The sequence below is a fragment of the Pyrus communis genome, chromosome 2, assembly GCF_041283825.1.
Source record: "Pyrus communis isolate YQ-2024b chromosome 2, ASM4128382v1, whole genome shotgun sequence".
NCBI lineage: Eukaryota > Viridiplantae > Streptophyta > Magnoliopsida > Rosales > Rosaceae > Pyrus > Pyrus communis.
In genome coordinates, this window is record NC_142566.1 from 15,761,460 (window position 1) to 15,833,548 (window position 72,089).

General features: G+C 35.7%; 4 protein-coding genes and 1 pseudogene across 5 annotated transcripts; 1 reads left to right on the forward strand and 4 right to left on the reverse strand.

Moving 5' to 3' along the window:
- Positions 1-2,460, forward strand: part of LOC148698635 (glyoxylate/hydroxypyruvate reductase HPR3 pseudogene) — a 2,523-nt pseudogene extending 63 nt beyond the window's left edge.
- A 10,012-nt stretch (positions 2,461-12,472) lies between these two features.
- LOC137748896 (gibberellin 20 oxidase 1-like) lies at positions 12,473-14,347 on the reverse strand. Its single transcript, XM_068489089.2, has 3 exons — positions 13,699-14,347; positions 13,204-13,525; positions 12,473-13,008 (listed from the first exon to the last, which is right to left on the reverse strand). The coding sequence occupies exons 1-3, from the start codon at positions 14,232-14,234 to the stop codon at positions 12,745-12,747; spliced, it is 1,122 nt and encodes a 373-aa protein (XP_068345190.2). The 5' UTR covers positions 14,235-14,347; the 3' UTR covers positions 12,473-12,744.
- A 20,295-nt stretch (positions 14,348-34,642) lies between these two features.
- Positions 34,643-36,959, reverse strand: LOC148698636 (uncharacterized). The gene is made up of 3 exons (XM_088678528.1): positions 36,257-36,959; positions 35,619-35,785; positions 34,643-35,506 (listed from the first exon to the last, which is right to left on the reverse strand). The coding sequence occupies exons 1-3, from the start codon at positions 36,957-36,959 to the stop codon at positions 34,643-34,645; spliced, it is 1,734 nt and encodes a 577-aa protein (XP_088534654.1).
- An 11,021-nt stretch (positions 36,960-47,980) lies between these two features.
- On the reverse strand, positions 47,981-54,513 carry LOC137747680 (polygalacturonate 4-alpha-galacturonosyltransferase). Of its 2 annotated transcripts, XM_088684581.1 has the most exons (12): positions 54,453-54,513; positions 53,798-54,111; positions 53,540-53,695; positions 51,821-51,855; positions 51,648-51,707; positions 51,401-51,526; positions 51,214-51,277; positions 51,087-51,130; positions 50,542-50,876; positions 50,068-50,425; positions 48,849-49,436; positions 47,981-48,658 (listed from the first exon to the last, which is right to left on the reverse strand). In XM_088684581.1, the coding sequence occupies exons 3-12, from the start codon at positions 53,679-53,681 to the stop codon at positions 48,383-48,385; spliced, it is 2,028 nt and encodes a 675-aa protein (XP_088540707.1). In that variant the 5' UTR covers positions 53,682-53,695; positions 53,798-54,111; positions 54,453-54,513; the 3' UTR covers positions 47,981-48,382. The 2 variants fall into 2 exon arrangements, with proteins under 2 accessions (XP_088540707.1, XP_088540709.1); XM_088684583.1 differs by lacking the exons at positions 53,798-54,111; positions 54,453-54,513 and having other exon boundaries at positions 53,540-53,797.
- Positions 54,514-56,005: 1,492 nt separating this feature from the next.
- LOC137748344 (histone deacetylase complex subunit SAP18) lies at positions 56,006-59,457 on the reverse strand. The gene is made up of 6 exons (XM_068488488.2): positions 59,298-59,457; positions 59,148-59,180; positions 58,119-58,229; positions 57,752-57,847; positions 56,441-56,512; positions 56,006-56,363 (listed from the first exon to the last, which is right to left on the reverse strand). Exons 1-6 carry the CDS (start codon positions 59,379-59,381, stop codon positions 56,331-56,333), a joined length of 429 nt encoding a protein of 142 aa, XP_068344589.2. The 5' UTR covers positions 59,382-59,457; the 3' UTR covers positions 56,006-56,330.
- Between the last annotated feature and the right edge of the window lie 12,632 nt (positions 59,458-72,089).

The window sequence follows — 72,089 nt, forward strand, 5'->3', positions numbered from 1 at the left end:
GAGAGTGAGTGCTTAGAGAAGAAGAGAAATGACACTTTCATTTATTGTTTCACACAAGGTGTATGAGGCAAGAGATTACACTTGTCATGGGCTATAACTCACACATAACAAACTAAGTGATGCACATGGACTATGATCTAATGGCTCACACTAAATCCAATTTAAAACAAAAAACTACAATACTTTCTTTTATTCTAAGAAATCTGAAATGAAGCTTAATCACCAAGAATTTGTAGAATTTGGTAACTGTTCTTCATCCAAATCTGCTTGCTTGGTTTGCACCAGTTTGTGGGAAAAAAAATGTTTTGTTTTGTTTTTTTTTTGTTTTTTTTTGTTTTTTTTTTTTTTTTAAAGAAACGAAATGATACAAGAAAATGCGGCTAGTGTCATTTTCTTCATGTGAAGATGCAACCACATTCAGATTAATAACAACTCCTCATGAATGGTATTCGACACTTCATTTAGAAAAGAAATATGAAATTCATGTAAATGAATGTGATGCATCAATTAACTTTCTAGTATACGCATTAAATTTGTGCAAGATTATTTGAGAAACATATAGTTCTTGTTTCTAGTTTTATGTGTGTGTGTGTGTGTGTGTGTGTGTGTGTGTATTCCATGATTTGAAAAATTTATTATGAAGTTGGAGTTGACAACTTCTAGATATAGATTAATCTAAATTACAGGAAAGATGCAAAAACTTGCTTTATTGCCAAGGAGACTTGGGCATTTGCCAAGGTCAATTAGGGAGGGACTAAATGATTACTGAGTGCTATTCAAAGTAATATCGATATAAATAAATTGTGTTAATTTTAAAAGTGTAGGGGTCTTTCAGAAAGGAAACTACGAGACATCAGAATTGAATCAGACATGATCACATGATGATGCTTATTAAGTAAGCGTATGAATATACATGGTCGTTGGGTAATATTACTCGTAGTAAGGGAAGGATGAAAGCTAAGAAGTGCTTTCCCTAGAATGATTATAGTTATGAAAGAATTGTAGGGTAGCGTAGCTATATTTAAGATGTGAGATTTACTTAAGAATGGATGTAGTCATGACACGTGGCACCCAGATGACCAGAATGACCACAATGCCTTTGGCATGAGATTGAAAATGTCCTAGGTAGTCTGGGTAGGACCGCTTTTGATCAAGGTGATCTGATGTGGGTTCTAACAGTGCATGGCACTAAGCGCATAAAAAAATGTTACTTATCTCCTAATCCCAAGAAAGGAAACCCTAATTCATATTTAAATTATGATATATTAGGAATTAGGCAATGTGATCACAATCCTACGAGAATTGAGTATTTTATACTACATATTTTTCTAGATTCCTTCCCGAATTCAAGAGATTAATTTTTCTATCAAAACTCTCAAGATCTCTAGAAATACCCAAGCCAGGGTTCTCTACAAGGATCTTCATTTTACAACTCATACATGGAGCTACACATGATTTGATTCTCCTTATTCGACGAGGAGATATATAGACAATCCTTCCTAGATTCAATCACACACCCAATCAATCCCCCTACTCTCTGAATTTCATGAGATTCCCAGGATTGTTCATATACCAACGATTGTGTGCAAATTTAGTTCCAACACCTAGCATAAACATAACCTAGTTAATTGAAGATTTCACAGTCTTTTTCAATAGGCAAACTAGTTCGGCATGATTCATAAAAGTTAACATACTATATTCCTCATTCTTATGGTAGAAAAAAATATGTTGTCTGCAAAAGTGATGGGTGTATATTTCTACTTATGTAACAAGAAAAAAATTCATAATTTAATCTAACACATGAGTTAAGGAAAAAAAAATTCAACTGATGAAAATCTTAATGCCCCCAAGAAAATATAGGTCCATCTAGCGGAATACTCCTCAATCTTGCAAATGTTCAACTTCATAAGCTGCATCATTTTCAAATATGTAATTCAATAATTACAACTTCCTAATGTGTTGTTATACTTAAAATTAGGAGGCAAGCGATCGTTGCTAAATGACTGGAGACATTTGGGTACAATATCTCATACAACTCAAGGAGTAAGAAGACATCTTTGTCATACCTTTTCTTTTTCAATGTCTGTGAACTTGCAGCCAATAGTGATTCCCTCATCATATGTTGTGCATTGACAGACCAAACACATCATATGATCAACAAGGAAGTCTTATCTGCACTCGAAAGAGAGGGAGTGATCATTAAATTTGGACGTAGTGCTATCGTCGATGAGAAAAAATTGATAAAGTTCTTGGTGCTGGAGAGATTGAGATGCTAGTTTGGATGTGTTTGAAAATGAGCCTCAAGTTCTTGAACAACTGTTTGCAATGGACAATGTTGTTTTGTCTCCACACAAGGGTGTTCTTATTCTTGAATCTTTCCAGAGTTCAACTGGGTTGATGATTGCCAATTTGGAAGCTTTCTTCTCAAATAAACCTTTGCTTACTCCACTCATTGGTTAGTAGTATGTATGATCTGAATGTTTTTCGGTTATATATTGTAAGGGATTTGGAACAAGAATATCAAGAGTTTTGGGATAAATTTTTTTAACCATTACTTAATATAGTGTCTTACTTGCTTGAAGAGTTTTAAGTATATATTGGGAGATGGATGCATCCACACAGTAGTAGGCTTAGTGTGGTTATACTCTGCCCTAAGACTTAATTATTTCTTTCAGAGTTGGATTTTAGGGTTGGCCGGGCTAAACCAATCCTGAATATTTAGTGGCAAGGCACATGATTATTAGACCTTTGGTTGGGTTGGACTTAAGCACTTACACTACAACAACAAAAAATTAAAAAATTAATTCTAGCAAAAGTTCCTCGAGGATAGGAAAACTTCCCCGAATGCAAGGCGGGAAGGTGAGCTTACTAAAGGGAAAGGAGGCGCTGAGGCGACAACCCCATAAAGGAAGGGCACCGCTCAAACTGTCTAAGGCTTAGCGATTAGAGAAGCGAAGCAGGCTTACTGAGAGAAAGATATAAATAGAAAGGCAAAGAGATAGGCAAGCGATAAAGCGCATAGCAGCACATAAAAACAAAGACCTTCACGCGACGACCACGCCCGACTGGAGATGGGTGATAAAAAAATAAAAAATCTTTTCAGACATAATAATTTGGTCGGGCCAAACAAGGTTTCATCGCCTATATTTATTTGCCCAATGATATTCGTAGGGCAATATTCGTCGCATAAAATCCGCCACTCAAAGGTTTGCCTAACAAATAATGAAGATTCATTCTACAAAATAGATTTGTCGATGAAAGTACGTTGATCAACTTGGCCCGACGAGTAAAACTTGCCCAACGACAGAATTTCTTTGACTATCCGAAAATAAAAAAAAAAAGTTACAAATATTTTGTCCAACGAAATAGTCTTTGGGCATTTAATTCAAAGAAAAAAAAATACAAAATATGTTGGAACCAAAATTTTGCATTACCGCTTGTAATGAAGATGCCTAAACCCATTAACATATAAAATAACAAACAACCATACACAAGCCTAAGACCAGGCAAAGGGTGCTGGTAAAAGGATCTCTAAAGGTCAAGTTAGTAAGCAATATTAAGATTCAAGCAGTAGGCAAAAGAATAAGTGTGCGGATATTATGTTACAAGAGATGAACTCTAGATGGATGTATTTATACCAGTCGAAGAGATGACCTTTTAGGATGGTAAAATCCTTATTAATTTGGGAGAATCCATGAGGATATCTAGGAAGTAGATATTGCATCCTCTTAAGAGTGTGATTATTTGCGACGCAAGCTAATTCTTAGATTATAAGAACTTAAGATTATAGGAAACCTATTGATTTCTTGTTGGATTAGGTTCTCGAATCATGCGAAACAAGAATGGTCGACTTCACCCACTAATTCTGGAACATGATGATGGTGGTATCGCTAATCTGTTTAGTCAGCTCCAAAATGGAGATTGTTGAGTCCGTGACCAGACTTTTGGGGCAGGTGTCTGATCCGTTTTACTATAGCCTTGAAAAATCATGGTTCCACAATTGCTCCTAACTATGCATCAGAAAAGACTTGTTCCCCTTGATGATGGGTAGTTACCCTAAAACCATGCTTTTCGGAGTACGTCAGAATACGTACTGTTTTTTTTTCCTTCATACGCTTGGCGCCTCAACTTTGTTTCTTATGAACCTTTGGACATCTAAGCATTTCAACCAAAATGCACTTCCTTGTAAATCATGCCTTCAATATAACATGATAAGGGTGATCGCAGTTACGCAGAAAATAGAATTCTGGCCATTGCTTTCTTTAGCCAAACCCAACCGTCATATTTGCTAATTTCCCGCATTCAACGGCTTGGTGATTATGAAATATTCCCTTTAAATATTCTTGAATTTCTTCCTCAGCCTTCACAAAAATCCCCAAATTCTTTCAAAAATGTCGTGCATTCCTTTTATCATTTTAATTTGATTTCTTCGAATCCCTTCACTCACCTCTGAACAAACTTTCTCCTTCTGCCGCTAACTACAATTCTCAATTCCAATGGTGAAGGTACGAAATGAGGAAGAGGCAAAAGTTTTTGCCAATCTTTGTTAGCATGTCCTGAACGGCTGCTCTGTCAAATGGGATGATGGTTATATGTTCAAAATCCTTTGCTGAAACTCTTTGATCACGACCGTCCATGCATTAGAATCCATCTTTGATATTTGGGCCTGAGTTTGAAGTTGTTGGGGCCCAAAAATGTCACATGCAAGCCCAATTAAGTCTCAAGGCCCAATTGTCATTAAAACCCCAAGTCAAGCATAAACACATGCAAAAGTGCATAATCAGAAAGGAAAATATTCATAATCATGCCACACTATGATAAATGGATAGGACAGTTGTATAATCACGTTATGCCTATGCAAATCCATGCTTATTCACGCCAAGCTTTGCCACAATAACTACTATTCACGCTAAAATAAACCCAAGCCACGTGTTGGGGCTTGCCAAATGAATCATGGTGTGGATGGTTACAAAAGTTTATCATGCCAACATGGAATCAAGATTATAGAAGATTTTGGGCTACTTGGGCACCCAAAGATCAAAGCCTACAATCTTTGAATTACATGTAGGTAAGCCCAAGAGAGAACAAACCCAAACCTAGTTTCATTTTTCCTTAGCAAGAAAACTAATCCAGTTAGGAAGAAACCTGATCTAGAGCCTCAAGTTCATGTGAAGACCCAACACATAGCCTGCATTTAATGAGGAGGGGTGGACTTTCCCTTCCGAGCTCACGCAGGAGAATGATGAACGAAAGCTAGGAGACGTGCTACCACAATTAAGGCCTATGGAAGCTGTCCTATGGCATGAGTGCTCTGGGAAGAGCACACGACATAGTATTTGCAGGAGTAACGGCGTTCATCTATTTTACATCAAAAAGGAAGGTCGCTATTGCACTAGAAAATGGAGAACGAAGATTTAACTATAACAGGAGATGCCCTAAGATAGCCTACAATGAGAACCCTTCACCTACATAAAGGAAAGGTTCAACTTAATGAAAGAGGGAGAACGTTAAGGGGAGGGCTTCCAAGGTTGTATTGCACTAAGCAAGGGAAATCACTCCCTAAGTATAAACAGACTTAAATACTAGAGAAAGTCATTTTCTTACAATCTAAGGGGTTCCTCCCATCTTCCTTTGATCTTTTTTAGCTAATAAGAGCTTTCTTAGAACCCTAGGAGATCCAGATTGCCCAACCCTAAACATCATGCAACCATGTGTTTGAACCAAATTTGTGCACCGTCATGAATGGTGGAGGCACAAACTCGAGCAACCTGTAAAACATAAAACAACCATAAGCAAGCCTAAAGCTGGTGTGTGTGGGGGATGGGGTGTGTACCAGACAAAGGCTTTCCGACAGTCAAGTTAGTAAGCATTTCTAGACTCAAGCGGTGGGTAAGAGAATTAAAGCATGGAGATTGCGTTACCAGAGATGAACCCTAGATTGGCATATTTATACGTAGGGAGAGATACCTTTTTAGGATATAATCATTGTTCTAAGTTGAGAGAATCCTAGAGGATATCTAGAAATAGGTATTGCACCCTTTTAAGACTTGTGATTACTTGCAGTGCATGCCAATTCCTTGATTGTAGGAACCCTAAGACTTATAAGGATCTAATAGAGTCCATGTTCGGATCAGATTGCATGTCTTGTGGAACAAGCATGGTCATTCTAACGAAGTCGTTCAGACTTCACCTATTGCCCTAGAATAGGGTGATGGTGACACCGCTGCTCCATCTGGTCCAGCTTCATCCGAAGTTGTTGTGTCAATGACTAGACTTTTTGAGGGAACTGTATTCCGATCAGCCTTACTCTGACCCTAGAAAATCATGGTCCCACACTGATGCGAGATTTATACGCACACAAATTAAACCCTCTTTTCGTCAAATTGTAGTATATGTATAAGTAGGGATCGTTCTGGACCGGGGATTAGGAGGGATTGTTAATCACTTGGATTTGACTCAAAAACATAAAAACACAATATGAAACACTAAACTAAACTCAAAGAATGCGAAGCTAAACGCTTAAAACACTAAAACAAACCAAAAGACTCAAACATCACCCAAAACACTCAAAACTGCCTTAAAAACACTTTCTGGGCAGTTTTGAGCACTTTGGTGAATTTGGACGAAATTGGGAAATAAATTTAATCAAAACTCTTATAAACACAAACTAAGATACTTTCTAACTAAATTGGACAATAAAGTAAAGGGGGATTTAGATTCTTACGAAATTAAACTAAATGTACAGATTGTAAATTAAAGGCAAAACGTAAATATGAATGTGATGGAATTGAATGGATGAATGCTAGCTAAGGGGTTCATCTCCACATATGTTAAACTTGCATAATAAAACGATTTCCAATTGCATTTCAATAAATTATGAAACTCATCACCCCGGGTTAATTAGGTCCGCTTAAATTAACCGTCAAGTTTTCCTTAAGTTAATGAATTGGATGATTGCATACGACAATCCAAAGCATTCCCCACAAGTTCCCTACATGAATTGCATAATAGAGATACAAGCAAGAATCATTAAGTTCTTTGAAAACTATAAGTGTTGACGAGGCATTCGTTACTATGATTGCATGAAACTTATGCCAAGAATTTATTTAACGCGATTGTTTATAAGCAACCTCCACTACTTGTGAATATAAGTTCATAACTATTAGGTGAAACTCACTTATATTCTAGCGTCATATTCATGCATGAAAATTAAGCGTGCACTCTCAATAAACATACATAAATAGGTTATCAATAAAACAGTTAAACAAATTGAATTCACAACTTATGAAACGTAATTAGAAGTAATCAAATCAAAATGCAAGTATAAACATATATTTCGAATCACCCCCTAGCTAAGGGGGGTTTAGTTCTTCATAACATTGAAATCAAAGAAACACCTAAACATTCCAACAACTCAAACTTGAATTGTATGAACGTTTAAGCACTCTTTTCTTCCATTCCTCAAACATACAAAACAAAGAGAATTGAATTTAAACATTGAAATCAAAGAAACACCTAAACATTCCAACAACTCAAACTTGAATTGTATGAACGTTTAGGCCCTCTTCTCTTCCTCTTTATTGTAGCACAAGGTCTAAGGATAGTTTGATGGTGTGAATGGTTTGGGGAGTGATGGAAATGGAAGAGGAGTGGTGTTTGGATTTGTAGGGAAACTCACGGCCAAGGGGATGTTTCTTGGTGTGAATGGATGATTTTCTGAAATGTGGAAGAATGAATGAGAATGAATGCAATGGATGCTTATTTATAGGTGAAATGGGGGGAACATGACAGCTAGGAGGGAATGTGGCTGCATGTTTGAATGATTAAAGGATGCATGTGGGTTGGAATTGCATGTGCAATGAATATGTGGCTGCATGTGCAAGGGGACAATCTGAAAATGCATGTGAAAGCATGTGTTGGCTGCAATGATGAAATGGATGGGAGTGCATGTGGCTTAATTAATTAAAGGGAGTGCATGTGCAATGTTTTAAAGGATGGAATGCATGTGAATATGATGGAAATCTGATTTATTTGAAGATGCATGTGCAATGAAGTGGAATGACAGCTAGGTTATGATGATGAATGCATGTGGCTGATTTAATTGAATAGGAAAGCATGTGGATTTAATGGTTTAAAGGGTGAATGCATGTGGATGCATGTGTTGATGAATGGGATTGTGGAGATGCACGGTTTTGGGAGAGAATGGTGTGAATGCATGGCATGATTGGGATTAGGAAAGGTTTAAATGTCCTAAAACTAAAGGGAACAAGGTTTCAACACTTTGGTCTTCAATTAGGTCTTCAATTTCGTCCAACACTTTGGCTCCAAGCATAAGCTATCCATCCTTAGCCCAAAAGTGCTCCAAAAGTCTCCAAAATGCATCTTTTTGCTCCTTTAGCCCTTTGGACCTACAAACACACGAAAATAGCTTAAAGTACTAAAATAACTAAAGAAACATAACGTAAATGCACGAGAACAAGCCATTTAAGTCGCATGAATATGCTCCTATCACACACCATGCAAAGTTCTCGCTCATGCTAAACTGACAAACTTCTAGCTTCCATGCCACACTTTACTTAGGCAAGTCATTATTTGTCTAATCATGTTAAATTCGAGCCATTAATCTAACTGAGATACTTCCAAAGATATGTTAATGCTTTCGAGGTATCCTGAGACTTAGTATTTAAATGGACCAAGGAAGGCAAAGGGCATCTGTCAAATCTTAAGCCAAGCTCGACCTAAAAGTCCCCTAACAATAGTTTTCTCTTTCTCCTTTCTTGAAACAAGTGTTGAGTTGTTTCGATGTTGCTTTCTACAACTTGACTCCTGGGTTGTTTCGCATTCTCACCTGCTTTGAGTTTTTGAATGATTGGTATGAGGCAGAGCTAGGTATTTAGGATTTTCGCATGTTTTACACTATGCGCAAGAACTTTGATTCACACTACTTCTTTCAGTCGAAACCCAGCATCAGCTAGCCCGCCTACACAACTAACTTGCCATGTCAAGACAAGGATTTGTACAAAGACATTCTGAGTATAGATGTAAAATTGGGGAATGAGACATTTCTGGACAACGGATTCGAAATACTTTATTCACCGTCCTCATTTGTAACAAAGACGTCGCAATTATTAGCCAGTGTCATCCTTATTTGATTGATAGGGCATTCAAAAGCATTCCCGTTAAACACCATAATTGGAAATGGCTCATTGCACCAGAGAGAATCAGAGAGAATGGGTGGGACACCATTATTGATTTGTGCAGCAATCATCCCATCGAGAATTTATCATGGATCAGCACAGTGGACACCAAAGACAGGAAGGATTTAGTAAAGATCCTAGAAACTTCAAGGTTAGAGATGAAGAAAAGGAAATGTCCTGAGAGCTCTGCAAAGAAACCAGCCAGTAAGAAACCTTCTAAAAAAAAATCAAACTAATCAAGGATACTTAATGTTCCTTTCGATAATAAAGTGTTGGAGATCCAAGACGCCACTCTTCTCTAATTAGGGTTACTTGCCTCTAAGCAACACTGAACTCTGACGGGTAAAGACAAACTTGTGGCGAAATTGCTCGATAATTAGATTTTTGTTAATGCTCTCATCGTCCAAACATGTCCATTTGTTGGCCTGAATCCATAACAACAACAACAATAACAACAACAATAACAGCAACAGCAACTAAAACAGCAAGAACAAGAGCAAGTACCAGATGAGTCTGTCGTCACCCAAATCCTAGAAATATCTGGTGACCATTACACTTCTCTCATCCCTAACATAAAAACCGATGTGGTCAATCTTACTGATCTACAACCATGCCCCATCATGAGGCCTGTCAACAGTCTTCATGATGCAAAGCACGCCCAGGCCTTAATGCATTCGGCCATCGCGCCAAGTGTTCAAAAATTGTTACTTGAGCTGTTATGCAGTTAATCTTTTTTACCTTCATTGTTTCTAACTCCTAATTCTTCCACTTGCTTTCATACCTGATATATTCTCAATCCATTTGCCTAGGCGAATGCATGGACAGAAGCTACTCTCTGGAGCTAGACAAGTAAAATCTTTCAGGTTGAAGTATATTGCAAAACCGAGCTGGGCTGTCGGATTCAATTAGAGAGACAACTGTAGGAGAGAGTCGTGGACTAAGAAGACCGAGCAAGATGTGCTGTGGCAACACCTTTACTACGAGGAGAGAAAGGCAAATGACTGGGTGCATAAATGGTCTGTCTTGAGGTTGAGTCTGTGCAATTCCGACAGAACAAGGATGATGCAGAGCGCATAGTCATGGCAGAGCGTAGCTCGTGAGATGCGGATCGCACCTCTTGCAATCAAAGCTAGACGAAGCCCAACAAGAGGCAAGCCAGAAAGAAGAAATGTAAGAAGACAATGCTTCAAAGTTGGTGGAGGTTCGAGTTCTATTTGAGACGGCGGCTGATATGAAGTTCTTAGAGAGGTATGAGTCATGACCAAGGTTATACAGCATGCTTAGCAAGCTAGGGTCATAGCAACGGGGAGGATGTGCCTATTGGAAACTGATTGCCATTTCCTCCATCCCTAGCTGCGGAGGCTACAAAACTAGAGCTTTTGAAGAATAGAAATTGAGTAAAAAGTTGGAAAACGTTGTATTTATGTTAAGTTTAGTGTTATTCACACATCCTTTTTTGTCTTAACATCTTTGTTAATTTTTTTCCATTGGTCTTCTTCAATTCTTTCTATTCGACGGCCAGAAAATAAGAATGGTGTGTGAGGGGTAAAAATGAGGTGTAGATATCATCACTCTATGTTAATTAATGTGAATAAAATTTTATTTGAAGTCAATTGCAATCTCATTGAACAACATGGATATGACTGGTAAAAGTTTTTTTTTTGTTAGGTACAAGAGATATTCTACGATAATTTCATCTTAAATTACCAGGAATATTCAAATTTGGGTGGGAGGACATTGCTTTAGTCAACTTGACTAAGTCCATGTTTGAGGATATGATTGGTAAAGTTAAAACTAGACATGGTAATTTCTTATATGACCCGTTAATACGACACGAAAATAATAGGTTTCGGGTCGGCACGATAACTAATCGGGTCACACAACAAGAACCCGTTAATCACGGGTCCTTAATAGGTTTACACGAGGGTGACACGCAGGTAACCTGTTTTGACACGTTAAGAAAAATGTTATTTTGTTGATTTTAATTTTTTAAACTACTAAAAAAACTTACTATAAAATACAATAGCCATAGTGTAAATGTATATATTGTATATCAAATATGTATTATTGTATTATTATTCTATATAAATTTAAAAGATTTAATTTTTATTTATTTTTATAATATACTATAGGCAAAGAGTAAGATTAAAAAAAATTATAAAACACAGTAAAAATAAAAATAAAAATATCAAGTAATTAAAAATACCAAACACATTAAAAAATTATAATAATTAATTTACAAGTGTGAAAAATGTGAAAAAATAAGCAAACGCTCATGGTCGCATCTTCTATGCTCTGAGGATGGGTACATCGCTGTTTGAATTTTTAAAACTATACAAACTCTCATGAATAGTATTTTTAAGGGAGTTCAAATAAATGAAATTCATAATCATTTTGTAGTAATGTTTTTCATTAGGCTCTTATTTTGGGATATCTAATACTTGAAAGACACATTTTTTTTTTGAAGTAATATATGTATATACTAATTTAGTATTATGTTTTCCATTTTTTTAAGGTCAAATTATATTTTTCATTTTCATTATTTATTGATTTAAAATATATTTTTTAATAGGTAATGAGTAGGGTCATATCATCTGATAATGTTAATGGGTTAATTTTAGGTCGAGTCATATTACCTGTTTACTTTAATGGGTGTTACACAATACAAACATAAAAAACATGACATGAATTCTAAGTCTAGTTAAAACTATATAAACAATTTTTTTTTTTTTCAATATTTACCTAAACAATATTTCACTTTTCAATGTTTACCCAAACTTATTAGTTGTGAGCTTGAATCTCAACCATTGATACTGCCTCAATCTTATGGTCTAAAACTTGTCTCAAATCTTGTGTCCAATATATGATGTCATAGATAAGTCCCCGTAAATATTTAAATTAAACTTTGTGCATCGTATGTTGCAGATTGACTAGGGCACTTGTTAAATCGCTGTTAAAGTTCACGTCACTGTCTAGGATCATGAAAGAAGAAAGAGTAATTAAATTTGTAGATTAAATTTTATAAATTAAATAATATGAAAATTGATGATTGAATTATTATTTAAACATTAATAAATATGCTTATTTTTTATTAATGACACATCATTTAGTTTGCAATTTTATTCTATAAATTTAGCCTTCCTAATATTCCTGAACGAGAAAACATCACCTGCAATAATTCTACTAGTTTAATAACATTGTCTATTTTTCTTCGTTTTACTTCATTTGCATTCGATCTGATAGGCATAATTTCATCGGAAGTTGACGGCTGTGCGTACAAAAATTAACTTTGATTACTTTATGGAAGTACTAAGTACAATGATTCATTTTTTTAATTGACAGAAAACTAGATTAAGGAGAAGATAAGGAGCCCCTTAACTTATTTACTCGTCCAAATTGCTTCTTTTTTTTCATTTACATGATTCCCTTCAACGACGACACACTAGTAAACAGCCCAAGTTTCTTTCTCCGCCGGTCTTGGTGTATCTGTCATCTTTTTCCTTGTACACTATTAACACTGCAAGTGTTCTTGGCGGTTCTTCCCGGGTTAGTTTGTTGTAGTTCTAATCCAGTCGGAGAAGGCGTCCAGGGTCCTCATATCGGCGCGGTAGTGTTTCTGCGTAAATTCTAGGAAAGTAGGCCAGGTGAAGTCAGGGTACTTCCTGGGGCTATTGGAATCGACCAAGCCTCTCGGTGGGGTCACCACTCTGTCCTTTTTGGGACAGAGGAAGAAGGTTAGAGATTTCCTCACAGTTTTGTTGTTCACCACTGCTCTGTGCAAGCAGCTCCTGTAAATCCCATTTGATAGAGCCTGAAAGATCAAATCAGAGAAAGCATAAATTCAAATTCGTAAACAGTGTCTGATAGTTTGTGTCGAAAACCTTTTGAAGGTCCCTGTTTTGTCCTTCTTGTTGGAGTCCTTCAGATATTTTGTAGGGGTTGAAAGAAAAAAGAAACGGACTCTGTTTAAATAAAGTGAGCCTAATTGATGAATAAGGTAGCTTACCATAAATGTATCGCCAATGTTGACGACGAAAGCGTCAAGCTTAGGAGTAACGGAGTGCCATTTATCATCTACGAACACTTGAAGTCCGCCGACTTGATCCTGATGAAGGATTGTTAAGGATGTGGGATCACAGTGAGGCCCGGTTCCTAGTGTTAGGTCTGGTTTTTGGCACATTGGGTAGTAGTTCAACCTCATGATCGAATCATTTCCTTCGAAGAACTCTTTGAAATAGTTTCGTCCAACGCCTAGGCTCATTCCGAGTAGCTCCATTATCGCACTGGAGAGGTTGTTCATGGCATCACAATATTCTTGGTAAACCTTCCTGAGCAAGACAGATAAATGCTGCATAAGTGAAGGGATATGTGTAATGTACAAGATCATGACGATTATTTTATTGGTTTAATGATAAGGAGACCATGAAACCAATCTGAGTTTATCAATATTTTTTGTTTATTGCAGAAGCACAACTGTATACTCTAGGTCATGTGTTCTTACCCGAAATCTCTGAAATCTTCACCCATCACGTTCACAAAATAGTCATTGACCGAGGACTGGTTATCGGCACTATATCTGAAAGAAATTGTTTCTTTCCATGGAAGTTTGGAGGAGAACCTGCCAACGAAGCTACTGGCATATCCACAGTGCTCACCAGCCTTTCTCTGAGCCCTTTGCTTCTGCGAGAGTTGCATACCAAAGAAGGAGTCCATGTACTCATGAGCTTTTCCTACGAGTTGCAAATCAACTCCATGGTTAACAATGAGAAAAAAACCATGCTTCTTGCATGCCTCATCGACCAAACGAGTTGCATTTAAGACCTCCCACGTATCCCCTGAGAGAAAGCCTTTCAGGTCAACGAGAGGAGCTGGAAGCTCTGGCGACTCGGAGCAGGGCTTCTCGTGGTCGGGCCATATGAACTTGGAGGGTATGCTGGATTGGTACTGAGCAACTGAAGCATCAAACACCAAAGAGTTTTCTTCATTTTCTTTGTTGGTTTCATTCATTGGTGGGAGATGTTGAGGAGGCATTGGCATGCTTAGCGTATAATGTGTGTAACTTCTAATTAAGATTGTGGAACTTGGAAGAACACTGTTTGGTGGCTTGATACTTGAGAGAGAGAGAGAGAGAGAGAGAGAGAGAGAGAGGAGATTGTTGGCTTAGCAAGAGTTAGCAAGGAGGACAGACTTTAAAAAGAAGCAGAGTGGGAGTGGTGAGAAACTGACAAGACTGTTCATTGGGGAGGTCGGTAAACAAATATTAGAATCTTATTGGTTTTTACTGTTCTCTCTCACACTAAGCGTGTTTTGTGTTATATTATAGCTCATTTTATTGCTTAAGCTATAATATAACAGTTACAAATACAAACCCCTTCCCAACCGTTTTACCTAATTAGATTAGAATGGGTAACTCTCTAATTTGAAAGTATATTGAATATGGCCTCGTCTAGTATCTTGAATTGGATTGAAATGAAATAGATAACTCCCTATTTCAAAGTATATTGAAGACGAAAGTGAATAGTTTTTCATGTAGGGAATTAGATATAAAAGAAGCTCATCCATTCTAATCGGACTATTTTAGGGAGGATTGGAATAGGTAGATTTGTTTCACGAAATTCATCTTCTATCCTCTAATTAGGCATAATTTTTCAATTCTCCCTTCAACATACTTTAAATTTTAGAAGTTATTCATTTTAATCAAATTCTAGATACTAAACAAGGTCACATACACTATAGGAGGTCTTGATCATCTTATTAGTCTCATAAAAAAAAAGAGAAATTTTTAATATGATCACAATACTATTTACCAATTCACTCATATTATAACAACGTGTATTATTATTATTTAATTCAATACTATTACCTGAAGTACAAATTCGTCCTTCACCACTAAACATATAACTCGTTCAGCCCTAAATATAATATATGAATTAATCTAAAGCCACATGACGATCACACAAATACTTTTCCAAAACATTAGGGGCCTATGAAAAAAATTAAGAAAGGTTCTTTTCCTAGTGCTAATGCTACCAACCAGATATTTGAAAGATATGTTAGGTTTCACTACAGTTTTTCTTTTTGTAATTTTATTTTTCTGTTGGCATAGGCATGTGACACCCACTTCTCAACCATACACAAATCTAATAACCTAAGCTAGCCACATAAAAAATGTGACTTAAAAGATATTGAGGGGCCAATATCTTCAGGGGTAGAATGCCACTACTCAATGTGGGTACAAAAAATGGGGGGTACACAAGCACTATAAGCTAAGGTAACCAAGACCAACATTGTTAGAAGGCTTCCATTCTTTTACAATTGTGTTTTTCAACTCAACTTTTGCTGACTATGCAACCAAAACGAGTCGCATTTTCGTAAAAAGAAATTCAATAATTTTACATAAATCTATCATTTGTTATTAGCACTCTAAAAATATTAATTTGCAGTCCAAATAAGTAAAACTATAAGAAAGACAAAAACACCTTAGAAGTGTAGAATAATATTTATTTTGAAGTGTTAATAGTAACTCTTAACTTATTTGGTGTTTATTGTCACTTAGTACTATGATCTAGTGATATTTTCTACCTTCCCTATATGATAAGGCAAGTTTGATACTAAATAACAACTTTGACAAATTTCAGACCTAAAAAAATCGACAAGGGAAATGGGACAGGACAAGTCCCCTCAGGTGTATACTCCAAAGAACCCCATTTTGTATCAAGTTGCGGTGGGATAGATTCCACATTAATTCTATAGGGCTGAACCTGTAAAAGGTTTTCTGTTATTTCATTTCAGCTTCACAATTTTAGCATCGCATATTATCCTTTGCAATCTTTCATTAACATTTAAGCTAACTTTGCAAATTATCGATCTGAATAACAGAAAACCTTTTACAGGTTCAGCCCTCTAGATTAATTTGTGAATCTCATCATCACCATTCACAAAGATTTTCCAGTCTAGATTAAGCATGTCATTAAAGTCACCAAGGTTATGCTTGTTTTATCATAAATACAGAAAGGGGAGAAGCAAAAAGCTCACGGCAAGTAGCATGCATGACATGACAACTTGCGAAAGTTTGCATGAGTATATGCATGTACTACCAAGATTTCTAAAAGTGTGTTCTCTATTATTCTTTAAGTAGAATGAGCTATAAGAGGTGAACAAATTTTGATCATGGGGCTTGATAGAGGGGTGGGCCACATTTGATGGGTGAGAATAGGAAACTTCGAACTATCATATAGTGTTATTAATTCACTCTTATATAATACGTATATCTTATCATGCACATATTGTCTATGTGTGTTATACTTTAGTTCTTTGAAATATTAATTATGTCTACTATCATTTATATTATTGTACCACCTAACAATATGACCGTCACACGAAAAACTTGTCATATGTTTGTTTTTGCTGACTTAAAAGCAATTTAACGAGCAACATAAGACGTATATATTATTTGAAATTAAACAAGTAAAAAAATGAAAACTTGATCAAGTAATAATATTTTATTCTCAAATGAAAAAAATCTGACGGTAATTCTTTTAATATTCGTGAAAGTTCAAATTCATTTCTCTGTAATTTAAAAAACAAAAAAAAAAAAAGTTACGTTTATTCTTAGTATCCTCTCACATTCATGATTAGAGTTTCCTTAAATTAAAAAAGTCAAATTAATCTGTAAATATGCGAAGGTAGAATGAAAAAGTTTTACTTACTTTTTTTCATTCCTGTTGGTCCGCTTTCAAATTGCATGGCGGCTTATTAATTACTAGATTTCATTAAAATATATTCTTTGGGATTCGAAGCTTGAATTCGATATCTGTTTTCTTATAAGAAGCAGATGATGTAAGCTAATTCACACTAATTGTTGCGCTGGAGTTTGGTTAATTATGGTTGAATAATAAGTCCAGCAATAAGTACTGCATGTAAGACAATATTCTTCAGTTGCTGCACATATATTTGAAATTTGCATGCCTCTTGTTCAATATCTCAATGTTATTGTTTGTTTGTTTCAGTTGAATCATTGTAAAACAGATATACTGTCGCCAAAGAATTTCACTCCCATTTAAAAATAGGGTAAAAATAAGATGTTAAAAGCTAAAAAAATATATTATATGCATATCGGTTATGTATATCATTTTTTTTTTTTCACAATATATAATGGTACACTATTGATATGTATGAGTTTTAGACAGAGAGATGGTATATATATATACATATAACTTTCCTCACACCATATCATACGAATTATATTGATATATGATGAGTCTCACGTGCATACATGTATGTTACAAATTTCACCTGTTTGTTAAAAGCTTCTCTCACAATATGTATGCCAGTTTAAAAGTTATTGGATGAGTGATGCATGTTGTTTCATGAGTCTCATGTATGTTATGTATGAGTTTTAGACAGATAGATGGTATATATATACATATAACTTTCCTCACACCATATCATACGAATTATATTGATATATGATGAGTCTCACGTGCATGCATGTATGTTACAAATTTCACCTGTTTGTTAAAAGCTTCTCTCACAATATGTATGCCAGTTTAAAAGTTATTGGATGAGTGATCCATGTTGTTTCATGAGTCTCATGTATGTTATGTAGTGCATTTTACATGTCTCTTGTGAAAACTGAAAGCAAAATAATTTTGTCAGTTATATTATATAATTCACAATATTGTAGGTATAGCTACTTATGTTGTTGTAGTGGGTTCAACAATTTACATGTCAATGTGCAAAATTTACATATTTACAGTGAGAATAAAATTATGCTTACCAGTTATATATAACTCACAAAGTAACTGCTCGTTTTACCGTTATCCAACTTGTATGCTATGTAGTGAAATTCACATGTTTACTGTGAGAATATAATTATGTTTATCTGTTATATATAACTCACAATGTAACTGCTAGGTTTGTTGTTCTAGTGGGTCTGATATGCATGTCAAGTAATGAACTTCACACGTTTACAAACGAGAACAACAATATGTTAGTTATTTGTAACTCACAATGTAAATGATAATTTTATGTTGTGGCGGCCAAAAACACGTCATGTGATGAAATTCACATATTTACTGTGAGAAATTATGTTTGTCATTTATATAAACTCATGATGTAACTGCTAATTCTGCAATTGTGGTGGGTCCAACGTGCATGTCATGTCACATGTTTACTAGGAGAGCAAAATTGTGTTTATTAATTATATAAAACTCACAACGAAATAGCTAACTCTGCGGCTGTGGTGGATCCATCATGCATTTTTTTTAATACAATTTACTAATACTAAGGCAAGGGGAAAAAGTTGGAAACTATTACAATAATTTAGAGAATGTGGACTTTCGAACTCGGGACACATGGGTAGAAATTCAATATCCTATCCACTAGGACATTAGATGACATGCATCCAATATGCATGTCATGTAGCGAAATTCACATGTTTTGTAAGAAATTATGTTTTATAGTTATATATACCTCACAATGTAACTGGTAGTTATCTTATTGTGGTGGATCTTGACATATATATCATATGGCAATATTCACATGTTTATCGTGAAAAATTATGTTTGTTGTTTATATATAACTCACAACGTAACAACTAATTCTATAGTTGTGGTGGGTCCAACATGCATGTCGTGTATTGGAATTCACATGTTTACTATGAGAACAAAATTATGCTTATTATTTATATATAACTCACAACGTAACTGCTAATTCTGTGTTTGTGGTGGATCCAACATGCATTTAAAAAAAAATTAATTATTAGTAAGAGGAGGGGAAAGAGTTGGACACTATTACAATATTTTAGGGAAGGGGGACTTTTGAATATAGGACGCATAGGTAGAAATTCAACACTCTATCAACAAGGATATTAGACCACATGCATCTAATACGCACGTCATGTAGCGGAATTCACATGTTTTGTGAGAACAAAATTATGTTTATTAGTTATATATACCTTGCAATGTAACTGCTAGTCATGTTGTTATGGTGGGTCTTGACATGTATGTCATGCGGCGAAATTCACATGTTTACTATGAAAACTTATGTTTGTCATTTATATATAACTTACAATGTAACCGATAATTCTGTAGTCGTGGTGGGTCCAACATGCATGTCATGTAATGGAATTCACATGTTTACTGTGAGAACAAAATTATGTTTATTATTTATATATAGCTCACAATGTAACTACTAATTTTGCGTTTGTGGTGGATCCAACATGCATTTTTTTTCCTTAAAAAAAAATTATTATTCGTAAGGGGAGGGGAAAGAGTGTTGAGGATAGTAATCCAATGGATATAGATGTGCCACCTGTCAAAGATCAGCTAAGGTTGTTAGCTGAGTTAGTTAGGAAATGGTGGTAGGGTTAGTTACTAATGACTTGCTTTGTAAGCAATTGATGATAGCTGCAATATATAAGAAGTGTAATGATCTCATACAATTTTAATGAAAAATACAATTTGTTGAATCAATATCTCTCTCTCTCCTATATCTTATCTCTTCTTCATTTTCTCTCTCTATTTTTCTAAGCTTCAAATCTACAATGGTCTACACGGTATCTTCGCCTGCAAAGCTGATCGCTTGATGATCGATTTTGGCTGCTTCCGCTCATAACGATTAATTGATGTTTCTTTCTCTCTCTACTTCTTGAAACTCTGAGATCTCTCCGTTTCTTTCTTCTTCAACTAGTTCTTGATTGCACGCAATGTGCTCGATACAAGTTTTTTGCAAATTTCTCTATAGATTTCTTGGTTTTCTGTAATAATGGTGACTGCAGCATAACTACAGCTTGTTCAGTTACCTATTACGTCTCTGATTTCAACTGTATCAACGTCAGTGACAGTGAAGCTTGATGATATGAACTACTTGACCTGAAATTTTCAGATGCAGCCTCTTCTTGAAGGACATGGTCTTATAGGGTTTGTAGATGGTTTATCTCTTTGTCCTCCACATTTTCTCACGACTACATCAAGCAATTTGGAGGTTAATTCAGGCAATTCTTCCTCCTCGATTGAAAGTGATAAATTCAAGATTGGAAAATTCACGATCATGCATTAATGCAATTACTAATTGCTACTCTCTCATCTCCGCCTATTTTTTGTGTGATTGGGAGTGTTAGCGCTTATGATATGTGGACAAGACTAAAGGAACATTTCTCTATGGTTACTCGTATGAGTATCTTTCAACTCAAGTCCGATCTTCAGGCTATCAAGAAAGGGTCTGATTCGATTACAACATATCTGCAGCGAATTAAAGAAGCTCAGGACTATTTAGTAGTTTCTGGTGTATTGTTTGAAGACGATGATATTGTTATTCTTACCCTTGCTGGTCTTCCCTCTGAATTTAACACCATTAGGTCTATTATTCGAGGAATGGATAATGTGATCTCCATTAAAGACTTGAGGGCTCAATTGCTTGTTGAAGAAGCAATGATTGAAAATGCTCAAACACTATCATTTCAGACTGTAATGGTTGCTGGTGCAAATAGGGGACAATAAAAAAGGCTTTCCAATCATCAAGATTTGTCCTCTAGAAGTTCTTACAATCATCAAGGAGGTCCATCTGCATATAACCCTTTCTTCAACAAGAATAGGGGCTGAGGTTTGTCTCAATATGGTTCAAGATTTGGAAATAAGCCATTTTACAATAATGGAGATCCTAGAATTCTTGGTTCTTCACCACCAAGACAACAACTTTATACCAATTCCTCAATGCCACCTTGCTAGATCTGTGGTAAATTTGGTCATTTTGCAGACTCTTGTAGATTCAGAAATGCTGATGCTTCAGTTTATAATGGCTGTTAGATTTGTGGGGAAAAGAACCATAGCGCTCAATTTCGTCATTTCAGAAATGCCAACATCCAAAATCACTCTTCTCCAATGATTGCAATGCATGCCACTACATCTACAACATCTATGGAATGTCAATCGCCACAAGTTTGGCTTACTGACTCTGGAGCAATAAGTCACATGACTACTGACTTGAACAATTTGTTTATTACCACCACATTTCCATCAAATGAAATGATTCAGACAACAAGTGGAGAAGGTTTGTATGTGTCTCACAAGAGTTTTTCCATATTGCAGACTCCATTTCACAACTTGAAGCTTAATTCCATTCTATATGTACCCAAAATATCTCAGAACTTGCTCTCAGTACATCGAATTTACCTTGATAAGAATTGTTGGCTAATATTTGATGAATTTTGTTTTAGGATTCAGGACAAAGCCATATGGAGAATTCTGTTCAAAGGTCTCTGGAATAATGGATTATAGCCTATCCCAATTTCATCCAGTTACTCAAAACAAGTTTTGCAACTTGCAACATATGTTGGGAAACAAGTCAACTCCAGCTTGTGGCATCACAGATTAGGTCACCATTCCAATCTTATTATGTCTCAAATGCTTAACAAGTCTAATGTTTTCATAGCTTCTGATACGTTACCGAATCCGTGTTTAACTTGTTTGGGGGGAAAAATCACCAAATTACCTTTTCAACACACCACAAATAAGTCTGTTATACCATTTGAAGTAGTGCACAGTGATGTATGGGGTCCTGCACCTTGTTTGTCTATTGAAGGGTTTAAATTCTATGTAACCTTCATAGATGAGTGTACTAGATTTTGTTAGATATTTCCAATTGTTAATAAAGCTGCTATTTGTGGTACATTCATTAAGTTCTATCAATCTGTGTTTACTCAATTTTCAGTTTCAATAAGGACATTGCAAAGTGATGGTGGGGGTGAGTACTTAGGGAAACAGTTTCAAGCCTTTCTTATAGCCAAAGGTATTAAACACCAACTATCTTGTCCCTATACACCAAAAAAAAATGGCTTGGCAGAAAGAAAACATCACCACATTATTGAAACCACCATAACTCTATTACAAACAACTCACTTACCTACAAATTTTTTGTCCTTTGCAGCTCAAACCTCAGTGTACCTTATCAATCGAATGCCCTCCTCAACCTTGAATCATAAATCACCTTTTGAAGTGTTGTATGAATCTGTCCTTGATGTACATCACTTAAAGAACTTTGTGCTTGTTACCCTCTTTTAAGACCCTTATACACATCAAAATTACAACCTCGAACCACCAAATGCATTTTTCTGGGATATGCATCAAAATACAAAGGGTGTATATATGCTATGAGGTTGCTAAAAAAAGGGTGCATATATCCAAGCATGTCATATTTGATGAGGGAAAGTTTCCATATAGGACACTGAGTTCTACAAATGATCAACCTAAGTTGTCACCATCACTTTCAATGTCAAATACACCAATTGTCACAACAAATCTAGAAAAATGTCTTGGTAATCCTTCGAACTGATATCTCTATCACTTCAACTTCTAGTGACCCTACTTCATCACACACTGAGACTGGTTCTTCTCCTATTTCATCTATTTCTATGTCATTTATCCCAACTTCACCACCTGCGCCCATACCACCTTAATCCATTATTACACATGAATAAAATGTCTTAGATTCAAATCCTGTGGTTCCTGAATTCCAGCCTGAAAGTCTTCAAGTTATTTTATCTATTCCTCCATTGAATTTGCATCTTATGCAAACCAGATCAAAAAGTGGTATCATCAAGGAATGGCACTGTTATCCACTGTGCATGAAAATAGGGGTGTTGATTTGAACACTATAAAACATACAACCTATAAGTCTGCCCTAAAAAGCTCAGTTTGGATTAAGGCAATGAAATAAGAACTTTCTGCATTACACTCTCAGGGTACATGGAGTTTGGTGCCTTTACCACATAACAAGAATTTAGTTGGCTGCAAATGGGTGTTTAAAATAAAAAAGAATGCAGATGGCTCAGTTGGGAGATATAAGGCTAGACTTGTTGCAAAAGGGTTTAGTTAAAAGGAAATGATTGATTATGGAAAAACCTTGAATCCAGTTGTTAAACCTATAATTGTTAGACTCACTAGTACAAAAAACATTATGGGTGACGTAGGTCCTTCGTCGTGCAAAGTCAAAAAACGTTGGCAAAAATTTGCCCGACGAACCTTCGTCGTGCGCCAAGCGTTGCGCTAAGCCTGTGAAAGCAGGGTTTGCATGACGAAGAAATAACCTACGTCGCGCAAAGTGGGTTTGCGTGACATAGAGTTATGCGTCATGCAAAGACACTTTGCGTGATGCACGTCACTACGTCACGCAACTACGTCACGCAAACCCACTTTGCGTGATGCATGCCTACGATATAAAGAATGCTTGTATTAGTATTGGCAGCTCACTATGGATGGTCACTAAGGCAGCTAGATATAAAGAATGCTTTCTTACAGGGCATACTGAAGGAAGAAGTTTACATGTCATAACCTCCTGGTTTTGTTGATTCTTGCCATCTAGATTATGTATGCAAGCTTCACAAATGTCTATATGGCTTAAAGCAAGCTCCAAGGGCGTGGAATGAGAAATTTACAATGTTTCTCCTAACTCTTGGTTTCATTTCTGCTTATGTAGACTCATCTTTATTTGTCAAACAAACTGGTAGCTCAATAGTTGTTCTACTTCTGTATGTTGATGATATTATTATCTAATTGATGATTTGACAAAAAAGTTTGACCTTAAAGACTTGGGGCAGCTTCATGATTTTCTGGGAATACAGGTTATATTACAACCAAATGGTTTATTTCTCTCTCAGGCAAAGTATGTAAGGGATCTTCTTGCTAAGACAGATATGGAAGAGTCAAAACCTTGTGCTACACCATGCTTGCCTTATAACAGATTGGTTTTCGATGATGGCAAACCTTATAATAACCCAGGATTATATAGGAGTTTAGTTGGGGCATCGCAGTATCTTACCTTTACTCAACTTGATATTGCATTTGTTGTGCATCTGGTGTGTTAGTTCATGCAGAATCCAATGGAATCACATTTTGTTGCAGTCAAATGCATCATTCGATATTTGAAAGGTACTGTTAACTTGGGGGTCAAGTATGTTAAAGGTGACTTAGAAACGAGAGCCTTCTCTGATGCAGATTGGGCTGGTGATCCCAATGATAGAAGATCGATAACTGGATTTGTGGTGTTTTAAGGATCCAACCTAATATCATGGTCCTCTAAAAAGCAACAAACCATTTCAAGATCTTCCACGAAGGCTGAATATCGAGCATTATCATCCACTGCTACTGAGTTGGATTAGATCAAACAACTATTGTCATTATTGCATGTTTCAATTCCCTATCAACCGATGCTCTATTGTGATTACATGTCAGCCATTGCCCTAACTTGTAATAATATCCTCCACCAGAGAACCAAGCATATTGAATTGGACATTCATTTTGTTCGAGAAATAGTGAATAAAAAGCTGTTGATAGTGCACTTTGTTCCTTTTGCATATCAATATGCTGATATCTTGACAAAAGGTTTGTCCACTCCTCTCTATCAAACTCATTGTCACAATCTCAGTCTAGTAGTTTCTGCCACTGAACTTGAGGGGGGATGTTGAGGATGGTAATCCAATGGATATGGATGTGCCACTTGTCAAAGATTAGCTAAGGTTGTTAGCTGAGTTAGTTAGGAAATGGTGTTAGGGTTAGTTACTAATGACTTGCTTTGTAAGCAATTGATGGATAGCTACAATATATAAGAAGTGTAATCATCTCATACAATTTTAATGAAAAATACAATCAGTTGAATCAATATCTCTCTCTTTCCTTTATCTTTTCTCTTATTCGTTCTCTCTCTATCTTTCTAAGCTTCAGACCTACAATGGTTTACAAAGAGTTGGAAACTATTACAATATTTTAGGGAAAGGGCTAGCTTCGAACATGGGACACATAGGTAGAGAAGCTCAACACTCTATCAACGAGGGTATTAGACCACTTGTATCCAATATGCATGTCATATAGTGAAATTCAAATGTTTTGTGAGGACAAAATGATGTTTATTACTTATATATACTTCACAATGTAACTACATGCTAGTTATGTTGTTGTGGTGGGTCCTGACATGTATGTCATGTGGCGAAATTCACATGTTTACTGTGAAAAATTATATTTGTCATTCATATATAACTCACAATGTAACCATTAATTCTGTAGTTGTGGAAGGTCTAACATGCATATCGTGTAATGAAATTCACATGTTTACTGTGAGAATAAAACTATTTATACATATTCACAATGTAACTACTAATTATGCACTTGTAGTGGACCCAATATGCTTCTTTTTTTAAAAAAAAAATATTATTAGTAAGGGAGGGAAAAGAGTTGGAGACTATTACAATAGTTTAGGGAAGGGGGTAGCTTCGAACACGGAATGCATGAGTAGAAATTCAACACTCAATCAACGAGGATATTATATCACATGCATCCAATATGCATGTTATGTAGCAAAATCCACATGTTTTGTGAGAACAAAATTATGTTTGTTAGTTACTGCATGCTAGCTTTGTTGTTGTGGTGGATCTTGTAGCAAAATTCACATGATTATTGTGAGAACAAAATTATGTTTGTCGGTTATATATATTTCATAGTGTCATTGCTAGCTAGGTATGTTGTTATGGTGCGTCTGACACGTATATCAAGTAGTGAAATTCAAATACTGTGAAAGAAAAAAATATACTTTTCAGTTACATGGAACTCACAGTGTAATTGCTAGTTTTGTTTTTATGGTGGGTCCGATGTGCATGTCAAGTCACGAAAATCACATATTTATTGTGAGAAATTATGTTTGTTAGCTATATATAATTCACAAAGTAAACGATATTAGAGGCCCGACATGCATGCCATCTAGCAAATTTTACATTTTTATTGTTAGGAATGACACTATCTTTTGGTTTCATATGTTCACAAATGCACATACAAGTGATCGGTCTAACATGCATTTTATGTAGCAAATTTCACATGTTTATTGTAAGGGCAACATTATGTTTATCAGTTTATACACTTTACAATGGCAAATATTATGGTAGGTCTTATGTGTATGTATGTCATGTAGCAAACTTCACATGAACAAAATTATCACATATATATTTGTAAATAATGTTAATCTTTTTTCTTATAATGAATCTCACATGTTTATTGTGTGAACGTACTTATTGTAAAGATAGCTGCACTTGCAGATTTTAAGAGAGAGATTAGTGAGAGAGAGAAAGAGAGAGAGAGAGATTTGTGTCAGTAAAATGCTTTCTTCATTGATCTGTAATGGTTTACAATGATCACCTATATAGGTGTTTCGGTACAAAGCTTGCAGAGCAAGTAATCCTTTTTTTACCACCTCCTTATATCAACTAACTCTATCTCTAACCAACTTTATCCAAGTCCACCAGATTCTAATAACTAACTATATGTATAACAACCTATTTAATCTCTTGACAAGTGACATTGTTTTGACCATTGATAACCTGATCACAATCTTGCACCTTATCCTTCTTACACTTATGATACTATATATATAACGTTTTTCCAATATGCATGTAATTAAGTTTTATGTTTTTATGATGAAAAAACAAAAAAAATTGTTATTATGATGAGTCCCACAGGCATGTTTTCTCCAAGTTTACTGTGGTAACAAAATATAACCACATATTTTTCAATATTGGATAACTTTTTCTTCACAAGTTTATTGTGAGAAGGAAATATTGTCTCCTTTTTAATAATTAATGCATAATTTTTTTCACATCATGTACATATATTAGGTTCAATTGTCATGTGATGGATCCAACTGTATTTTATATACGAATTTATATAAAGATTTTCCAATGCTGCGTATTTAATTTCACATGTTTATTCTGATAACAAAGTATATATATTTATATACCCGACAATGTAAAATTTGATAGATAATAATCAGACGGGGCTTAACAAAAAAAAACAAAGTTGTACGTTTAATTAGTATAGCTCGATCATTGGACCGAATTAATTAACACAGTTGTTAATTAAGATAAGATAAACAGATAGCCGTATGCATAGAGATACAAAATGGCATCTTTTTGTTTTGTGTAAGACATGAGTTGCTTGAAATGTTTTTGTTTCCACATCAATCAACATCCGAAACAAAAATGTCCCGAATGTGCGAAAGCTTCAAGGGGAACACTTGGTTGCTTGGCCTTTAATTATTTCTACATTTGAATTGCCCTTAATTATCTCTACATTTGCTTTGTAGTTTTCGATCGAGTCCTAGTAGGTTGAGAGGCTGCAAGCTTGGCGAAGTTTAATACACGTAACATTTATAAATTAAAAACTAGCAAGTATCAAAGTAGACCATAACTCAAAATAACTATAAAAAAATCAAATTCGTGTAAGAATATTTGCTATTACAATGTAGGTTATATATAATTTCGATTCTCCCTCGCAAGTGTCATTTGTTTTAAGTTTTTAAAGAAAATGTCAAAGGTATAATGATGCGAGATAAATTAAGGAAACTGTTTACATCCAACGTGTTGGTTATTACTTAGAGACTTATATGGAGGGTGATTCAAAAATTCTTTATTGTTTTCTTCGCCGTTGTTTGATGTCTTACCGATTAGAACTGTTTGCAGGGACATTTTAAATTATCTCGTAGTTTCTCTTTTATTTTCTTTCATCATATTTTTAGAGATGCTAACCCTTTTGTTGATGCTTTTGCTAATTATGGGCATTAACAGGTGTCTGTTTGTTTGGTTAAACTAGTTTCCTTCGAGCTTTCAAAAAAACGATGTTTCCTTTGTGTGCTAGGCAAGGTTCTAAAAGACGCTAGGTGCTAATTGAGCAGCGAGCTGGGGCCTAGCGCTTAGGCGGCTAGGCGGGGTCTAGGCAGGCGTCTAGGTGGACTAGGTGGATTTAACTAAATCCATTATATTTTATGTAAATAAGTGTATGTTTATACTTAAAATATATATAATTTAATCATAAACTACAAAATAGAATGACACATATATTATGAAGTATTGGAACATAATGAAAATATGGGGAACAAGCATATAATGTGTGCTCATTTAAGTATTCGACAAGTCTCTTACAATTTATTGAAAAAAAAAATATAAAATGCAAAATGAAAGTTATCTATTTTTTGCCTAAGTGAGTCGATGCCTAGGTGGGTCTGGGCGGGTGCCTAGGTGGTCTAGGCGGGCGCCTCAATAGGTCTATGAGCTCTTTCTTAATTTTCAAATGCCTAGGCATTAATCGGGATGATGATCAACCGCCTAATGCCTAGGTGGAGATTTTTAGAACAATTGTGCTAGGCAGACTCTCCTGCTTGACTCTTCTCGGCTCTTTTTGTATGGATTGCCAGCTATATTTCATTTTGTTCTTTAAAAAAAAAGTAAACTAAAAACAAAAACCTATCTCTCGTCTATAAGACAATGTTGAGCTCAAGTTATTGTTTTTTGCTAAATGAAAATAATTAATAGTACTGGTGGTCGGGAGCCTAGGCCGGCAATGACAATGGGACAAGTAATATAAGTGCGTAGTTAAAAAATGCCTAAAGTTATTCTTTAATGGTAATACTAATGCATCAACTATTTATGCTTGCTTTTTCTTAACTGTTATGTCCAAAACCCTAGCTAGTGGACTTCTTTTCAGTTTTCACTTTGGTCACAAAGGTTCATTTTTTTGTCACAACTTTCATTTGGATTCACCTTTTTTTCCCCTATCGCTAAAACATTGCTTTAACATTTCAACTTATATTAAACTTAACTATTAAAAATTAAATTTTTTTTTTATGTAATTAATTAATCTTCATTTTGTGGAGATACGTAGTGCCGCAACCATGTATTCGGTACTAGAAAATAAAGAATTTCATGGATTCTCTCGAGTAATTCTGGAAATGTCATCAAACTTTGTCCTTCCTTATAAGAAAGAACTCAATAAAACCGGGGCAAAATGTTTCATTCCTGTCGATCGCAGAAGGATAACAGAAAAGAGTACCCTTTTCTAAATAAATAATTCCTATTGATCAAAAATAAGAATTTGAAGAAAATTGAGGTTTCATTATAAAAACTAGCATGTGGGCACACACAAAGTGTGCGAGTACCTTTTTCTAAATAAATAATTCCTATTGATCGAAGATAAGTATTTGAAGAAAATTGAGGTTTCATTATAAAAACTAGCATATGGGCACATACAAAGTGTGCGAGAAATTTTTTTTATTTTTGTTTTTGAAATAGAAGGAGAGAGAGGAAGAGAGTGATTGAGAATGTGGGAAGTTTTTTTGTTTTGTTTTTTTTTTTTTAGAGATATGTTAGGATTAGGTGAGACTTTGAAAAGAAACTGTAAAATTTGATTGTGTGAAATTATATTTCTGCCCCATATTTCTTATTCATGTTCTGTTTTAATTAGGGGGTTAAATTGGTAATTTCATAGGGTTTTGGTTGACAATGAGTGTTTTCTTAATTATTAGAGATAATTGGTAATAGGGAGAGTCTTCTCAAAAAAAAAAAAAAAAAAAAAGGTAATAAGGAGAGTAGTTCAATTCTTATAAACACATGCAAGGTCTCTTCTTTTTTCGATGTCAAATTAAATACTCTCCAAATGCTTCCTCACGTACCTGCATCAAAGTTTCAAGCCTAGCATGTGGATAACACAAATCATGTAACATGAAGTATGTGTGGCCGATGGGCTTCACACAGGGGAGAACTTACTTTGATACTATGAAGAAAATTGAGGTTCCACAATAAAACCATGATAATAAGTAGCCTAATTACTTATAAGCATATACAAGGTCCCTTTTTTTTTTTTATGTGAGATTAACACACTCATTATTAAATATTTCATTAAATTTTAAACTATAATTGTCAGTATCACTATATTATTACTCACACGAGCCAAGGATTTCTAGAAGTTTTGCATGTTTCATTATTTGCATCTCTAATGGCAAACGTTGTCTTTTATTTTGTCTTTAAAAAATGATGCCTTAGTCCATTAATTTTCATATATAACTACCGTGAGTTATGTATATGCCAGTTTAATGATCTTATCTGACACTGATTTGGACCCTTGCCCGACAGATATTCATATAGCTAATGAATTGAATCATGTTAACCAGCAAAGAAACACATAAAGGTTTCAAAACGCCAATAATACTAGAAAACGGACTATATGCAAGACGTTGCATGCATTCTGCAGCCACACTTTGATTGTGATGGTGACTTTGGATACTAACCTAAAATACTCGACTCCATCATGTTTTTTGTAGTATTAAGAAGATACTATTAATTTATAATCTCGCCACAAATGCCAATACTACTCTAAGGTGGCTATATCAAGTGATAAGATACAAGCCACAACTACTACACAAAGGGCCAATACAGATCTGTCGCTTAAGGTTAGCAAACTTGATTAAAAAAACTTAAAACTACAAACTCTCAGGTAGAGAGATTACGGGCTTGTTTGGAAATACTTTTAAAATAATTAAAAAGTGTTTTGGTAAAAAAAAAATAAAAAATTGAAACCAATCCTTAGTAAAAATGCGAGTGAACCTAATCTTGTAGGAAGCACTTCAAACTTTTGAAATCCAAAAATATTTTTCCCAAAATGCTTTCAGTCATTTCAAAAACACTTTCAAATGAATCCTACAAATTCGTGCAGCACACTTGGCTTATTTAAAATCAAAACTAGTCATAACTAAAAAAACCAAATTAAAACTTAACATTAGTTGAGATTCACCTAAATTTCAACTTATGCATGCTACGATTATATGTAATGGTGGGATCTTTATATTTCTTCCAATGTCAAAATTAGTTGGGATTCATAACCTAAAAATAAAAAATAATTGATCTGATTGTACATTTTTTTTCAAGTGACACAAAAATTTCTCCAAGCATCTTTTGTCATGATGAGAAACGGATGTTTACATGCATGCAAATAGAAGGAACAAAAAAATGTAGCACCACTGGCGATCTCCACAAAGTAATTCACCATTTTGGATTAAGAATCATTTAAAGGGAGGAAAATAAAACTGAAAAAACTATATACGTATGACACAAAAAGCCAACTCTTTTATTACATGAAAATTCCATAATTTAGTAGGAGTCATCAAAGCTATACATATATAATACAAAGTTTTCTTTTAAATTTACATTTTTTAAGAAACACATGTTATATATATTTTTTTTCCCATACTTCTAAACCAAAGTACTAAAAACGTTTTTGCTAAGCGTTTCTAAACAAAAGTACTACAAAAAAAAAAAAAATATATTCATACGGGGTCTTTATCCAACCTCCAGCCACGTACAAGGGACCTTACTGATCTGCATGTTATACAAAAGCAACACGAACATTGAACAGAACCAAATTTAACCAACCATTTCTCACATGGAAAACTCAAAAGGCCATTTTAAAACCTGAGTAAACCCATATGAAAACAAATTTCACATTTTTATGAATTCAAAACACTACCAGAAATTATCATTTGCTTGATGAATTTTGTCCGACGAAAACAAACCTTACTCGACGGAATAAAATAGTTTATCGGGCAAAGGTGGTCAACGTTTTGGTTTTTCCAGAGACTTTTGCCCAATGAAAGATGTTTGACGGCCAAAGTAACCTTCGTCGGGCAAAGTTTTCACACAAAGAAAAAAAATTGGCGCGTAATATGCCACTTTTATGCAATGTACTCTTCAAATTTTATTGTGCAAATGTACATTTTATGATTTACGGTTTAGGATTTGGGGTGTACAGTTCGTCGGGCAAGATGAAATACTTCATTGGGCAAAGTGAGACATTTTGGCATTTTCAATTCCTTCAATGATTTTTGCAATTTGCAAAATTAATTTTAACAATCCAACCGTCAATTTAGTTGGTATATACTTTGAGATGGCATATGCAGAAAAAATCACCCAAATGCAAGTTTCTAGGATTAGATAATGAGATAAAATCTTTCAACAGTTACAAATGTATTATCACGATTTAACAGTTATTTTAGTTCATATTTTGATGACCTTTTTACAACAACACTCCTCGACCCTAGAAAAATACAATGAACGAAGCTGATCCTTAATTTAAAATATTCACACTAGAGGTTACCACAAAATCATACGTAAGACTAAACTCTAAGTGTTTGTTGAATCTATTATTTTGATGGGATACGCAGTTTACGAAACTAATTTTAACGATCTAACTGTCACACTTTTCTTCATATAGTACGAGATCACATACGCAAAAAATCACTTAAACCAAACTTTCAGTGATTAGGTAACTGAATGAAATCCTTTGACAGTTACAAACATATATCATCCCAATAAAACGGTTATGTTAGATCCAATTTTGATGATTTTTTACAACTACACTCCTTGATCCTAGAAGAATACAATGAACAAATTTAAAATATTTACACTAGTGGTTACTTTAAAATCTTACATTCTACGTAATGGAATTATAGAATAACCTCTAAGTATTTGTTGAATCTATTGTTTTGACGGTAGACAAAGTCTACGAAACTAACTTCAATGAACCAACTGCTAAACTTGTTTGAACATAGTACGAGATCGCATACACCTAAAACCACCAAAAACATACTTTTAGGGATTAGGTAATGCGACAAAAGGGACGGCTACAAACGTATCATCATGATTTAACAACGACATCACTTTTAACTTTGATTATTTTTTGCAAGGACACTAATTGAGGGAAACCCCACACACTAAATTTGTTTTTATTATGTTCTTTCACTTTATAGTTTATATATCATTCTATTTTGCAATTTGTAGTTCCCAATACTATATATTTTTTAAGTATAAGTATAAACTTAGTTATATATTATATAATAAATTTAATTTTAAAAAAAATTGCCTAGGCCCCTAGGCCCTAGGCGTCTACCTGCCCTGTCACTCGACCAGTGCCTAGCACCTTTTAGAACTTTGATTTTGGTCTATGTAGTGAAAATGTGATATTCACGTTAACTTATAAATAGATGTCATGCTTGTTAGATCATCAATTTAATGAAAGATCAAATAGTTAAACAAGTAGAAGACATATTTTGATACAATTTTAAACCGGGAAGTGTTATTGGCACTCCAAAAATTTCATTCTATACTCCACATAAGTGTATTTTTCTTTCCAAATATAGAAAGTTTGGAGTGTAGAATGAGATTTTTGGAGTGCCAATAACAACTCCCTTTTAAACCTTGTGCAATTTGAGAAAAATTATTCTCATAAATTGTATTGAAAATCAATCCAAACGTACACGATGTAAAATATATTTTGAACCTTTAATTTATGATTTTTTTTCCTAATAAAACAAAATAAATAGAGAAACCCCCGTTGGAGGCCAATACAATGAAAAATGAAAGCATTTTTTGCCTCATAGGGAATAGTTTTTTTTTTTTTTTTTTTGTCGAAAGTTGAATATTATTAAATACGAATCTAAATGTTTACATCAGAAGCCAGAGTGTTAAACAACCACTTTGGTTCAAAACCATCCCAAGAATGACTACCCCCCACACGCGTGACATAAGAAACCACAAGATGCGTAGCCTCATTATAGGCACGAGGAGCATATAAAAACTCAATAACGTCAAATTGTTGCTTAAGAAGACTAATATCCCATAAGATACCATCTAGAACTGCCTCCGGTTGTAACCGGCCATGAATCATGTCGACAAGGACTTGAGAGTCAGTTTCCAACTGTATAGACTCAAAGCCTTTCTCCACACAAGCCAACAAAGCCACTCGCATTACTTCCGCTTCTGCCATAATACTCGAGACACAAGGAATTTTTCCAACATCTCCAACATCTTTGAAGATGCCCACAAAATCCCTTGCCACCCACCCAACACCACCTATACCAGTCTAACTGCACCATGCTCCATCATAATTAATTTTAAAAGTTCCAAAAGGTGGCTTGATCCACCCTTGAAGACCATTTCTACTCATTAGCTGCCCACGGGGTAGCAAGAGCACCTGTGCTTCTTCACAAACCTTCATGTCCTTCCATTGTTGTTTAAGTAATTGTATCGCAACAAAGGGTTCTACCGCAACCTTCTCAAACACCAAACTATTCCGACATTTCCATATCCTCCATAAACCACCAACCACCTATCGCATAAGGTCCCAAGCCTCCCCCTCCTTACCATATTTTGCACATAACCACTTCCAACATTCCAAAAAATCCACACCTTCCACCATGGTCGCATCTAATTGAAGCGGGGAACCATACCAAAAAACATGGGCAAATGGGCAACGAAAGAAGATATGTACCTGTGTTTCCACCTCACCTTCACAAAAAGGGCAACTAGTCTCCAGACGTATCCCCCGCCACTGCAAGTTCGGACGCACTGCCAAAATGTTCATGCACCTCTTCCAAACAAAATGACAAAATTTGGGTGGAACCTTCAATCTCCAAATATCCCTCCACACTGAATCCCTATTATCTGCCATACTAGACTAACCCACACATTTCCATCTGAATTCCCCATTTCTACTCATTTCGGGCGCCACCATATACCCAAACTTCACCGAATAAACTCCATTTCGTGTATAATGCCACATCATATGATCTAGGGATTCAAATCAACTAAGTGGGATACTTAAAATAGTATGAGCTTCATCTTCATTAAAACACAACTCAATGACCTCACGCTTCCACTTACCCCCTATATCCACCAAGTCGGCAACCAATGTAGGCATCTCCTGATGACATGAATTAAATCGAAACGTCCTTGGTATAGGCAGCCACGGGACTGTTGCAATTTGAATACACCTCCCATCTTCCACCTGCCACCGCACACCAGCCTTTAGAATTTTCCTTCCCTGTAAAATCCCCTTCCAACCCCAAGATGTGTTTCTACCCACCGATGCATCCATGAATGATAAAGAAGGATCATATTTAGCTTGCAGTACTCTAGCAAAAACTGAGTCCAGATTACATATGAGCCGCCACCCCACCTTAGCCAACATAGCTAAGTTAAAATCAATAATCTCCTTGAACCCAAAACCACCAGAATCCTTCTTTTTGGCAACTTTGTTCCAAGCCATCCACTGAATTCCTTTTTTGGTCTTCTGATCCCTCCACCAAAATCTTGCAATAACTTGTTCAAATTCCTTTGCCAATTGGATGGGCAATTGAAAACATGGCATAGTATATATATGTAAAGCAACCATAACCCTCTTAATCAAGACCTCATTCCCGGCTACTAACAAAAATTGTTCCGTCCACCTATTAATTCTCTCATCCAACCTATTCCGTACTTCTTCGAACACTCTCTTCTTCAATGCTCCAAAATTTGCGTGAATGCCCAAATACTTCCCAAAACCTTCCTGGTGTTTAATCCCCAAGATCTGCGACAAGTGAGCTTTCAATCCTTGTGAACACCCCACACTAAAATGTACCAAACTTTTATCCAAATTAATGAATTGTCCAGACCCCTCAGCATACTGTTGGAGCAAACCTTTAACATTCAGAGCCTCAATCTCCGTAGCTTGACAAAAAAGCACTGAGTCATCCGCAAAAAAAAACATGTGATAGAGGGTCGGCATAAGCACTTACCGACATGCCACGGATACGTCCTATCCTCTCTTCATTATGGATTAAGGAAGAGAACCCTTCTACACAAATAAGGAAAAGAAAAGGCGATAACGGATCTCTTTGCTGAATTCCCCTTCGAGGCATGATATAGCCTGTTGTCTCACCATTAATAACCATACCATAAGAAACTGTTTGCACACACTCCATCACCCATTGGCAAAAAATATCATTGAAACCCAACTTATGCAACATTGCATTCAAAAATTATCATTCAACCATTCATTGCCATATAATCAACACCCTCTTCATTCCCACATTTCATAGAGTGTAAAGGTTCATGTACCACTAGAATATTATCAGAAATTTGCCTTCCCGCCACAAACGCTGATTGATTCTGACTAATGATTTAGGAAGAATTTTCTTCAATCTATTCGTTAGAAATTTGGAAATAATTTTGTACACCACATTGCAAAGCGAAATCGGATGAAATTGGGACATTTTCGTGGGATTATCTACTTTAGGGATAAGCATAATATTAGTATGATTCAACTCATTCAACATTCTTCTGGAGATAAAGAAAGATTTTACCATACCAATAACCACACCCCCAACCGTCTCCTAATGATGATGGTAAAAGCCTGCATTAAAACCGTCCCGACCTGGTGATTTCGTTGGGTGCATCTGATGAATAGCAGTTTCAATCTCCACATCAGTCACTGGGGCAATCAACATAACATTATCCATCTCACCTACCCTAGTTGGCACATATTGCAAAATCTCCAAGAAATCAGTAGGCCTATCCATAGTAAATAGAGATGTAAAATAATCAATGGCAATGCCATGGATTCGGTTCTCATCTGTACACCATGTCTCATCCTCCTCCTCTAGTCTCAGAATCACATTCCTCCTATGGTGTTTCAAAGTTTGTGCATAGAAGAAACAAGTATTTTTATCACATTCTCGTAACCACTGTACTCCAGACTTTGTACGCCAATAGATTTTTTCCCTTCGAACTACCTGTGTAAGCTTCTCTTCCAGATCTCGAATTTGGTGACCATCAAACACTGGTTGTTGATACGCATCACGAATTACTTCCTTAAAACGACAAATCTCCTTTTGTTCATTACGCCCTTCCTTTTTTGGCCATGTCACCAACCCATGCTTGACCTTGTGAAGATTATGCACGAGATGTTGTGCATGAGTTCCACCATATGCACCACCCCAGGAATTATGCACCATCTCATCACATTTTGGATCCTTATTCCACCGAGGATAGTACATGAACCGTTTCTTACGCTTAGGTTGATTTACCTCCGTTGATAGTATTAACATAGCATTGATCTGAGCCCTCCAACACCACATGTTTCATTACTGCTTGTTGATAACTTTGAAGCCAATTATGTGTGGCCAATGCACGATCTAGTCTTTCTTGGATACATCCTTCATCCCGTCTATTCCTCCATGTATAAGGGTATCATTCGAATCCCAAGTTTAACAAATTCGCTTGAGCCACAAAAGTTCAAAAAGCCCCCATGCTCACAGCAGTTCTTCCATTTCCCTCCATCCTTCTCCGAGTCTAATAATAAATCATTGAAATCCCCCATTAACAAACAGGGCTCCGGATAACATGTTATACGTGTCATTAACACCTCAAGTTGGTGTGCCCGTTTACGCTCATCCGTACTCGCATAAACAACCATCAATCGCCAGCTAAGATGTTGCACCCCATCCTCAATTAGAACTTCAATAAAAAGCTCACCATATTTTACCAACACCACATCCTTGGCATCCCTCCAAAAGACACACATACCATCGGCTAATCCCATAGGCTTAATGGCATGCATAAAAGACATACCAAACCTACGCTTCAAGCAACGGTACCTTCGACTATTATTTTTTGTTTCTAATAGAGCCATAACCTCGGGGGAGTAGAGCCAATTTTGCTCCAAAAGATCGTCAACTGTCAGGTCCTCCCTAATACCCTGACAATTCTAACATATAATTTTCATTACGATCGCGGATACCCCGTATAGGTAGTCTCCACCTGGTTCACTACAGACCTTTGTATCTTATGCATACGATCCAATCCATCTTCTGCCACAAATAGATCATCTTCATCATCCTTTCGAGACCTTTTCGTCCTTTCCTCGAAATAGCCTCAATGATGGGAAGGAGATTAAATGGATTCGAATCCTGAGATAATAGCCCTTGCTCCACACCCCCATCTACACCGTACCCTTTAGGGGCCCTCACCGACCCCTCCTCAACACCTTCCATAATCGACATAATAAGATCAATATCTATACTTTGTTGCACCACTTCAATATGCTCTCCATTACCCTTAAACTCCTCCGAGTGACTCACCAACTCTATCATCCCCTCACCAGGTGCAATGATCCTGCTCGGGCCAAAAACCCCTGCATCAAAGGCTCTCTCCCTTTCCAAGCATTGCCTCTCCTTCTCTTTTTCCTCCAGATCACGTATTCCATGTAACTCTCCCCCATTCAAATTATGGTAGCGCCTCCTATTTGACGACAAGAACGAACCACTCCTTTCTCTGAGTCCCATGTTGCCCATCTTATTTCCCCACCAAACAATTGCCTCGCAAATCATATTCTGCATCAAGCCCATTAAACGTAAATAGAGTCTCCACGTCAACCTCGGTGGCTTCCTCCCCAAGTCTTTCTGCTTTACACCATCTAGTAACGTGCCCCACCTTTCAACAAATGAGATAGTAGCTGGGTAATCCCTCGTAACGAAAATCCACCCACATTGTGTCATCATCTGGGGAATCCACATTGGTTCCCCTCATAAGTGGTTCCCAGACATCAAAAGTGATTTTAACACGTAAGAATTGCCAATACAATCTTTGCCATCATCCTTATCCGTTACAACACTATGGTGGAACCCTAGCAATGCACCTTCCACATCCTGGTTCTCAATCTTGACCCTGCCCTTTTCCTTATCCAAAAGAGAAAAACTGCTACCAAACTTCACTGTTAAACCCTCTATGTTATTCCTACTTGCTGTAGCCAAGATCGCAAACCCCACCCTGATACCCTTATGCAGACAAATAATTAGAATTGTCTTCCTCTCACAACCAGCCAAATCATGGTAGTCATAAATCCCTAATGAACCCTATGTGTTACTCTTTTGCCCATAAACAGGCCAATCCCTTTGATCGTAAACCATATTGTGCACTTCTTACAACCCTATCGTAAAACCTCCGCTACAACACTATGGTGGAACCCTAGCAATGCACCTTCCACATCCTGGTTCTCAATCTTGACCCTGCCATTTTCCCTATCCAAAAGAGAAAAACTGCTACCAAACTTCGCTGTTAAACCCTCTATGTTATTCCTACTTGCTGTAGCCAAGATCGCAAACCCCCACCCTAATACCCTTCTGCAGACAAATAATTAGAATTGTTTTCCTCTCACAACCAGCCAAATCATGGTAGTCGCAAATCCCTAATGAACCCTATGTGTTACTCTTTTGCCCATAAACAAGCCAATCCCTTTGATCGTAAACCCTATCGTGCACTGCTCACTCTAGGGTTTCACACAATCCTAAAATCTTTTGCTTTGACTTTCTCGAACAATCTCTTTGCAAGACACATTTTCCCATCTCGCTCTCTCATTTCAAAGTCAAAAGATGTACATCATAGGGAACAGTTCGATCTCAAATATAAAGTTCCTAAAATAGTATAGCCTAAGTTTTTATTGAATACATGTAGCAAGTTTCCTAGTGCCCAGGATGATAGGTTTTAGTTGCCAAGTGCGTTTGGGACTGACTACAATATGTACATTACTTAATATAATCATCATCTGACGGCCAAATACAGTTTAGTGAATGTATATATTTACTACAATCACCATTTGAACATCGAGATGATGATTATACTAAATACATGTAAGTATTGTTCCCAAATCCCAAAATAGCATCAATGACAAAATTTGAGTTCCTTTCACTACAAAATTCTTTATTATTTCTAAGATGGTTCATTTTAAGAGGGATATCCTCTATGTTTAGCCGTTTTGTCTTTATTCAAAGATACCATAGTCAACATTTAGTAACGGAAAAACTTCAAAGTATAGCAGAAATTTTGCATTTTAAAAGCATCTTGCAAAGCCACAACTTCAACATTGATATGATGGCCACTTAGTACTACAGTCTAAATGTACTCTTCTTCACTTGTGAGTGAGAGGTCTTAAATTCAATTCTCTCCAAAGGTGAACTTAAACCACATTATTGCTAGCCTATTGTGAGGCTTAGCCCACTCCCCTACCCTCTTAGTGCAGATAATATTGTTTGTTCAAAAAAAAAAAAAAAAACATTGTTATATATGTTGGGTTTAGGGTTCCAAGTAGTTCCTCTTATGATAAAATCAACAACAATTTGACCTCGAATAGAACCATCAAAATTGACCTTAAAATCGTTTCTTGGAGGTTCTCATTTATAACAAAATGACCAAATTGATATAACAGTGATCATTATTATTTTTAATTACAAGCGATATTCTACATTAATCTGCACTAAAAGGAAATGAAAAAGTTTAAACCTAGGACGCATTAGAAGAAGATGACCCTAAACATTGGGGCAATTCAAAGTAACTGATCAGTAATTTAGAACTAAAACACAATAATCGAAAATGTGTTTATGACATGTTTAAGAGTTGTGTGTGAGTTGATGTTCAGCATATTACTTTTTGATCGTTTTGATAGGTCTAGGTTATCTGTGTATAAGTATATTGGCCAACGACCTAATGTAATCATGAACAAGCATATATATTATGTTAATTATCAACGTTTGAACTTCTCTTAAGAATCCGTTAGTTAGCAGTGGGGTTCTTACAATTCTCCAACACTTCTTGGTGGAGTACATATATCAAACGATCCATCAAATTGATCTTGCATTTACTGTGAAAAATCTACTAAAAAAAGATCTAAAATCTAAATCAATCCGAGAATTTGCCAAGCAATACAACATTTTTCCTACTCTCATAAATGATGAGTTCAATATCAAATTATCATTTAAGTCATTGTGTGACTTGACGGAACTTCCTACCCCCAATATCGTTTATCATTCTGTTTTGCATTTGGTACCTAAACTCCCACGAGGGCCTTTTCAAGATAATTCTCGCCATTTATCGCTACTAAAGAGTACTTGAACCATTATGTGTTCTTTTTCGCTAAAACGAATCGAATCTAAACCCTAGTCAAGTGAAGTTACAAGAATTATCTTTAAAAAAATATATATTGTTTTGAATTTTAATCTTGAAAAAGTTTGAAATTTAATAAAAACTTAGTGTTATATATATATATATATATATATATTTTAATCCTTTAATGTGAATTAATTCAACTTCATATTATATTTTTATTTTAATATTTAATGAATATCTTATTCAAGGTCTCCCTATTAAATTTTAAATTTATTATTATACATTTTAATTCATTAATTTTTTTTAACATCCTCTAATTATTTTCTTATTAATGTCTACTTGGGGAAACATTGAAAAAATAACTAGCAACACACATTATATTAAACTAGTGTACCTAAATTAGAAAAATATTGTACCTATATCAAATTATAATAAATTAGTGTATCTAAACATTGTACTCTAAAATATTTACAAAACTATTGTACCAAAATGTCTGTATCTAAATAAATAAATATATATATATATATAATGAATTAGTGACAAATAAGAAACTATGCAAATTAAATCATAAGTGTATCGAAATGTTTGTACCTAAACATATTATACTAAACTAGTGTACCGAAATATCCGTACCTAAATATATTTTAATGGATTAGTGGCATATAATAATATATGCAAGAACATATAGTACCGGAAAGTCGGTGCCAAAATATCTTCATATACAAGATACTTACCATAGATTGGTGATGCAGTATGTCAACAAATAAAAGCTAATTCATTTGAATTTCGAATGAGTATTAAAATTTATTGGACCTGGCACTCGTGTCGTGTTTTTCGTGTTCGGATCATTTTCATGTTACACCCGATATCTTAACGGGTCGTGTCGTGTAACACCTCTTAAATGAAGTATGTATATACCTGGAAAAATGTAACACTCGAACTAGACCCATAAATATTAACGGGTAAATGACCCTACCCATTATCTATTAAAAATATATATTTTAAACCAATATAATCAAATAAAAAAACATATTACTAAACTAGTATATACATATCACATTGTTACATAAATATGACAAAACACATTTGTTTTGTTTTTCAAGTATCACATAAATATTAATTAATGTAGAAGTGTGGAAAATAATAATTAAAAATAAAAAATATAAACGCTCGTAATGACAACCTTTACAACTTCTATAAAGGGCTCAACTTTGAAATTCACCATTATAACCACATAAACTGTAACAACCTATCCCCAAATATTATGGTTTTATAATTTTAAAATGTGAATTTATGAAAGTACCCCTAACGAGGAAAGCGTTGACTTCCATTGACCCTCGTTCTATGACATGTAGGAACTTTCCATCTAATTTATTCACATAGCACTCGTCGCTATGAACATGAGGGGGCAAGTGGAATCGATTTCGTAGTTACAATGAACGTTTTAAGGAATTTCGAAGTTGAAGGGCAAAGTAATCAATTCACTATTCTAAATATTGGGGTTGGTTAATTGTTCTATTTTAATAATTTCTGGTGGATTTTTGTGGCCATGGGGCCCATACCCTACTTCCCCTTCTTCCCCGTGTCTTCCCCCCTAATACTCTCGGACTATCCTTCCCTCTCATCACCTTCTCCCTCCTCTATAAAACCCAAGACACCACCACTCACCACCGCATCTCCGGCGATGCCACCATCACCATCCCCTCCCTACGAGTTCCATGGAACCATAAATGAAGGAAGAACACCCTCAATCTCCTCGTACCTCACTACACCATGGCTACGGCCACTATTCATTTTCCTTATCCGGTGAACCCTCGATGATCTCGACCATGGTGAGCCTCGGAACTACTCAAATCCTTCTTATTTCAAACTCCTAATATTGTTTCAGACCTTAAAAATGTGTTTAGGGGCTGATTAATGCAAAACCTGGTCGGGATGGATTTTCACCCAGTTTTCTGACGATTTCGAGCGATTTTCCGACCAACACCAGCCACGGCCAAGAAAACCAGTGGTGTATTTCTATCACCCTTCTTCGTATCTTCAAATCCATATATGGCATGCTAGTTATAGTTGTGAAATGGAGCTAATCGGACTCCGTTTAGCTTCTCTACTATTTTTGCAGAAACCAGCCGACCCACAGCCTGAAATTGGGTTGACCCGACCCCCAACCCAATAACCTAGCCCAATCCAATAACCCGGTTCATCCCAATAACCCAAAACCCAGACCTGACCTGGACCCAATTCCCAATTTTCCATGGTTGGCACGTGGGTGCGCTTGGAGGGCTGTCATGGCCGACGCATGGAGCACACGCCCCTTCGTCAGAGGTACTGTGCTCCGCTGCAGTCCACGGCGGTGCCAGTGAATTTTTCTGCAACCCATCTCGAAGCGTGGCGACGAGTATGGTGGCGCGTGGTCTCCCGGGCAGCCATCCTGTGGCGACGCATGGGGGAACCCGAGGTCCCTTCATAGATTTTTCGACGTGCCAAATCCTAATTCGCTGTCTGTTTTCCCAAATTCTATCATTTTAGTAGAGTTTCTTTAAATAGTCTCTATTTGTGTTTAGGTGCATCGATGTGAAGTGACCCTGTCCTCTTTAGTTCGAGCGACTCCCCGCCAACGGAATATTTATGAGTGGACCCCTTCTTAAATTGCATGTTTTTATAAAATATTACACTTGTATTCACGAAAAACATGATTTCGTGATTTTAAGTTTTATGCATTATTTATCATTTATCGAATAATGTTTTACAAAACGATAAGAATTATTGGATTGCCAAGTACGATATATTACGGATTTACGAATATGATTTATTTATGGCTTATGAATTGATGCTTTGAGCTTTTGAGCTCCGGTGATTTGATATGAGATTTTGAGATATGTTTTCTATGCTTATCTAGTGGGTTATCATACAGTGCGCGCACACACACACACACAACATGAGTATGTAAACATCTATGGCCATAGGGCACAGTTGAGGATATTTATGATATACTCCTAGCTTCATTAGCGAAACCAATGTCGGACAGCTTCACTAGCCATGGCTAGTGTCGGTGTGTTATGTTATGTATATGTTTCTTCTCTGGCGCAACCTAGAGTTGTACAGCTTCACCTTCAGGTGATGAGACCTACCATATTTCTTCACTGGCGTAACCCAGTGTCGTACAGCTTCACCTTCAGGTGATGGTTATGCCTTCGGGCAACTATGATACCCCTAGTTGAGTACATCATTGATGTGATTTACGGATGTTTTACGGATTTACCTTCGGGCAACTATATTACCATTACTGAGCACTGGTTTATATGTACATGTCTTACGAATTTTTTTCATGGCATGCTAGAGTTTTCAGAAAACCTACTATGTAGTACTATATGAGTTTTCAAAACAGACGGTTAGTATGTTCAGAAAGAAAATGGTATTCTTATTATTAGTATTAGTGTTATAAACTTTGGTCCACTCACCATTTTGGTTTTGCGTACCCTTCAGGAGTTCGAATCGAGGCATACGATCCTGGTGTTAGAGCACTTCCATATCGGTATCTTCAAGTCTTCTCGGTGTGGGACCCACTTTCTTTGTAATCTCATTTATTTTAAACTATACCTTTCGTACTCTTCTTAATTAGTTGTATGCTCTGAACATGTTCCTACAATCGCATACTTCATTATATTCAAATTTACATATTTTATTTACGTATGTTTGTTCTTTCTTTATAACTTGCATGCATGTTGAAAAGGCTTCGTGACCCTCGGATGTAGGCAAGCTCTTGCCCATCCTGGTGTTGGGAGGACATCAAGATCAAAGCCTGTCATAAACCATAAATCGAATTTAACTGTTGATTGTCATTTAGATTTACGATCTATTCTTCTCACCAAATTTTGTTGTATTGAAAACATGATCTTTTTTAGGATGCAGGAAGATGAATGGTTTGAATCATTCATATTACGTTCAGATTTTTACTGTTATTAAAAGTATTGCTCTAAGTTTATAAAGTCTCAAGAAACTATATAATGTGGACTCATATTTCAGTTCACGACCCGAACTATTCATTTTTCTACATTCGCTAAAAAAATCATGTTAATAAAAAATCTAAAAAATGAAATTTGGTGAAAAGAATAAAACTTAAACGACTATCGACATTTAAAAGGTTTATGGATTATAGTGTCGGATATTGGAGATGACCCTTCATGAAAGTTGTAAAACTTGTCATTACAAGTGATTATGTGTGTGTGTGTGTGTGTGTGTGTGTGTGTGTGTGTGTGTGTATTACACTTCCACAATCTGAATTTTATTAATTTTGCACTCAAATAAAAAAACACTATTCATGACGGTTTGTAGGATTCTCTATTCGTGGAGGTTGCATTCACGAGCGTTTATATATATTCTTTCACATTTTTCACACTTGTATATTAATTATTAAGAATTTTTATTTATTTTGAACTCCCTAAAAATACTATTCATGAGGGTTTGTGGAGTTTTAAAAATCCAAACGACCATATACCCATCTTAGAGCGTAGAGGATGTAATCATGAGTGTTTGCATATTTTTTCACATTTTTCGCAATTGTAAATTAATTATTATAATTTTTTAATATGTTTGGTATTTTAAAATTACTTTGATATTTTTATTATTTTTAATGTGTTTTATGAGGCTTTAATCCCACTTTTAAGAGTATAAAACATTTATGAGTTTGACTGTATGAGAGAGAGTAAAAAACTTTGTAAGGTCATTGACTCTAAAATTAAATGTCCGTCTTTTTTTTATATACAAATACTATACTAGTTGATTTGAATTTTGAACAACAGGTAAAGTAAAAGTTATCCCAATAATGATAATAAGAAACTCTTATGCCACTTACTATTATAGTCTAGTGATATTCCTCTTTACTTATAAGTGAGAGGTCTTAGGTTCAATTTTCGTCAAAGGCGAATTCTAACCACATTATTATTGCTAACCCATTATGAGGCTTAGTCCACTCGCACACCCCTTAATGTAGAAAATATCGTTTGTTAAAAAATATAGTTCTCATAATAAAAATAAATAAACTAATTTTTTTTAACTTATATAGTATATTAATACAACAATGCTTATTTAATATACAATATATACACTATGGCTATTGTATTCTCTAGTAAGTTTTTTTAGTAGTTTAACTTTAAAATCATCAAAAAAACTTTGAAACTTTAAATCATCAAAATAATTTTTTGTTCTAAAGACTCGATAATGACCCGATTAGTTATCGTGTTGACTCGAACCCCATTATTTTCTTGTTGTTTTCATGTCATGGTAAGGGGTCGTGTAAGAAATTGTCAGGTCTAAAACTTACAATACTTTTCATAAAACTTAATTCATGGACACCATAAAATTATTTTTACAAAAAAAAAAAAAAAAAGAGAAAGAAAAAGACATTGAATCCATATGCTAACATCAAATATGTCTAGGGACTAAAATTAATTTTTAATATTGTATAATACGTTAATTTCATCCTATTTAAGGATTAAAATCTAATTTTTTAGTAAAAAATTATGTCATTTTGTCAGACATGAACTTATAACACAAGTTTTAATTATTAATTTTTTCCGCTAAAAACAGGACTAGCTGGTGGTTTTGCCACAACAATCCATCCCTCCGGAGTCTGGAAAGATTTATAAAGGCATTTCAACCTTCCCTTGGCCACCATCATGCGATTCACCAATGGCACGAATCGAATTCAGAACATGCTGTGTGAAATACGGGTCTTAAATTCATCTTCAACCACTGAATCATCCGGTGATGGTTCTCAAGTTTAAATTGTTAATTGTAAATTCATTTACTTAACGTAGTACTTGCACAAAATTGGAAAAATTCAAGTGCCATTTGTGCATATTCTCTGAAATTGAAAGCAAAAATGACATGCGTCAACAAGTTTGAAAATAGAATTTGGATAACATTACTAAATAAAGGGGAGAGGATCTCTTTCACTAAGTTCATCATATCCAATGATCTTGACCCTTGAAATTTGATCAAACGATTAAAAATAGGGAGCTTCTTTTAAAGTTATAATAATTTTAGTTGTTGAATTAAATTTCAAGAAACTGAACCATTGAATTTTATAAATTTGATAGAAGAAATCCGAAGATAATCTCTTTCTTAAAGAAAGAAGCAAATGCTAATCAAAACAAGATTTGTCCACAAGCAAAGTACAATTATTGTCGAAAGGGGACAGATTGACATGACATAGAAGATATTTGTGAGAATCCAATCCACCAAAGATAAAATCATTATGCAAAAGAATACTCAGTTGTCACTTAATCTCATTGACCACGCACAACACAGGAGTCGTACCATAAAAAGAAGTCACAACAAACAGAATTCTATCCTAAAGCAGCTATCTTTTTACCTTCCAATATAGGATCTCCAGATGAAAGAATAATCTCTTATTATCTTACTCGTCAAAAGTAAACGACCATGTATTTTTTGCTCACCACTAAGGAAAACTGGAATTTCATTATCATGATTTCTGTTCTAGTGATGAAAATTATAGTTTTTCTTAACCACTTGATGACCAATGAATGTAGACTAAACAAAAATATTTTTTTTTTAACATTTTAATCTCAACTCTTTGTATCATATTCAACGACAAATAACCATGTATGATTAGAAGAATGAGACTCATTTTTATTAGCCAATGACGTGGTAACCTTTTACACCTCATTGTCCGTACAGGTTCTCTATTGGGCCTTGTTTGGAATTTTAATTGATGGGTATAAGATAAAGTGGTGGGTTTTATTCAAGTCCGTAAGATATGGTGGGGGCAGAGAATATCCGAAAGTGTCGGTTTTTCGTTTGTGGGAGATAGTGGGAGAAAAAGGAACTTCTTCTGGTTTCCATTGTGGTCGGAAGATAAGAGTATCATATCATATCCAAGGAAAGAAAAGAATGACTACCACTGAGCTAATCATATCACTAACTTTTATCTCTTATGCAAGCGATATTAATAGACGGGAAGGGTTGAACCTACGGCCTCGTGTACCAAAATAATTGTTCTCAATCACTTCGGCTATACGTTCCGCCGCTTTCTTCTAAAACAAGATAGCTACTGCAGAAAAAGGAAATAGTGTAATGCATAAACAAGAAACCAACAATTGGTGCCCCGACCGGCTCGAACAAACAAGTCTTGGCACGCCCAACGTCTCACACTCCACGGTTAAATTAGCACACTAATTCAACAACTGAAAGATCATTAAACAATGAACAGCTCATGATTCAAGCAATTAGTATATCACGTTCCTTACACATTACCTACGCGAGAATGTTGTTCAAAGAATACAGCATCTTAGAAATTTAATCCTAATCATGTCCCGACATCTTAGTTCTGAAACGGACAAGGTCTTGAGTTATACAGGTCATCAAGGTAAAGAATTTGTTGTTACCTTGTTACAACGGATGAGGAATGACCGAATAGAATTGAATGAATTACAAACAAGAACAAACAATGTGGATTATGGCAACAAGAAAATAGGAAATACCTCCTCCCGACGAACCAACCATAACCTAAGTGGCTTGTCAGATGAAGATTCCAATGAGAAGGAGAGAGATTGAGAGCAAGTTTCTAGTATTTACGTAAATCCCCATTTTATCAGCTTCATTCATTTACCTTGCAGCTGCGGAGATAGGGATGATCATACTTAATGTACTTGGTCCAGTATCCTCGATACTTTGTCATCGCCAACTCCAGCCATGGTTTCATGTTGCCATTATAATGTACTACAGCCGCGTTGTCAATCTCAGCTCGATCAAGACTTGGGTTGTAACCTAAACCAAGCACATGCCATGACTTTTGTAGTGGATGTGTCAGCCCATAAAATGTAATCAACCCTGGAGGCAATGTTCCAAGTTTCCAGAGTGTCCTGTCTTCATTCTAAGATCAAAAAAGAAACAGAAGCATAAACAGGAAAACAATTATATCAGATGGCCAATTTTCATAGGAAGGAAAAAAGAAATTGCGAACAGTCATCGCCTTGTGGCTGATTTCATAGTCATACACAAATCTATGCAAAAGAACAAAACATGCAGCAGCGAATGAAATGCGTAAGGTTCCAGACACTCACCATGTTCTGCCACTTGTGATAGATACCAGTAATATCTTTCTTCTTCCACTCCCTAAGATCAAACATGTTCATCCCATATGCCCATCCACATGCGTTCGGATCAAAGTTTCTTGCAATATGAGGATTTGAGAAGTTTAGGTACTTGTCAAACCGGTGGAAGCTCTCACCACAGGTTTCTACTGCACCATTTACTTTTCCGTGTAGATCGACAGCCCACAATCCAGTTAAGTCTTTCTGGACAACAATGTCATCATCAAGAAACAAGATCTTATCCAACTTGGGATAAACCTGTGGAAGATAGAACCTCAAATGATTAAGCATTGAAAGATACTTCGGGTTCCTGTACTTCAGGTTAGAAGCGCCAGACGAGAGAGTGGTAGGATGGTCGGCCTTGAAATAATAGTTTTTCATTGCAGCAGACTCAAGCTGACGCAGAACCGGGCAGTACGATGAGTTTAGCCACTTAAACTCGTCAACATTTTCAACATGAATAGTGGCTTTTCCAGGAGGATTCAATAAAAACCACATATTCATGGCTCCAAAGTTAAGCTTATCAGTAACAAGATGGAATACGTGCTTTGATGGATCCTGCAATCGCCAAGAAACACACGTAAGTTAAACAAGAAACCTGCATCCGACTTCAGCAATAGACATTACTAAGGACTACAGATGGGTAACATGTCAAATAGGGTACATTCAACTTTCAAATATTATTATTTTTTTATTTTGCTATTAACTTTCAACTTCCTTATGAATGAGGTACACGAAAGACGCAGTCCAGCTAGAAAATATAAACACAGCAAGCTGCTTATGATCAAACATCTTCTAATCATTTCATCTGATCGCCACACCTAGAATATTAAAGAAGTCGGTTATACGGATAATAATTAGCATCTGTATCTCAAGAAAACCAGGTGGTGAAAGTTTTTATTATTGAGCCTCAAATACCAGAAATGGATATCCCATAGAAATAGATATCCATATTCCTCCGTCTTTGCATCTCAGTGCCAGATCTGACATTCCTCAACAGGGTAATAGTTAATAGAGTTTTTCAGTTCTTTGGAAACAGACATAAACACACACATAATTAAAATACCACTATAGAACACGATAGTTCAGATCACATTGGTGTTTGTAACAGTTCTTCAGTTCTTTTGGAAACAGACAAAAGGATACGCACAATTAAACTACCAGCATAGAATAAGACAGTTCAGCTCACCTTGGCATTTGTGACAGTAGAGTTGACGACGACTGATGCAGCCAAGACATTGTCTGAGAAGAGAGCATAATGATAAAGATTTGGATTTTCCAAGTTCTCACTTCTAGGGAACTTTCTCTTCTCAAGGGGAAGGAGGTAATAATCTATGGTTAGGCGCATAGATAAGCAGTGGATTCCATTTGGAATGGTCTTGGCAGCTAACTGACTAAGGAATGTGCTCTGCTTTTTCAAGCTCCGAACTTGTTCATCTGCAGTCTGAAGCATTGCTCTCAGCTTCCCCGTGACCAGGTTGCAATCATACAGTTGCTCTCTTGCTTTTGAAAGAACTTGGCCCATAGCTTTTATCTTCTCTGGTGCACTACAAGCAATTCAGGTGTGGAATAAGTTATAACTACCATAATTAACAGTACAGATAAAAGGGATGGTAATATATATTATGTGCTCACAAACATTACATGTCCATAATCACGCTACCTTTGAGATAAATCCGCATCAGCGGTTGCCTCTCCCACTGCACGCTGGGATTCTTTAAGTCGAGACTGTAGTTGTTGGAACAGATCAAGCTTGTTTTTCATCTTTGCAATACTCAAGTAGACCCTTGCCATTATGATTTGGTCCCGTATCAAGCGCACTGTTGAATCAGAGTTCTCGTTCTCATTTTCTTTCCTCCAAATGCTGTATTTTCCTAGAACTGCAGAATCAACTGATTTGGACCGCTCAATGGCTGCAGTTTCAAGCTTTACAATTGATTCGTCATCCCGCTGTACCAACTCATTTGCCCGCTTTTCACGCCTTTTCTCTCTTAGTTGCTGCAGAAGTGTTTATAAAAGAAAATTAGAACCTCCAAAAAACATGATAAACAGTTACATAAATAACAAAATTTAAGTAGCCATAACCATGATTTAACTAGAGTTTATTTCACTTCGATTCTATGAGTCAGAAAAAATGAAATAAACAATTCAAGCAAAGAAACATATAATCGTGGCAATACATAGAGCACAATGAAGTATGGTCATTACCCTTCTGGCTAGTTTTGCAGGATCAAGAGCTTGAGCGTGATCATCTGCAAATGGTAACAAAGTCAAAAAAGAAAGTAGGAATGTATTACTACATACAAAAGAAAATACTACTAAAAGTTAGTACCACCTGAAGAATCATCCACTTTAACCCTAGCGGTCTCTTGTCTGGCATTTACAGCAGTCAAATTTTTCTTCGCACAGACAATTCCAAACACAAAGAATCAGCAGCGACAATCAATGATATTTTTGAAGCAGAGAACAAAAGATATCAAGAATTAAAAAAAAAAATTAAGAAGCAAAACAGGTGTACTAACCTGAGAATCTATAACCGAACTATTTTCTCCAATGACTTTCCATGAAGCGGACAAATTGTTTTTCCTAAAGAAATTAAGGCTCAAAGGCCCCATGTCATTTGTGCTGGCTGAAATTACATCAATGACCTGATACGTTGATCCAATCAGTGTGCTTGTTAGCAACAAAAGTTAACAGAACAGAAAAAACTGCTGCCACTTATAAGATTGACATGTTGATAACTCAAAGATTCATTAAAGTTGCACTTGCCTCTTTTGAGAAAAGAGATTTGACATGTTGCAGTGCCATCCTTTCTCTCCAATCCAGATTCTGCACCAGTCAATTAATCGTTTATTGTTCTCAAAACATTTTTTTTTACAAAACAAGCTATCATACACTACGTAAGATTTCAGGCTGAAATTGATGGAAGTATGGAACAATACCTTTTCACCAGGACCAGATGAGATATCACTATGATCTGCAAAATTTGCAAAAAGAAAACAGTTATACTAAAGCTGATAAACACAAGTGTTTCATACCCATAAGAAAGTCAGAAAGTAAAGAACAAAGCTGGGCCATAAAAAACAGCAATTGGTAAAGCATTTTTTTCTTTTAGGGTTTGACATTAGTAAAATTTTCAAGATTCTGACAGGAGCTGACCCAAGCGTACAAGTAAACAAGCTGTAAACAGACATCTTTTCCATAGGATTTTTATTGGACATAAGCCCTTGACGGTTGATCAGTAAGGCATAAATAACCAACTTAATGCAAACTCTGATAAACTACTTCATATCAATAGATTGAAGAATTTAGAAAATGAATAAATCTGAGGCAAAGACGGTAAGAATTGCAAAAGATGAGCACAAAATGTGTTGAAAGACTTGTGACATAGAGTGATATATAGCTCTCTTTTCAGACACTCGTATAGTTTATAAGATTCATAAGTAGTTTTCAAGATTTATGACCTCTGACTTCTTGTCCGTCTTTTTATCAAGAGATAAAACCTCCAAAAGAAAGACAAGCCTGTGACTCTTCTTCCATTTTACCACTTTGACAAAAACTTCACAAGCAACAAAATATTATTTCTTTCAAGACGTAGTCTTGGCAAACAAATTACTTCGCACTCTGAGCCGTATGAGCCACAAAAACTTTCATTGTTTGTACTTGTTTGAGAAAAATAAATATATTCTTGTCTAATAGCATAAATACCAAAAAAGATATATGAATATTAAGCATTCTTTGATCACGTTTTCAAGTATGTGACTCAACTATCATAGCCTGTTGTGTAAAGCTAAAGATAAAGCATATTAGTCCGCCAGTTGGCGTAAAACAGACGTGGTGAAGTTATCATTTGCCGAATTGAAAATGGTATGCACCACACAATGCTCATATTCTTTATGACAATAATATGCGGTAGACCCTTCCAATGCATTTTGAGTACCGATGTCAGCATCATGAAGAAGTAACAACTCAGCAATTCTTTGAATAGTAAGCTAGATTGGTATACAACCCATTACACATTTAGTCTATAAATCAGGCAACTCCTCCTTGGCGTGAATTGATGCTCAAATACACTCTACCTACAAGGTGTGATCCTAACTGTTGTATAAAGATAAGTATATTTTCATTTTTCATCAAAAGGATGATGCTAATAAGCTCACTGATTACAAAACCCGATTAAATTAAATCTATCATAAAATTTGGTGGCTGAGGTACCGACACAAAGGTAAATTCCTAATTTTCATAATGTAAGGAACAACCAGGGTCTTTAGATTTAACAACAAAAATACTTGAATAGTCGGAAACAAATGCAGCATTCTTCTCGACTCAAAAGGGACAGAGCATCATGCCGTGAACACTTGAATAGTAGAGTAACAATCTTGATTTTCGAAGCAGAAATTGCTCCTATTTTCTCATTTTTCTAAAGCAACGAAAACAGAAATCGAAAGAAACAGAGGTAAATTATCCTAAATTGCAAAAGCGAAAAGGAACCTAATTGAGATCTAATTTCTAAAGCAAACCTAAACTTCAATTGCGCAGAAATAATTACATACGCATACGCATACACATAACACATATACACATATATACACACACACACACACACATTTTTCAACAGAAACGGAAATAATAAGTGAATTGAAGGGAATTGAGCACCAAACCAGATATGTGGAGGCCACGGCCGAGGAAGAAAATCAAGGGAACGAGAAGCGCAAAGAAAATAAGAATCGCGAGAGGGAATCGAGATCCAGAAGCTCGGTTCCTGTGGGCGCCGGCATTCGATAGCCCCCGCTTCAACGCCATTGCCGATCAAATACCTAAAGTTGTTCAAATCAATAGAAAAAGTCAGAAACTTTCAGAATCCATGGCTAGAGAGAGAGAGAGAGAGAGACAGAGAGAGAGAGGGGAGGGGGATTTACAGAGGGGATCTTGCGAATCGGAGACCGTTAGAACTCAAGCCCAAGGGAAGGGAAGAGCCCAACCCAAAAGACTAGCCTGATAGGTGTGAGGACCCACGGACTTAAAGAATCACTACACAATTGTTCGACAGGAATGGAAGCTAAAGGCGAATGCGAGTGAAAGACTCGGAATCCATTGATGGGAGAAAGAGGGTGAAATGGGGAGGAGTGAATTCGAGCAAAACACCGTGATTTTTTATTTTTATTTTTATTTTTTTAATTTATATGCAGTGCTTTTCCAGAAAATGCTTTATTTTGTTTAATAGTGGATTTAACTACGGGTTGGTTTGGTATTGCTGTGCTTTGAAAAAAAGCTGCTTCTGCTGTGCTGTGAGAATAAGCAGCTGTGAAATAAAGCAGAAGAGTGTTTGGTAAACTTTTTTGTAAAAGTGCTTTTGAAAAAAAAAAGTAGTATTAAAGTGTTTGGTAAACTTTTATGTAACACAGATGTGAAAAAAAACCGGTTTTTCAAAGCTGGGTTTTGCAGCTTCTTGTTTTTGGCTTTTTTTCACCCAAAACTGTGAAAAAAAGCTGAAGCTGAGTGTTTACCAAACACAAAAACAGCTCCCAGCTTTTTTTGATAGCAGCTTTTTTCAGAATCACCTCAGTACCAAACCAGGTCTACGTAGGGCATCGCTTTCGCTGCATCTCTACTTGTGGCTTCGACAGAAAAATGTAGAAATATAATATAATAATGTGTTATAAATAGTGGCTTATAATTAGTGCGATTGTGTAAACGAGAAGTACAAATTTATTACCAATGTTTGGTGGTTCAAATGGTAAGAATTTTGTTCCTGTTAAAAAAAGATTTTGAGTTCAAGCATTGTGAATGGAGAAGCCAGCATTAGGAGGGTTTGCTCTCCGATTTCTGAATATTAGCCACCAAGATCTTCAACTTCCAGGGAAGCAAAATGCTTCCATTAAAAGCACCAATAACCAACTTGGAATCTCCTCCCATTTCAAAAGCGTTTGCAACTTGGAAATGATCTACACAACTTTTTTCATTTGTTATCATCAAATCAAACCAAACAGCAGACAATATTAAATATGTAGAATTAAGAAAGATATGTGATAATCATTTTCCTTTCTAGAATCTAATGTTTGTGGAATTTTATTGCATGTGTTTGGTCAGATGAATGCATTTGGTCCGCCGGATCCAAGATAAAAAGAAATTGTACTTGGCTCAAGCTCCTTTAATAACGACGTGACATTATTTTACCATCTAAAAATTGTAACTAAACTATTCATTATCTACAAATATCTGTAGATAACTATGGTAACAAAACCACATGAACAACCGTCAATTTTTCATTCATACAGATGCCTAAATAATTTCAAGAGACAATCTTTAAAATTTTATTTTACCAGAAGAGACAATCTTTAGATGTTTGTATCTTCTGACAAAAAAAAGTCATTAAAAGATGAATGACTAGATGCCTAAATAATTTATGGAGACAATCTTTAGATTTTTGTTTTATCAAAAGAGACAATCTACATATGTTTGTATCTTCCGATAAAACAAGGTCACATCGTCATTAAAAGATGAATGACTTCTTACCTACTCCACATCTCAATATTGACAAAAGTCTCAAATAATTTCAAGAGACAATCTTTAGAATTTTATTTTACCAGAAAAGACAATCTTTAGATGTTTGTATCTTCTGACAAAAAAAGATCATTAAAAGATGAATGAATAGATGCCTAAATAATTTATAGACAATCTTTAGATTTTTGTTTTATCAGAAGAGACAATCTATAGATGTTTGTATCTTCCGATAAAACAAGATCACATCATCATTAAAAGATGAATGACTTCTTACCTACTCCACGTCTCAATATTGAAAAAAGTCTCAAATAATTTCAAGAGACAATCTTTAGAATTTTATTTTACCAGAAGAGAAAATCTTTAGATGTTTGTATCTTCTGACAAAAAAAGGTCATTAAAAGATGAATGACTAGATGCCTAAATAATTTATGGAGACAATCTTTAGATTTTTGTTTTATCAGAAGAGACAATCTACAAATGTTTGCATCTTCCGATAAAACAAGATCACATCGCCATTAAAAGATGAATGACTTCTTACCTACTCCACGTCTCAATATTGAAAAAAAGTCTCAAATTCAAACCCCCCCCACCCCCACAAAACAAACAAGTTAAACTAATATTAAAAAAAAAAAAACAGTACTATGAATTTAAAAACAATGCAGTTTTGGTCAAAAGCACAATGCAGTGCAGGCCTCCACTCCACTCCAGTGTTCAAATCTTCTTCCTCATCTCATATCCATTTACTTTAAACAAAAAAGTTCTTACATAAAATCTAAGCGGATGAATTTCCAAAGAAAAGAAATACATATCGAATCAAATAATTGCTACCATGGAATCTTCATGGTCTCTCGGTAGCGAGACCATGGCGTTAAGAGCATGGTTGCCTTGGCTTCGATGATATCCATGGTTAGACTCCTGTCCTACAAGAGCGTGCTTGCCTAGGCTTCTCTACATAATCGCCACATCCAAGTAATCTCCAATCTGCATATCAGATAACATATGTCACAAATGGGAGACGTCATCAGAAATATAAGGCACAAAAAGGGGCATTTCGTTACCTGAAAGCCAAGTTCAGCCAAAACTTTGGCATCGTCTAATTTTCCGTTTCCATTAGACAATGTCTTCCCCACCTTCACAAAGCAATGGAGAATCCACAGTAAGAAGTCAGAATGCAGCTAATTTGCTCATCAGCACACAGAGATACGTGCAATTACATTTACTGTAAAGACTAGTTATGTTGACTAGATCTTAGATGCAAGGTATCAACCAACAAAACCTGCTGTAAGGTTTGAATTCAGATTGGCACATCAGAAGGAACTTAGTCCTCGCGCCTAAACCCATATTTTAAATCTCTGAAAGCATCTTACTGAACTAATCAAAATGAAAACAAACAATTTCAATTCCCACCGAGTTACTATTATTTTTCTTGATGATCTTTTTCTGATAAAAGAATTGATTCATTGAATAGAACCAAAAGAATACTGGAAAGCAAGCCAGACCAAGATCAAAGAGAATTTAAAATCCATGCAGAATTTACAGCGAAGATACGTCAGTCAAAAAAATGACTTGGGACAAGATTCTGAAGAGAGTCAGGATAGAAGATATAACTCTTCCGTGCATGAACAAAGGAAGTTTGGGAATGAATCCAATCTAGCATTACTTATATGATTAAAAATTTATGATACATTTGTGCCCTTAGAGTTGCGTGAGGCATATTAAACTAATCAAAATTGAAAATACCAAGTTAACCGCATGTTATTAGAGCCTCAAAAGGAAAATCACACTCTCAAGTGGTGGACATGCCTGACTGAGTTATAACATTAAAACTGTTCCCAAGTTAACTTCACTAATCTATATCTAGACACCTCAGTTTCCGAGGTATTTCAAGGGTTTCTCCTATGTTTAGGCCTCTTTCATCACGGTCCTTAATTGATTAGCAAATAAAAAAGGAACAGAAACGGAATTTATCAACTCTTTGTAGAAAAATGTCATAATCTAGTAGATGGCTCCTATAAACGAATCATATCATGCTATCCTAGGTGCTGAAGATTCTGAAGCAACAAGGAATTTGAGGAAGTTTTAAGTGGCCCTAGTTTCCCGCCCCATAGTTCTAAAACAAACAAAAAATCCCTCTCCCATGGTGGCCAAACAATACTTGTTACTCCACCATCAAATTGATAGAGATGACTCAGGTACATTGTGGGTTAGACATCTCAACCATTCGTATAGGCCCTCATTTGAGGATTGATAGCCTTTTTTTGAAAGTAAGTGAAGGACATATAACTGATAAGCATTAATTCTCTATATATATATATATGAATATATATATATATATATATGTATGTAGAGAGAGAAAGAGAGAAATAAACCTCTCTGACTACGAAATCGCCATGTTTATCAGGATATACGAAAGCAAAAGAAAGTCTTGCATTCCTCCTTCTAGCTGCAGGAGCAACCTCTTTGACCTGAAAAGCAGCACAGCCAATTACTAATTTACTACCACCAAAATTGTGAAAATAAAGAAGAGTTTCCATGAATGATATTGTCAAAAACATCCTCGTACGTGCAGCTATAATGTGCAAAAACATGATACATGTGTCAAAAATACATTCATCTGCAATGACATACACACACACGAGAGAGAGAGAGAGAGAGAGAGAGAGAGAGAGAGAGAGAGAGAGAGACAGACAGAAAGAGAGAGACAGAGAGAGACAGAGAGAGACAGAGAGTTCCAACCAGATCGGTTAACTCACGGAGAGTAGCATCCTTCCATGTATAAATTTGAACTTCATCCTTGGGCTCCTTCCCTCTCACTGCAAAATCTGCATTGGTATGATGACTTCCAGTCTACAGAAACATTCAACATGTAAAGTGATCAAAATGAGAACTCCGTTGTATGACATTTTCTGTACAGAAAACAACCGAAAACTTGATTTTCAATAACCAGAGACGGCCCTCGAGCCAGGATAACACCTAACAAAGAATCCACCCTATGTACTGTAGTCATCCGAGTTACACGTTTTCTCTATTGAAAACAATGATAAGCTGCTTTCACATAATTGTTTCTTTCAGTTTCAGGTTATACAAATTTGTTCACATCTCTATCTCGCGTAGCGTCAAAACAACACTGCCTTGATAAAGGCTATTGAGAATTGGAAAATTTATGACATACATGATACGCATGGTATGCATGTACAAACAAGAGAATGGTGCTCCAAGTGGAATAAACACGAACAACACTATTCACAACCCTATTTAAACGACAAAGATCCAACTATAATGTAAGAACTCGTGGGAACTCCACAAAATCATGCAACAAAAATGCTAGTACACTAACAGATAAGATGAGACACAACTTTGTGAAGAAATCTTTCTTTTTGTAGTTGCACATATAGCCAAGAGAAGCATACCACATAATAACATAATTCCCGACATTCTGCATATGGAAAGACATAGAGGACACTCCCCTTCTGATTACTTTACAGGATCCTCCAAAAAGTTAAGTACCCATCACAAATAAAACTTAAATTTTCTAGAAACAGAGATGTAAACTCTAAATAGATTATAGGAGTGCTAGAGCTACAAAGTTATTGAACTTAAATGCTTTTACGGTCTCGTTCGAGGGTAGAACTACAGAAATATATATCTCCATTCACACTTATCAAATCAAAATTCTCGGTTTTCATCCCTTTAAACGCAAAAAGTTTAAACTTTAAAGGGAAAATCAACACAAACCCAGTTTATATATGATAATGGATTACATACCTTCGTGAAAACTCGAAGCAATAAGGGACAAGTCTGCGAATTCAATGAGCACCAACAAGAAACACCCATCAAAATAACAAAAAATAATAATAATAAACCAGCAAAAACAAAATTGAAACCCCCGGAGATGAAAAGAGAGTGGGAGGGGACCTTTTCGCGATCAATGGGGCCGAATCGAGGGCCTCTTCCCGGTGGGGGCAATGCTCTCCGTGGACCTTGTGCTGCTTCAGCCATCTCCTCCACTCTCTCGATTCTTCTTTTTCTCAGAGCTTTTTCTTCTCTGCAGCTGTTTTGTTTGTTTGGAGTTTGTCTTCTTTGTTAAATTTGTCTCTGTTTGTGGGCTGTCGAAGGTTGTGGACTCCGAGTCTGGGCTTTGAAGAAGGTCCAATGACAACGATCCATTATGGGCCTAAGATTTATGAATTTTTCTCTTTCTTTTTATATATATATATATATATATATATATATTTAAACAAACGATATTATCTATACTAATGAGTAGGGGGTTAACTTAGCCTCACAATAGGTACTTTGAAGTTCTTGAAGTGATGAGATTTGAAGACAAGGGATTGCAGATTTATGTGATTTATCAAGTTACTTGTTAGGCTAATATATGACTCTTCAATCGTATTCATCGTATTTAGGTGGTGTATTCAATTACAATTTTGAAGGACTTTAAAACAAGGGCACAAAAATTATTTGAGTGGTACATTCATATATGTTTTCATAAGGGTATAAATTTTAAAAATTTGATTAAAATCATCAACAACTTTAATCAGAAACGGCAGTTCTCACTGCTTACTATTAACAAAAAGGTTTCGGGTTTGACACTTAATGTACTAAACAGTTAGTGCTAAGAAAATATATACTTTTGTTTACCACATATACCCTCATGAAAATACAAATAATTAATAAAACAATAAATTAGAAATTTGGTCTTCAACACCTTATTTATATTTTCACTCAACCCTTTGTCATCTCTTTAACTTCCGCATGGACAGCAGCTATAAGAGCAACTCCACCAAAGGGTTTAGCCTCGTGGATAGGCCACCCAAAACACCCAATAGCCTCCATTCCTTGCTCTAGTCCATGCCGGTGATTGGGCTCGGGGGAGGCCTAGTGGACAGGCCATGCGCAAATCCACAGCCCTAAAGCTTGAGGGCCAGGTGATGCATGGCTGACGTCAGGGTGACATCAGCCACGATATTAAAAAATTTGCATCAAGCGCGTGTCGTTCACATGCGTGTGGGGGTGCGTCACCGACAGCTTTTCAATCAGTGGGGCCCGTGGCGCAGAATTATGAAATCTTACCGTTGGTGGGGCATGTGGCGCGATGTCATCCGTTGGATTTCAATGGATAAAATTTTTGGACCGTTGGATTTCAATGGATAAAATTTTTGGACCGTTGGATTTGCAATGGTAAAAAAAATTTCAAATATCCCCCCAAAAATTGTCTTTTCGGATAATGACACGTGGTGCAACATGAATGTTTAAAAAATCTTATTTGAAATTACAAATAAAATTATTTTGTATTATTTTATAAAATAAAAAATACCAATATTTATTACCTATTGCCATGGCTATTCAGTTTAGAGCAACTCCAGCGTTGCAAAGGCCCCCTAGGGCAACTCACTATTGAATCCCCCTAGTGAACAGTAACTGTCATTTGCATCTCCACCTTTAAATTGAATAGTCATGGCAATATGCAATAAAATATTAGTATTTTTTATTTTATAAAATAATAAAAAATAATTTTATTTCAAATTTCGGATATGATTTTTAATCGGTCTCGTTGTACCACGTTTCATTAAATAAGAAATTTCAACCCAAAGTATTTGAGAAAATATAAAATTGTGGTGTAAGGTGGAAGATAATGATAAGATATTTATAGAAAAATTAATTTTTTGTATTATTTAAAAAAAATGGATTTTTTATTAATTGTTTACATTTTTTATTATTTTTAATTAATTTTTTTACATTTTTTATTAATTTTATAATGTGGCTGACGTCTTGCATCATGTGGCCTCAGGCTCTCGGGCTATCAATTCGAGTTGGGCCTCTCACTCGGGCCTCCCCCTAGCCCCATTGCCCACATGGGTTGAGCAGATTGTTTGGGCTATTGGGTTATTTCTGTCGTCAGTCCATCGGGATCAAGACACCGATGGAGTTGCTCTTAAGAGTGGAGATGCAAAAGGCAATTACTGTTTACTGGGGGGGATTCAATAGTAAGTTGCCCTAAGAGGCCTTTGCAACGTTGGAGTTGCTCTAAGCCATGGGCCACAAAATTAATTTGTGGTAGAATTGGAGAAGGATTTTGATGCAAAATTTACCCGGTTCATGAATTTCAAAAAATTATGAAAGAAATTTCATTAGTATTACGGTCTAGTGATATTCCTCTTCACTTGTTAGTGAGAGGTCTTAGGTTTGATTCTTATCAAAGGAGAATTTGAACCACATTATTGGTAACCTATTGTGAGGCTAAGCTTACCACCCTCTTCTTAGTGTAGATAATATTGTTTGTTCAAACAAAAAAAATGTGAACAATGAGAGGTTCCATTGGAGATCATGGCTGCTACTAAGTGTAAGAGACAATGTTAGGGTTTAACGAAGAACAAAGATATTATACATATCAATTATAGACTTGAAAATATGATTATTTTTCAAATCGCATATTGACAAGGTTAGTAAATAAGAAAAAACACCAAGATTTTTATAAAAGCACATCATAATTTTAGATGGAAGGGAAACAAGACCCATCATCTATTTATTTGTAAGCTAAGGTTTTTTGGTTCCTTTCTCTTAATACTAAATAAATTGGTTTTCTGTGTTTCTAAATTATTAAGCTTAAAGTGTTTTTATAAGTGTCACTTTATCAAAATTTTACGTGTAAAAACAAATAATTTTTCTTATATAGAATCAAGGCATATTTTTGTGTGTCACCTTGGCCTCAAAAATCTCATTTGGCAACTAGATATAGCACTTGTAATATGTTAATATCTTTATCCAATTCCCACATATAACGTCATAGTTGAATTGATATATGGAAAAGAAAACGCAAATGTTCCTTTATCACAATAGTGAAAAGGAGTTGAGCTCTTGCATCATTTGACAAAAAAAAAAAAAAAAAAAAAAAAAAAAAAAAAAAAAAAGTAAATGAAAAGAGGTGAATGAGAGAACCAAATACTAATAATGCATGTAGGCCATTGAAAACATATTTCAGTCTTCAATTGACTTTCTTGACGGAGTGAAGGAAAAAGGTTGTGTTACGTGTGTGAGGGTAAATACCAAGACAATGACACTGTTTTTACTTATTCATCTTCCACAATTTTTCAGGACAAACCATCGTATTCTAAAGTCATAAATATCAAATAGGTACCAATTTCAGCTGCCATCACCGCATCATAATTAAAGCTTTCTTTACATTTCAACCCACCAAAGATCAAGATAGTGCCACACAACATTGCTTATTACTATTACTCTCTAAAACCACCCTCTGTATATATATGTCCATTGTCCATCACATATATTAGAAAAAAGAGCCACGTTCTCTTAGTTTTTTTTTTTTTTTTTTTTTTTTTTTTTTGGAGAAGGAACTGGAAATTTCATTACTAGAAAACTAGGTACAAAGAAAGCTGGTGAAAGTTTACATTCATTAGCACAAAGAGGAGAAAACAAGTAGACGCTTCCACTATTGGCGTAGACGATAACCCTTCTCTCACAACACCCTTAGCTTAAGACGAAGAACATGGTAACCCATAATTGTTCATAATTCTTGCTAACAAAGATGGTGGTCTATCGACCCAAAAGTACTTAAGAAATTATGACCACTAGGTGATTCAACATTCAAGGTCACCCACATTTTAAATTGATGTCCAACGCTGAGATTAAAAAGTTAAGAACTCGTCTATTTATTCTTTATCCTTGATATCATATTCAATGATGAATGCTCAGGTCGCCAGTTGATCAAGTGAACGTTTCGACAAAAAAACCTAAGTGAAATTTGTTTTTGGAAAAAAGAGACAAAATTGAATTCCAAGGGAGTCCCATTCACTATGTACTTTTTATTACCTCTTCATTACAAGCAAACAGAGACGGGACAATTGATGATAGGGCTTGAAAGCTCAGTTGATGGAGTGGCAATGGCCATAGCACAAACTTGGAAATGTGAATTGAAGAGCACAACACAAACAGCTATCAAAACTTTCCAGGAATGGCAAACCCTAACCACCACTTCCACCACCACTTCTTGGAATATTAGCCCAATGGGTGGGCGTGGGCCACCTTTTTAAAGCCCAATGGGTGGGCGTGGGCCACCTTTGTATAATTTTGTTTTAATTTTTTTTTAATACAAGATATATTTTACATTAAGAGGAGGAAGAGTTCGATTAAGTCACATAATGGACAACCTAATTTGATATCGAATTCGTCATCCACGAGATTCGAACCTAAAACCTCTCACTTATAAGTGAAGAAGAAACTTATAAGTGAAGAAGAATATCATCAGACTGTAGTATTGAATGACAATTTTGTTTTAATTTACACTTTTCTTTTTCAACCCTTTTCCTATTAGCACACCCTTTGTGGTAAAATTTTGTTGCCAATTCTGTTGAATTATTAGCTACTTTGTCCAATCCTGTGACACCCCATAAAGAAATTAATTAAATTCTCAAAAGGGAAGAACTTTTAGTTGTGTGACAAGCCATTGGACTAATCCAAATTGTTAAAATTGTTAATCTTAATAGCACATAAATGGTACTGCTTACTTTAATTTCGTTTTTGCCAAGAAAATGGTAGTTGTTCACTAATGCATATGAGATCCATTTCTAAAGATTTTGTACATTTTGTTACTATGAGACGTATGTGTTATAGGATTCCAATATCCCACATTGAAAATAAAGTTGCACTGGCAAGAACAAGTTGTATATCAAAAAATATCATCTGGTATCAACGTAAAATATTTGTCGTCATGGAATTGCCTCAGTAAGAAAGCTTTTAATACCTCTCTCATTACGGTTATTCAAAATTAAATTCAGACATGTATAATTAACTAGACGTGCAAAAACGATTGTGAACAATTGATTGACAGATATCGATACACGAAGAATCTTGTGAATGATAATTTTCCACACATGTATACATATATGTATCTATGCATATACGTATATTTACCTTTTCTTGCTTTCCTATATATATATTTCTTAGAAAGAAAAGGTCGTCAGTGAGATTCATAGGATGTCAAAGGTTCTTTTGTTTTTTGTCACTTAGTCCAGAATAATAGAGTAGTAAATATAGGCTGTTTGAAATTTTGACCAAAACAATGTATTGGTGCATATATATATTACCAAAACTCACTACGCATGTGAGTCAGTTCTCCTCTCTAAGCCAGGCTGGCATCACTTCTTTTGTTATTGTGTACTTAATGTCTAGATACTCAGATTGCTTTGCGTTCACTGCGATTTTGGAAAGAAAATTGCTTGCTAGCATTTACCGTACTGCTCAACAAAATATCCACAAAATTGCTCAAGAAATTTAACGGTTGAATGTGTGCGAAAAAATTAATTAAATTAAACGGGTGGATATTATCAACTTAGAAGATATTATATGCATTATTCGACAAAAAAAAGAAGACATTAAGATACAATACAAAAGTAAGCATTTTAGTCAAAATAATATCAGAGATTGGCATAACTCTTCATTTTGGTTCTTGAGATTAACAATCGATAGAAGTGCTCCTTGAGATTGTCCACAGTCAATTATTTTGGCATTCTTGTCAAAATAACCCATCGACTTGAACTTGCAGTTTCTTCAATTTAAAGGAGATTTTTCACAGAATGACCAAAATGGTTGACAGTGAACAATCTCAAGGAAAATCTCTATTATTTTAAATCTTAAAGATCAAAGTGAAGAATTATGTCAACTTCAACCACTATTTTGTGACACAATGCTCTGAATCTCAAAACCTTGATAAATGTGGGGCCCCACCTTGTGTGATACATGTAACACTTCAGTTATGTGATAAATAAAAGCCAAATAAAAAGGGAAATGTCACGAGTGAGAGTCTGGGAAAGATAAGATTAGCACTGCAAGTGCAATTCACAATGTCAAAAACAACTGATGTTCTCATGAGAATCTTTCGACAAGACTTGAGCATCACGAATTGGGTCCTCCCATCTGCAGAGCTACAGAACTCCTATGTGCATAGAACTCAGATTCAACAATGTGTCACAGGAACAGTAAAATAATTGGTTGAAAAATACTAAAGCACAAGTTTGTTGACAATTATAATCCTTAAATAAAGATTTGTTATCAAAATCGCTTATGATATTTGAACTTGAGCTTTCTCTTTATAAATGAAGAGAAATATTAGTAAACTAAAGTTTGATACTAATTTTTTTTTCACCTTTTAATATAAATATATCCTTGTTGTAGTCCTAATTTCATTAGGAGTATAATTATGTAAATCTTAATAGATTATGTATGAGGATCTTATGAGATCTAGAAGATATTTCCTTGTACAACTTGTCGCTTCTTATTAGTATAAATAATATAAATAAAGGCACAAGGCATCAGAAACTTAGACACATAGTGCCTTTCTCTCTCTCACCCTCCCCTTGCCGCCAGTTTACTCCCTCTCTTTTCCCTCATTAAAATAGGCAATAATATATATACATACTACATAGTATGTATATATATACATATACATAGTATGTATATATATATACATACTTTATATATATATATATATATATATATATGTATACTATATATATGTATATAGAGAGAGATATATATATATACAGGCCCTTTAAGAGAAGGGATCTTAATTTTTCAAAAAAAAAAAAGGAACACCCTCTTAACCATTAGATTTGACTTTAATGAAATTCTGTGGTTGAGATTAAATCATAGGTCGCAGAATTTCATTAAAGCCAAATCTAACGGTTAAAAAGGTGTCCCCATTTAAAAAAAAAAAATGAAGATACATTCCCTTAAAGGCTTCATACACACACACACACACACACATACTGAAGCAGTAAACAAAATGTTAAAAGGGATTTTGGGTTTAATACAGCTCTTCCAAGCAACTTTGCCATTTCTCTCGCTTCTGTCGCCCTCTTCTAATTCCTTGCATCATACCTATCCAAACTATCTTTCAAAGACCGAGACTATAACGGTGTTTAATTGTCAGAAAACGAAAATTATGACAAATTTTTTATTTTTTTTGGGTAATTTTCATGTTGTTAAAAAAAAACATGTAAAGGGTGAAAAAGGGGTAAATGGGTAAAAAAATGATAAACGGGTAAACGGTTATGGTTAAATGGGTAAACAGTTATGGTTAAATGGGTACACGGTTATGAGTATGGTTAATTGTTTATAAACGGTTATGGGTATGAGTATAACCGTTTATGTAATTACCCAACAGGTAAATGAATATGCGGGTATGAATATAAACGGTTATGGGTAAATAACCGTGGTTACCCGCCTGCCATAACTGTTGCCCATAGACAAGGAACACATTCAAACCTTTTTGGAGTCCAAGAAGTGACTAGAGATGGCCTGAACTTGGTTGGAAAATCTCGGCCCAAGTTTTCAAGGTTTCAAAACTTGGCTGTATCAAGCACAGGTTGCTCCAAACTTGACCTTAGGAAGTCTAGTGGTGGTTTCTAACTTGTCCAAAATCATGAAGAGTGGTCGGAAAAGTGTAAGAAACTTCAACAATAAATCTGCCTATTTTGAAACTTGTAGGTTCTTTGGTTTGGTCCAGCTTTTCACAAAATGAGCCCATGGTTGGGTTCGTAGGGATGAGACAAATAAGAATATGGAAGGGGGGTTTGGTGGTTTTTTCGTCGGTGATGGTTGTTCTATGTGTTGCAGAGAGATAAGAGAGAATGGGGAAAAAGAGAGAGAGAGAGAGAGATATGAAACTGAATGAGGGAGATACGAGAGCTTCAGAAGAAAAATATGGGACGTGGGTCCGACTGGCACATAAGACAAGGCCAAGGAAAGACAAAAAACATGTGTCTAAACAAGGTGAAATTACCAAAATACCCTTGACGTTTGCGTTTCATAAAATCTTCGTTCTAGCTCCACTTTTTGTTCTACTTGTGCCACACATTTGCATAGGCATTTACTACCTAAATATGATACAAATTGAGACGAAACATGAAATAAGCTCAAAATTCCACGTAGAACTCCGTTTGGTCAAACATGAGCATTTTTTTCATTTTGTAAATTCGAATAAACGTTACACCAAAATTTGTGATGTGCCATCACAACTTCGAATATGAAATTTATATTAGGGACACGTCCACAGATTTCACAATTTCAATACAAAGAACTTAAGTAATTTCTCAAGAACTTAAGTAATTTCTCTTTCTCTTTGAATCATAGCTTGAACCATGTGTCAAAGCTTTAGTTCACTATTTACATGTTGTGATTTATTTCTCTACATAAATAAAGTCCTTAACATTAAGGCACAGATTTAGTTCACTATTTACATGTTGTGATTTATTTCTCTACATAAATAAAGTCCTTAACATTAAGGCACAGAAAGAACCTAAGTTGAACCACTCTCACTCAATGACACAATCTTTTGGTTAGAAGTCAATTAAGCACAATCTCTATCACTCAAATCCCATCTATTAACGGTAACTAGTAGTAACATGCTTGCAATCACCTTCATGTGAATTCCTGGTTAACTCGCAAGGCCCAAGGTGAATTTACGGGGCGAACAATTAGAAAGGGAGAGGTTTCTAGAGATTGACGAAGAAAAAGAGGGAAGAGAGGGAGATGTTAAAGTGCACTCAGGCAATTACTATTTGCTAATGTAGTAATAGCCTTTGTCCAATTACCTAACACTTATTGCCTCAATGGTGTGGACTTGCTTTTAACATCTAATGCCAAAACCTCCATGATGAATCATAGGTTTCTTTTGGTCTTCCACTTTCTCACCATACACGTCCTGTTTAACACCTTTAATTCCTCCTATCTAAAGTACTTTTCTAATTATGTTTGGTTTTATCTTTCTCATCATGAAATTCTTTTGAGATTGTACAATTCCTCATTTTTGCCCCTCATCATCTCATAGTGACTACTGATAACATATGTCATGTGGTGTAAAAAAATAAATTCACTCATTATAATTTAAGTAAAATAGTTATGTCACGTGATCGTATTTCGTATACACTAAAACATGGCTCTACTTCCAATAAATTTTCCATTTAGACAAGTGGCGTAAGATCTCACTATCCTGTACAAATTTATCAAAATTCAAACTTATTCACATGCAAAATGAAAAAGTCCATTGACCCTACAATAATTATAGATTTGTTGTTGACCTAATTTACTGAACTGTATTTAGGATTAGAGGGGGAGAGGGCTAGCGGCAAGAGAGAGATGAAAGAGATGTAATTCTGAGGTGCGTGTTGTATCACCCCATTGTGCCTTTATTTACAGTAGTAGGATAGGTTAAATCCTTACCCTAATAGGATTACAACTCTAAAAGGATAATATATACTAAAGGGAATATTCTAAGATATCCCTAGTACATTAGGATTTACACAATTACATTCCTAATCTAATAAGATTGCAACACTCCCCCTTGAGTGTGTAAATACTCTAACAAAACTTCTCATTAGGTCATCAACAGTTGAGGTAGAACAATTAATGAAGTCGTCGGAAAAACGGGCGAATGTGAGTCTCAAATTTGAAGAAAGTATGCATTGGTAGTAAAACTCACAAAACATTGCTATGGTAAAACCTAAGGTAGACTAAGGAGAAAAGTGAGAAGTATGCATAATGTCTAAAATAAACGTCAAATGAGACGAAAGTAGTGAACTCAACGGAGTATGATCATCCCAAGATGGGTGTCTCATCAAAACCTCGTTAGGTAGCAAAAACCCGGTGGGAAAAATGCTCCTAATGGTAGGAAAAAGAGTATATAAAGATCAAGTGAGTATGCTTATGGATACTCCCCCTGAGTTAGACATAACTTCCAAATAAGAGAACTACAAGCAATTCAACTTAGATAATTTACACATATTGATTCCTTGGACGAGCTTCTAAAAAGTAGACTTAAACAATGACTTAGTGAAGAGATTGGCCAAGTTGTCCTGGGAACGGATTTGCTTGACTTCAATGTTTTGATGCTATTGTTATTAGTGAGAGTAAAAGAACTAGAGCGCTATATGCTTGGTGTTGTCTCTCTTGATGTATCCCTTCTTTAACTACTCGATACATGTTGCATTGTCTTCAAAGATTGTTGTAGGAAGGTCAACGACGGAAGTATGACCACTACTGCTTCAAATATGTTCCATAATTGCTCTCAACCAAAAGCACTCATGTGAGGGTTCATGTAAGGCAAGAATTTCAGCATGGTTCGAAGAAGTCGCAACTAGCATTTGCTTGGTAGATCTTCAAGATACTGCAATGTCTCCAACGGTAAAGACATAGCCTGTTTGAGAACGTGCGGGTCAGATATATAACCAGCATATGTGTAACCAAAGAGGCGAGAATCAACCCAAATACCGAGGGGGGTGACGGCTCCTCTCAAGGATTCATGGGTATAGAACAAGCCCAAATCTATCTTACCCTTGAGGTAGTGGAAAATGTCTTTAACACAATTCCAGTGTCTGCGTATAGGCGCATCATTGTGTCTAGCCAAAAGATTAACAACGAAGGAGATATCGGATCTAGTGCATTGAGCCAAGTACAATAAAGCACCAATTGCACTTGGGTATGGAACTTCAGGCTCCAAAATCTCTTATTCATCCTCTTTGGGATGGAAGGGATCTCGTTTAACATCTAGAGTCCAAACGACCATATGAGTACTCGAAGGCTTCGCTTTATCCTTATTAAAACGTTGCAACACCTTCTGAGTGTAGTTCATTTAATGTACTAGGATTCCATCCGAACAATGCTCGATCTCCGGGCGAGACAATATCAAGTTTTCCTAAGATCTTTCATGTAACAACCCATCTCGAATTTGGTGAATTGAAAGGATAAATTAGTAATTTTCACTTTCGTTATGGGATATTTGTTTGAGATGTTGCTTTATGGCCTTAATTGGTGTGCCTAAGTGGGGCCACCTTTTGAGTTTGTCCCCCAACCCATTTGTTTTTCCTCTCTTCCCTTCACCGTGACACATTCTCTCTCTTTCCCTCTCACTTTATCTATTTTCTCTGTCTCTCCCTTATTCCTCCCTACATCTCACTCTCTTTCTCCGAGCTCACCACGCCTCACATAACGAACGTCAATGACAACACCACCTCATTAGACCTGCACCACTGTCTGAACCTTGTTGTCTCAACCCCAGGCCAAGACTGTAGACCTCGGGTGGTGGCAGAGTTACTGTTACTGGTTTCCCCGATATACTCTCGTCGTAGAAACGACTTGTGGAAGAACTTCCCAGTTTCAGGTGAGGGAATTCGAGACTTGTAGGCTATTTTTCGGCCATGGGATAGGTACAACATTCTTTTTCTCCTCCGTAACTTCATTTTGGTCTATGGCATGATGTGTAATTATGGAGTTTTAGGTTAACCAAAGCTTGGAAGCTCCGGTGTTCTACTTCATGGAGACCGGCCGACCCACGGCCTGAAAATCGAGTCGACCCGACCCGTGCACCCTGAACCCGGCTTCCTGAGCCAAACTCAATTACCCTAAACCCAATCCAACCCAACACCGAGCCCAACCTAATTACCTAGCCTAACCTAACTTCCTTCAGCCCAACCCTTATATAATGCAGCTGGCCCACAAACCCATGCATAACCAGGCCCAAACACAATTGTACTTGGCCTAAAACCCAGTTTGGAACCCAGGTCAACTCAGTTGGAAACCCAACTGACCCGACCCATGACCCAGGACTGTTGACCCGATCTGTTGATCGTTGACTTCTCAGCCAACGTTAACTGTTGATCGTTGACCGGTCAACATTGACTTTTGGTTGACTTTTTCGGATATTTGCTCAGGACCCTTCTTAGGGTAATTCGACGTCCTGAATCCGTTTCTCGAAATTCAATTGTTATGATAGAGTTTTATTAATTGGTACCTTTATGTGCTTAGGTGCAATTGTTTATGGCGTTTCCGTCCTCTCTAGATTGCACGGCTCTTTGATGGCGAAGTATTTGTGAGTGGACTCATTCTAAAATGCATGATTTTACTATTAGAAATGCATACATGAAAAACATGATTTATTGGTTACGTTTTATGAAACGTTTATGAGTAAATTGGTTTTATGCTTTATGAAATATCATGCTTTATTGACTTTACGTTCCTTGTGGTATATATGATTTATGACTATGTACATACTTGTGAACGTGGTTTTATGATATGATGTTTTAGCTATTGAACTTCGATTATGATATATATATATATATTAGAAATATTATGTTAATGTTTTTATGTACTTACTTAGTGGTTATTCATATGATCTGCCTATGGGCGAATAATATTACCGACGAGCGAATGATACTTATATATGGCTTTGGCTGGGCGTTTGTAGGTGGTTTTGGCTGGTAAATAGTCATATTGGCTTTGGTCAGGCATTTGGTTGGTGCCTACGGGCGAATGACACTTATATATTAGCTTCGGTTGGCCGTTTATAGATGGCTTCGACTTGAAGATATTGATTTTGGCTTTGGCCGGGAGATGTAGTGCCTTCGGACAAATGAAGTTACATATATATATATGCCTTGTGCTACTACTACTACTACTACCAAGCAACCTATATACGATATATGTTTTACGAAAGGTTTTATGGCATACTAGGGTTTTTGGAAAAACTTATTACTTATTATGCTATACGAGTTTTCTAAACATGAGGGTTAGTATGTTAAAGATTAACTGTTTTATTGGTACTTATATATCAACTTGGAACATTCATGTTTTGTTTTGCACCCCTTCAGGACTTAGAATCGAGGCGTACAATCCTAGTGTCAAGGCATTCCC

What these genes read in the sequence shown, in the direction of transcription:
- LOC137747680 (XM_088684581.1), bottom strand. Translation starts at nt 53,681, where the DNA reads ATGGCGTTGAAGCGGGGGCTATCGAATGCCGGCGCCCACAGGAACCGA. An exon ending in CATCTGGTCCTGGTGAAAAG is followed by an intron (nt 51,708 to 51,820) that starts GTATTGTTCCAT and finishes TGACTGGTGCAG; the next exon opens with AATCTGGATTGGAGAGAAAG. An exon ending in TAAAGTGGATGATTCTTCAG is followed by an intron (nt 51,131 to 51,213) that starts GTGGTACTAACT and finishes TACCATTTGCAG; the next exon opens with ATGATCACGCTCAAGCTCTT.
- LOC148698636 (XM_088678528.1), bottom strand. Translation starts at nt 36,959, where the DNA reads ATGTGGTGTTGGAGGGCTCAGATCAATGCTATGTTAATACTATCAACG. An exon ending in GCACCCAACGAAATCACCAG is followed by an intron (nt 35,786 to 36,256) that starts GTCGGGACGGTT and finishes GTGTGCAAACAG; the next exon opens with TTTCTTATGGTATGGTTATT. An exon ending in GACGTATCCGTGGCATGTCG is followed by an intron (nt 35,507 to 35,618) that starts GTAAGTGCTTAT and finishes TTGCTCCAACAG; the next exon opens with TATGCTGAGGGGTCTGGACA.
- LOC137748896 (XM_068489089.2), bottom strand. Translation starts at nt 14,234, where the DNA reads ATGCCAATGCCTCCTCAACATCTCCCACCAATGAATGAAACCAACAAA. An exon ending in GAAGATTTCAGAGATTTCGG is followed by an intron (nt 13,526 to 13,698) that starts GTAAGAACACAT and finishes TGTCTTGCTCAG; the next exon opens with GAAGGTTTACCAAGAATATT. An exon ending in ACATTGGCGATACATTTATG is followed by an intron (nt 13,009 to 13,203) that starts GTAAGCTACCTT and finishes TTGATCTTTCAG; the next exon opens with GCTCTATCAAATGGGATTTA.
- LOC137748344 (XM_068488488.2), bottom strand. Translation starts at nt 59,381, where the DNA reads ATGGCTGAAGCAGCACAAGGTCCACGGAGAGCATTGCCCCCACCGGGA. An exon ending in GCCCCATTGATCGCGAAAAG is followed by an intron (nt 59,181 to 59,297) that starts GTCCCCTCCCAC and finishes TTGAATTCGCAG; the next exon opens with ACTTGTCCCTTATTGCTTCG. An exon ending in TGCTTCGAGTTTTCACGAAG is followed by an intron (nt 58,230 to 59,147) that starts GTATGTAATCCA and finishes ATGTTTCTGTAG; the next exon opens with ACTGGAAGTCATCATACCAA.